The 72,089-nt window shown below is 32.5% G+C and overlaps 1 protein-coding gene and 1 long non-coding RNA gene across 2 annotated transcripts; one reads left to right on the plus strand and one right to left on the minus strand.

The window, feature by feature from the left end:
* Nucleotides 1-24,938: 24,938 nt before the first annotated feature.
* LOC133031860 (uncharacterized) lies at nucleotides 24,939-26,297 on the minus strand. The gene is made up of 2 exons (XR_009684922.1): nucleotides 26,159-26,297; nucleotides 24,939-25,797 (listed from the first exon to the last, which is right to left on the minus strand). It is a non-coding gene; the product is annotated as an uncharacterized LOC133031860 (long non-coding RNA).
* On the plus strand, nucleotides 25,248-26,736 carry LOC115706377 (homeobox-leucine zipper protein HAT22). The gene is made up of 3 exons (XM_061105602.1): nucleotides 25,248-25,799; nucleotides 25,909-25,988; nucleotides 26,096-26,736. Exons 1-3 carry the CDS (start codon nucleotides 25,248-25,250, stop codon nucleotides 26,463-26,465), a joined length of 1,002 nt encoding a protein of 333 aa, XP_060961585.1. The 3' UTR covers nucleotides 26,466-26,736.
* Nucleotides 26,737-72,089: the final 45,353 nt, after the last annotated feature.

The raw sequence follows: 72,089 nt of genomic DNA on the forward strand, positions 1-72,089 counted from the left end.
AGGAGGCGGCCAACAGCCTCTTACGCGCGCGCAGCATGGGCACCCAGTCGAGAAACCTCGGCAGATGCAGGGTGCATGGGCGGGTAACCTCGGCGCACGCAGGGGAGACACGGGCGAGGCATACGGGCGCTGGCAGGGTGCACTCGGACGTGTCACGCGCGTGCGATTGAGCACCCTGCATACCCGAAATCCCTATTTTCCAAAATTCATAACTTTCTCAATTTTTATCGGAATCGAGTTCCGTAAAAAACAAAATTGCTTAATTTTTCACAAGGAATCCCAATAAAATATTTTCAAAAATTGAAAAAAAAAATTCATGGAAAACGAAACTGTACAACATCAACATTCATCAAACAACACATAAACCAACATGAAACCATCCAAATCAACACAGAAACATGCAATCATCGTTTTAATTCATATTACATGAAAGTAAATCATTACCATGGCTCTGGTGCCAGTTGTTGGAAATTATTTTACCAGGATCTAGATTTACTAACAAGTATGTTGGATTAACAACCTAATATGAATTCTAAAACAATGAAAATAAACACATATAAAGTTAGAAAACCTTACAGTGGGTGCAGCGGAATAATATGACTCCTTCCGTTCAAATCTCTAGCCCTTGATTCCTTTCTGTAGCAGAGCATCACCAAGATCTGAACCTGGATCTTCTTTTCTCCTTCTTTGATGCAGAAATTCCATAGTCTTCCATACTATGATTGAGATACCACTTGATGTGTGTGGGCACTACTCATCTCACAAGGATTTCGAAATTTCTCTCTATTTTTCTCTCTCAATTTCGTGGCTTATCATGCATAGAAGAGAAGAGAACAAGGTTGCTTTATATAGGGAAAAGGGAGAGCACAACTTTCCAAATAAACAGTTTCCTCTTTTACTGTTTAATTGATTAACTGCCTTATTTAGTGTGATCCACCACTTTCCTATTATAGCTAGGCTTTGATTAGCAATTACATGGCAATTAAAAATGAAAATAATAATTGGGAAACACAAAGGGAGTGCTCGGCCATAGAGGGAAATGGGCCTCACTTGGATTTTGCAGTTTCCTCAATTTTATTTCTATTTCTCCAAAAATGCCATTTTTCTAATTCTAATCATTTAAATGCCAACACTAATTATTTAATAACTAAAATAGATTATTAAATAATATTATCATTTAAAATAATTATTAATTAGACATACAAAGTCTCTTAATTAATAATTAAACCTAGAAACCCTTTTCTTTACGATTTCATCCTTAAACTGTGAGAATTCATAAAGTAGACATAGTCTAACTTTAAGAATTATAATTGATTAATTAAAATCAATTAACTGAGTCTTACAAGCATTATGGCCTCAACTAGTATGGGGACCATGGGTCTATATAACCGAGCTTCCAATAAGTCGAACCGAATTTACCAAGTAAATTCCCTAACTTATTAATTCCTCATTGAATCCACACTTAGAACTTGGAATTGCACTCTCAGTCATATAGAAACTCTCTATATGTTCCACGATATAGACACGTCATTAGTTATCCATTGTTATAACCCTAATGTGATCAATGATCCTCTATATAGATTATTTACACTGTACAGGGATTAAATTACCGTAACACCCTACAATGTATTTTATCCTTAAAACACTTAACCTTGTATAAATGATATTTCACCTAAGTGAAATGAGATCTCCACCATTTATCTTCGTTTGGTTAAGCTCGAAGGAAATCATCCTTTACTTCTATTTGCCAAATAGAAGCTATAGATTCCATATTTATGTTAGCGCTCCCACTCAATTGCACTACCGTGTTCCCAAAATGTACGTATCACCCTGATACAAAACTAGGCTTAACTAACAAATCAAAGAACACGAGTAACACTCTTGAAATTGAGCCTAACCATATCAGGATTTCGATCATGTGATCTAGGATCAATAGTTGATATTGAATTGAATAGATATTACGGTAAGTTTTAACATATCTAATCAAAGTTCAATATCGGTCCCTTCCGATGTATACTCCATACATCCGATACTGGTAAACTTTGCCAATGTCCTGGAAAGGACATAACACTTTTGCAAGGTGTAAGAATACCTATCGTTGATTATACCATGTCAGTCTAAATCCAGTGTTCTGACAAATCAGGGAATCAACTTTTGAACATATAATAAAGATTATATTCCACTGTGCTGACAACACTATAATCTTTAACCAACCCATATGTTCTAGACTTAAAAAGAATTCATACATTATATACATATAATCATGAAATAAATCATGTGAACCATGCAACATAAAATGTTATTTCTGATCTTTATTAATAAGTAAATCTGATTATGTGAAATGAGTTTTATTTAGGGCATAAAACCCAACACCAAATCAATAATAAAATCAATTTTTCTCTACGGAGGTAAACCCAGAAGTTCATCAGGAAAAACATCTAGAAATTCCCGAACCACCCTGATGTCTTCGAGCAGAACTGTCTCAGGCCATGTGGTATCCAATACCATGGCCAGAAACCCTAGACATCCATCTTGTAACTATTCCCTTGCTGTTAGTACTGAAATCACTAGAATCCAAGATCCCTGAACCGATCCCACAAAAACAAACAGTTCCTCACCTTCTTGTTGGAAAATTACCATTTTCCGTTTACAATCAATACTCACTGAGTACTTGGATAAGAAATCAATTCCAAGTATAATATCAAAATCCGCTAAACCCATTTCTATTATGTCAGCACTCAACTCTCTATCCTCAATTCTGATTGGCATAGACCAAATACACCTTTTGGAGATGACTAATTCTCCGCCAGGCAATAGGGTTCCAAACCCTTTATCATAACTATCATGCGCTCTATCAACCTTACTAAAAGTTCTGGCTGCCACATAAGAGTTGCTGACTGAGAGCTGACCTGTTATGACTGAGGGACTAGCCTCCGCATCTACCTGAGGTAGAGCAAACACCCTCGCTGGAGCGGGTTTTCCAGCAGTCTTTTGTTCTTCTTTCTTAAGCTGGGGACAGTCTCTTTTATAGTGCCCTGGCATACCACACTGGAAGCACCCTTGCCCTCTACACTCACCCAGATGATGCTTTTTACAACTGGGGCATTCCAGGTAAGTGTATCAGGTTTCAAAACTACCCTGACGGTTGCCTCGTCCCTAGTTCCCTCGGAACCTCTTACTCTGACCTAAGCCACCGGGTGCAGTCGGTGCCTTTCGTTTCTGATATGTGGCTGAGCCACTACCACCCCTACTATAACTAGAGGTAGGAGGAGTAGGAGCCCCACCAACGACATGAGTCCCTCGAGACTCTTGACTACACTCCACTGCGCCCTTAGCTCGCAGTGCCTTTCCCACCATATCAGCATAGGTGGTGTTGTCATCAGTGGTAATCATAAGATTATGTCTTATCTTCGAATTCAATCCATCCAACTAATTCTCTTTCTTACTGAAATTGATTGGCACTTTTCTCGAGGCCAATCTTGCCAATAGATCAAACTGAGTTGTGTTTTCAGTAACACTCATATTTTCTTTTTGGGTCAGCTGAGTAAATTCCTTCCTTTTCGCACTTTTAACTGCTTCATTATAATACTTCGCATTGAACAACTCCTGAAACTTTTCCCAGGTCATAGCAGTAACATCAAAAGTTAGGAACACCATGTTCCACCAAACTAGAGCATCTTCTTGAAACTGAAATGTGGCATAGGCCACTCTGTCATTGCCGGTGACACCGATGAAATTCAAAATTCTTGTAATAACTGTTAGCCATTGCTTAATTTCATTACATCGTGACCTCCCAGAAACACTGGAGGTTCTTGCTTGCAGAACCTTTCGTACAGTGGTTCAATTCGGCTCAGTGCTACAACCGGTCCTGCTTGCACAGCAGGGGCAAGAGCTACCTACATTTCTAGAGCAGGGATTGCAGGAGCACCTTTCTGTCTCAAGCGTTTGATTTCTTCATCTTGCTCATTAATTCTAGCTTGAATTTCTGCAAAACCTATTTTCCCATTCCTAGACAGCTTGGGCAGCCTACGATGGGTTAACATCACCACGACCACGTGCCCTACCTCTAGGGCCTCAGCCTCCGCCACGGACATTTGGGGGAATCTAAACTCCCTAACCGCCACTGGATCCGATTGAGTTACCCTGACTCCTGGTGTTTCGCTTGGCATCCATACTACTAAAACAGCATGCGTAACCAAGAGCTAGTCTGGTCAGATTGCGATCAAGAATAACTTACTAATTAACGCTTATTTTGGAAATTTAAAACATGCACCTATTTAGCTATCAGGCTACTAACATGCTTCCTATTAGGCTTTTCTTAAATCATACTACTAAAATAAACTACTAAAGCAATAAAGGCTTACTGAACCGTGAGATGAGCTAATTGTTGATGATGATTGTACATGTCGTGACGATCTTCGGAAGACAACCTAGCAGCTTTAATACCAAATTGTAACACCCTACTAGTTTAGGCATGTTAACGTGATTTTTAACTAACTTGGAGCTCGTTGCTAATCAAAGAGTTTATTAAAAATCGTGATTAATTAAAATTTTTCTTAATTAACTATAAATATTAACATAACATACTTATATAAAAGCGAAATCCCGTTTATAAAAGTATTTACAAAAGTGTCACTGTACATATACAAAAGTTTGTCACCTAGTGACTATACAAAATCAACCCTGATGTCCCTAAGATTGTATGCTCCAGGCCTAACTGCCCCGACATGTACAATCTCTATCTGCTCGTTCTCACGGTTGCTCAACCTTAGCTTTGCTGTTTCCTACACATGCAAACAATAACTGTGAGTTGACGGACTTAGTAAGAAATGCATAAACAATAACATAGCAATAACCTAGATTATAATCAGGCACCCATACCACCAATCACAACTCTATCCTCGTGTCCAACACGGTGCTGAGTCTAAAATGTTCATACTGACAGTACTATTGACCATAATATAAGCCTATACTCAGTACGCTAGTCATACTCTAGTCGTATCGATGTGATACTATAAATTAGTACAGTAATATCGACCATAATATCACCCTATACTCGGTACACTAGTCATACTCTAGTTGTACTGATGTGATATTGTCGAATAGTACTTAAGCAAACATACATTTCTTATGTAATCTAACAGGCTTAATTAATATGCACACTAAACATGTAAATAGCATACCATTATACTAATCTTACCTTGTTTCTGAATTCAGGTGTGTTGGCCAACCTGAGTGGAACAGCTGCTCGACGAATTATAGGCCCCTAAATCACATCATTCGTAAAACTGGTGAGTGACGCACTAAATCACTTTTTGGTGTCTTAAACTTGAAACTAAAAGTATCCTTAATAACATGTCAATACCCTAAATATTGTAAAAACGGGAAAAGCTAAGGTTCCCAAAACATCCCCAACCAGTAGATCGGTTTCCCAACCGTAATTCAAGTTCTGTGGGGTGTCTTGAGGACCAACCGGTCGACCATTTCCTATAGGCCCCCCTGAACCGGTCGACCAGTTCAGTGCATGATAGTTTAAAAAATTCACAACTCACTAAAATCAACCCCAAACTCAACCAAACCTTCCAGAGCTATTCAATATATCACAAAGAACATATCCGAAGCAATAAAACACCACATCATGCACAAAATCAAAATATACCATTAAAGAGCAAAGCTTGAGTTGTTAAACTCAAAGCTTGCTCAAATATGACAACAACCCTTAAATCCTCTATAATTAAACAAAACTAACCTTAATTAAACTTCAGAAAATAAACTCAAACAACTACAACACCTAAACTCACAAATTCATGCATAATTTTTAAATGAAAGCCTTAGAAAACTTAAAGAGAAAGATGCTAGTAACTTTACCTTGAATTGAATACACTTAAAACTTGTTTCAATGACTGATTGCAACAAAGAAAAATCCCCAACAGCTGCTCGTCCTTGAGGGTTCAAAAGAGAGAGAGAGAGAGAGAGAGAGAGAGAGAGAGAGAGAGAGAGAGAGAGAGAGAGAGAGAGAGAGAAGATGGTTTTTTTCTTAAATTTCCTTTTCTTTCTAATTTTTTTAATTTTCTAAAAAGATCAAATAACCCATAACATAATTAAACCATTTGTGGCCAGCTGCCACTCTAAAAATCAGCCACCACTCCAAAGGTGAAATGACAAAAAAACCCCTCCCCACAAGCTTAACTAACAAAATGGTCTAGGGGTAAACTTTTCATTTCCAACCCTCACCTGACATTTCTAATGTCTGACTATAATGCCCCGCTATACTTAAAATACTAAAATGTGATTCTAATGGCCAAACGCCGCGTTCCAATGTTGTCGGGCACAAAACATGCAAAAATATAAATTTTCATATATGGTATATATAATGCATTCTGAATTCAAATAAATCCCCGTAAAATAATAATTCATAACTAATATGCAAGTTTCATAATTAAACCCTAATTATCTACTAATTTCCAACTTATAGTTAAACGGTCTTTACAGGGACCCATAGGTAATTCCTGCCCCTAGTGACATAAGTCTTCCACTATCATCAATGTCTCTTACCTTGGCGGCATCGTAGCTTTTAAGCTTTCACCTTGTTGTTACTTCACATTGGCAAGGGAGGAACATTCTAACTATCTAGCCTTGGCGACTTAGAATTCCTTCTTCAAGTCATGTGAGAGTTTGTCCCATGAGGTAATGGAGTGCCTCTTAAATTTCTTGAACCAAGTCTTGGCTGCTCTAGTAAGTGTTACAGGAAATAACAAACATTTTAAGTCACCAACTACTTGGTGGGCACACATAAGTGTGTTGAAGTCACTTATGTGTACTCTGAGATCCGTACTCCCATCGTTCTTGGTTGTGGTCGGCATCTTAAACCCTTACCGATATGGTAGTGCCAATATCCTAGGAGAGTAAGGTTTTAGCTCCTCATTCGAATCATATGCAGTGACATTTTGGTTATTTGTTACCATTAGTTAATGTATCATTTGTTCCAATACATTGAGCCTAGGGTCATTGGCTCGTCCTTCCTAACCATGGCTAGCTTAGGGAATATTGTTTTTATATCCCCAATTGATATTATTGTTGTTATTTGCTACTGGTGAAATTGGGTTCTACCTTCTACTCAAATGTTCCCTTAAATCAATTTTCTTTGATTGAGGTGTTGTTGCAATGTTCATTATTGTGAAGTGAATTATTATGAACACTAATGGAACGACTTTTGGAGTCAGGTCGACCACTATCCTCAGCAAAGCTCACTGTTCTTTATTGTTGTTGATGATGAAGAGAGAGTGGGGGATGCTCAAAGTATGGCGTCAAAGGAGTGTCTAATTTACACACATAGCTATTTTCTTCGGTAGGTTGGTGCCTCAGGGGCATCCTTTATTTTTGCCAACAATATGTTGGCTTCTGACAAGCACGATCTTCATGAGGAATGGTGCCTTGCTTATGCCCCCTAAGTGGTTGAGCATGTGGCGCATTACCATGGGAGGTGGATCGCCTTGGTTTTTCTAGACTACTACAAATTGACAGATTTGGTACCTTATAGTTTATGGTGGTGCTTGAATCGGAGAAGGATGCACTCTCTTTTCTTCTCCACCCATGTTATTATTCTCATAGTTAGGCCTTGGAGGAACAGTTTGGGTCCCATGAGCATCATGACCACTCCCATGTAATGGTAATCGACTCAAACATTTGGTCAAAGTTTGTGGTCCCCCTCCTTGTTGGATTATTCATGGGGGCATGTTCTCTCCTTAGGCGCCCTCTTCTTCTCCTAGGTGGAGAAGGATTTCTTGGTACAGGAGGTTGGTCCCCATGTCTTTGGGCTAGCTATTGGAGCTCTCTATTTTGGCGTAGGCTTTCTGCCAACAAGACACTTAGAGTATCATTTTCTTGAAACACTTCATGCACATGTATGGACCTGACTGGTGGGCACTCCCTAAATGGAGATGAGGAACTCTCACAATCTTGTACATGTCCCACATCTTCTGGCATAGGTGGCATGGGATACTTTTCTCGGTACCTACAGGTTCCCTCTCCATGTTGTTGTGGAGGGACTAAGGTTCCTTCACTTCGGGGTTAGTTAACTTCCCCCGTTGGGACTTCAGCATCCTCCTCATAATTTTTCCTCCTCGTACTCAACACCATTATTGTAAAAAAAAGGTAAATTGATGAGTTTTCAAAAGGGGAAAATAGACAAATTTTCACCTCAACACTCTCAATGAAAGAACCAAACTGTATTAAGAGCGCTCTCTAATCCTCTCAATGAAAGCACCAAACTGTTGTTGCGGTTTTTTGTTAACAAATCTATGAAGATCGTAAAAATATAGAGGATTGCGATGAATTAATTTTGACTAATAAAACCACAATCAATATATTTGACATGAGATATTTATAGTAGTTCGCCCCCATGTCACGATGGTAATGGGGCTACGTCTACTTTTGTTTTTATTAATTAGATCTAAAACACTAGATTTATGTTCTCAAGAGTGTGTGGATAAAAATACAGTAAAGGATTTCTAGGTGAAATCTTAACCGAGACTTATGAACATTGGACTCATGGGAGACTCAACATTCATAAATCTGATCAAAGTTGGTGGTTGTAAGGTTCTTGGGAATAATAAACCAATAAAGTAGAAAAAAGGGATATGTATCATTGTGTTTGAGGTCTTGGTGTCGATTGATGATGGTGGACTCAATGGAAAGATGAAAGAGTAAGTGTGATGTTCTTGGCCGCCGTCAAGGATGTCCAAGAGAGAAGGTTCAGAAGTGATAGTCTAAAACAAGGTCCATAATTCAGCCTCTTACTCTCATTATATTGGTTGTAGGGTTAGTTAGTGATCCCCCCATATGTCGGGGTGTCTCACTAACAAATCCCGTATATCATCTTTTTTAATGAATAAAAAATTATAAGAGAATAAATATCTATAAAAATCTCCTTGTTTCTAGGCCAAAATCCCACATTGGAAAAATTGTTACTTTTGGTTGAGGATGCGCCAACTTGAAATGAAGTGACAAGGGATGCCACCTCTCGGTTTGGAATTCATGATATTGGTGACAAGTGCTAAAAACATGTGTTTTGGGTTATTAGTGTTCGCATATGATGCCACATGGGTTGTGGCAATATCCTCCAACACCCCTCGCTTAACTACACTACTCAATTCCCGAGTAAAGTGTACCAGTCTATCTTATGAGCCAATTTTGGACACGATAACCTCAGAATTGGGCTATGACTGACACACTTAGATCTGTCTTCAAATTATCTTTCCAATGCAAGTTAAACTGGATCATTTAGATAAAAATTGAGAGAGTTATGCCTATTTTATTGAAGGTAATTATGCTATCTTGTGCTAATTGCGAGCACTGACATGGCCAAATGGCAGTGCTCAGCCATGCATGTTGTTGGACCCCTCAGGGTGTGTTTTGACTTATTTTTTTATGGTGAGTCATATTTTGGGGGTCTTGGGAGCCCAAAACCTCTTTTCAATGTTTGAAACCCTAACATGAGACCACTACCACCGGTTGGGGCTGGAGAGTGGCAATAGTCGGCCATGGCTTATAGGAAGCCATGGATTTTGTTTCTTGCTTATTTCATTCATATGGATATTAGAAAATTACTTTGGTCACATTGGTTCTTGACCAATTTTTTAGGAGAGCACTGCCACCCTTTTGCCAAAACAAGTAGCAGTGGTCGCATAAGAGGCTCATGAAGCCTTCCGTAACTTTTCTCACTTGTGTTTAATACATTGATGTTAAAAATACAACTTGGCTAATGAAACTCCTCCCCTTATGTAGTGGCGGACTACTGCCACCAATTGTGCCAAAATTGTGGCAGTGGTCGGCCAAGTAGTTTCCACACCACTCGGTGGCTTCCTTCTCTTTGTTTTGACATATTAATTGTAAAAATGTAATTTTGACAAAAAATCTCAATCCCCCTCTTCATGGTCGACCACTACCACTCATTGTGCCACAAAAATGGCAGTGGTCCGCTAGGCATGGTTCTTGGTGAGAAATGGTTTCTTTCACTTGTGTTGCACTCCTTGTTTCTTGGTGTTGAGAGAACACATTTGGACGATTTTCCCTTGATGTTTTGTAAGTAGCGACCACTGTCGTTCCCTTGTGGCACTGCTCTCCAAAAATTGGAGAGTATTGCCATTTCCATATGGAAGTGGGCGCATAGGTCTTATTCCATAAGAGCTTTATTCAAATTTGACTTTATGCACAAATTTAAGTCATTTCATGCCTAAATGAGTCAAGTTCTTGTTGGTTTCCTTGGCGGATTGAGATCTCTAGGGTGAAAACGCTCGTGCGGGCCTAACCATCCTAATTTGAGCACACTTGGGTGTGTGAGTCCCGACACCAAATGCTTAGTTAATATTTTCGAATCCTCTAGAGTTACCATGGGACCCTCAAAAAGGATGTCTTAACTCATGCATTTAACATTTATAAATCTTGGTCAAAGTCGCAAGATCGACTTTTTTAAAAAATTTCGAAAATGAGGTATAATAAATTTATTTTTATTTTTGTGATTGAAAAATAAATATGTGAACAAACGCCACCATTAAATAAAATAGATTTTGCTTTTCTATTTTCGTTCACATGTTAATTTGGCATATATATAAGTTTTAAATTATTTGCATGATTTCATAAATTTTATACTGTTATAGATATATAAATGTTATTGCAACTGTATGAGCATTTAGAATATAATGTGTGACTTTCTAAAAAAAATAAGCAATGTAATCTGTGAAAGCTCATCTGAAACCCTTCTAAGAATATCTTTTCTTTCTTGTTTTAAATATGCCCTGGAAAATGCTTTAATAATCACATCAATTATGCTTGAGTTTTTTATTTTTGGGATGCAAGTTATGCTTATGATTGAGTTAAGAAATTGTAACCAAATTAAGTATTTGGTTTGACGTTAATATGCTGATTGACATTTATAGATTCTCATGCCAATCATATATAGATATATATGTGATCATACATCGAACTTCAAACTATATATACGTGATCATATATACCCTCCTTCCGGGCAATTACTTCCTTTTAATTTATGTGATATTATATGCGAATGTACCAAAATCAGAATAACTTTAATTAAAGCTGTTTGAAGTGATCCAGATGCAAACAAAATGAAAAAAGAAAAAAGAAAGAAGAAGAAAAGAATTATTAATAAATCTGGTCAATGAATTATTAAGAACTAAATTATCTTTACATTGCTAGTGATCAAGCTTTTTGTTTAATTATAAAAACAATTTTTTTTAATACATGAAAAAAAAAATTATTAGTTCATATACCACTGATGGAGCAATTCATTAACATAGGGGTTGTAGCCCTCTCAAAAAAATAAAGGAAATTTTATTTACACCCAAAAAAATTTCTAAATACATCCCATTTTAATAATTTTTATTTTATTTAAAATTAATATCTTTAATTATACTAAAATTTTTTAACTTTTTCTTTCAATTCATATTCTTAAAAAATATACGTATCAAACAAAATTAAATTATATTTTAAATATTATGGCAAAAAAATTAAAAAATTATATGAAATTTTCTTAGAAAAAAATAAAAACAAAATATACATGAGTTAGAAAAATTATGAAAATGAAATCAAAATAAGTAGTGAAATTAACATAAAATAATGTGAAGAAAAAAATTTAAGAAAATATTAAGAATACTTTTTAAAAATTATTTAAGTTTATATTTTTTTTTTAATAATGGAATGTATTTATAAGTTTATGGGGTGTAAATAGAACTCCCCTAAAAAAAAATTATATAGTTATCTGTAATTTTTCCTCACTAAATTAATTATATACAATTTTCCCTTTAATTTGTAACTCCTCCCTCCGCCTCCCGGTGTTACTAAATATTATACTATCTCAAATAGTTACTAATTTAGTGTAAAATTTATATCAATTAAGTATATAATCTTTTACTTCATAAGTCTAATAATTCATATCACAATATTCTACAAATAAATATATTTTACTTAAACAATTTCACATTTTATATTATTTATATTAATAACTAAATATAACTAATTTATGAAATAATTAATAAGAATTATATCATAGCTACTAGTAAGAATTTAAAATCTTAAAATAATTTAATAAAATAATTATTCATTAAATTAATTAAACACTAAACATATTTTTTTTTAAAAAAAAAAATCCTTATTGACACTACTATAAATATGGGCTTTAGATGCACTTTTTAAGACCTTTCAATCTCATTTTTTACAAAATTCGCCACTAATGCTTTTCCAGACAACACTGTAAAGTTAAACATAATCGATGTTACAGTGTACACTATAGCGTCAATTATTATTAAATAATAACCGACGGTATATGCACACTATGGCATCAGTTATTGTAACACCCTAACTATCTTAGGCGTATTACGTGATTTTTAAACGTACTGTGCAGCTCGTTGCTAGTCAACGAGGTTTATGGAAAAACGTGATTAATTAAAATTGTGCTTTTTCATTAAACTTATAAACCATTTTGCAAAAAGTCTCGGGATCCCGATTTATAAAAATATTTACAAACGTTTTTACTGTTCAACTTTTACATCAAAATGAAAGTCGTCTAACGACAGTTACAAAAATCTCAGCCCTGCTGTCCCGAGGATCGTACGCTCCAGGCCTAACCGCCCCGACATGTACAATCTCATATGCTCGGTCACGGTCCATCAGCTACAGCCTTGCCTTTACCTACACATGAACGTAAACTGTGAGTCGACAGACTCAGCAAGAAAAGCATAATAATATCATACATAAAACTGACTGCCGTGTCCAACACGATACTGAGTCCCGCTACTGCCATGTCCAACATGGTACTGAGCACTACTGCCATGTCCAACATGGTACTGAGTTTTGAACGTTCAGGGGACGGTACTATTGACAAGTATCCTCCTGATCGGTCAAACCGGTCATACCTCGGCCGTCGGTCATACTCCGGCACATACCGACGGGATAGGTCGATAGACCGAACCACCAACCAAGTGTCACTGATCGGCCGAACCGGCCATACTCGGCCGTCGGTCATACTCCAAATTCATCGACGTGACGGGGTTGGATGGTTCGAAGCCTAAATACATAACTAATGTAATCTAGCAGTGCTTCCTACATGCACGCTAAACATGTAATCTACATATGCATACCGTTATACTAATCTTACTCCGGATTCCGATTTCGTGTGTGCCTACAACGACTCGAACCGAAGCCGAACGAGCGGACACGGCTCCTAAACCATAAAAATCACAATGCCGTAAGTGACACGCTAAATCACTTCCCGGACTAAAACTTGAAACTAAAAGTTTCCCTATCGATAAAAAGCATGGCAATACCCCTAAAAACCCAAAAACGAGGAAAACTAGTGGTTCGAAAAATCCCCAACCTGGTATCTGTTGCCCAACCGGAATTCCGGTTCTTGGAAATTCTGAACCCCCATCCCGGAATTCCGGATGCTCAACCGAATTCCGTTCGCAGGCAAAGAACCAAAAAATCTCATAACTTGACCAATTCGACCCCAATTGGTCCCAAACTTTCCAGACCTGTTCTAAATACCCTAAAGAACAAAACCAAGGCAACAAACCTACCCAGAAACCACAAATACAAAATTTGCCATTGGAGCTCAAGCTTTGAGTTCCAAACTCAAGCTTGAGCAAACCACCAAAACAAGCAATCAAACTAGCTTAAAACCTCTTAAACTAGCATAATATAACCTCTGAAAACAAACAACAACATCCAGCAATTCACAGAAACAAAACATCACATTTTCTTTCAAAATTCATAACTTTTTAACAAAGAAACTAAAAGCTTTGAACACCCTATCTAGCATGCTTCAAACAACTCAATTATTCATCACATAAACATGCTTTGAATCACACAAATTAACCTCAAAACACAGCAGCCAAAATCAACTAAAATCATGCATGCATTCATCACTTTTCATCATTTTTTTCAAGAAATTTAAAGAGAAAGGAACTAGGAAACACCTACCACAACAAGAGATCAATAAAGTTGCAAATTAGGGCTTGAATCACCAAAGAAAACCAGCCTTTTGAACCCCAAGTCTCAGCCGAAAATGAGAGAGAGAAAAAGAGTGTTTTCTTGAATTTTTTTCTTTCTTTTCAACACTTAATGATTTTTTTGATAAAAAGGGAAAATAACATATAACACATACACTTATTCATTTCAGCCAATTAAACACTTAAATAATTATTTATTTTCCATTTCATAAAGTCATAAAAGACAAAATACTAATGGGGCAAAAAGACCATTTTGCCCCTCCACCATAAAATCATGCAAAACATACTAAAGGGGTATTTTTGGGACATTCTAAATTCCCGGCCATTCCCGACATTCCCAATGTCTAAAACCCGTCCCCAAAATACTAACATACTAAGTTGTGATTTCTACTGAGCCAAACGCCGCGTTCCAAAATACGGACAATCGAAATGCGAAATATAAAAGCTACTGATAACATACTCATGCATATCTGAATTCCATAAATATCCATAATAAATTATTTAAATGGCTATAAATAATTTCATGATTAAACATAAACAACTGCTAATTTCCAAATTAACTAAGCGGGCTTTACAGTTATATACTAATAATTGATACCATATGCAATCAGAACTGACGAAAAAGGCTAAAACACCTGACGGAAAAGGCTAAAACACTAACGCCACAATATTATAAATTAGTTTATTTTTTTAGTTTAAAATCTATTATAAATTTTGAAATTTAATTTATTTAAATTATTTTTATGACTAGCGAATATACTTAAATTAATATTATGAAAGTAATTAAAAAAATTTAATTATATTACACAAATGCTTTAAAATTAGTCCAATTGTTAACAAGTTAATATATCTAATTAAACATATGAAAATTACAAGTTAACCTAAAAAAATAAGCTTGGGAAGAAAAATTCTTACATATTTCAGCATCAATCGTCCAAGCCTTCGTGAATTACCACCACCAATCGTTCTATCCATTGTCGCTGTAACGGTAATAATTTAGGTGGCGTTTGGTAACACTTTTTTAATCAGTTTTCTGTTTTTAAAAGTGGAAAAGTGAAAATATTTTTCAGAAACATGTTCTATAAAACTATTTTTACTTTTCAATTTTATAATTAGAAATCAAAATTTTAAAAACAAAAAAAAATCACTTTCAATATTTTTTTAAACAGTTTTTTTTTTAATCAATCTTTTGGATTACAACCAGACACGGACCCGAATCCCCTCCTCACGACCTGGGCGCTGTACCCGGCTTCTGACCCAAACCCAAATCCAACCCCGAATCTTGATCCGACTTAATAAAATCAAAAAATAAAAATGAAAATAAACTTTACAGAACACACTTTTGTTTTCTGTTTTTAAAATTGAAAAAGAAAAGTGGTTAGAGAACACATTTTTGTTTTTTAAAAATAATTTTTTTAAAAACAAAATTTTTACTTTCATTTTGTGATTAAAAATTAAAAAGCAAAAGTGTTACCAAACAGCACCTTAGTTTTTGCATCGTATGTCTTTTTTTTCTCCAAACTGTTAAAAGAAGTAAATATTTATATTAGTATATATATATATATGTATTATTGTTTGTTAATATAATAAATAAGATAATTAATAATTAAAATTTATAGCATTTTGATCGTTTAAATATCGGTTAGGGTTTGCACGGGCGATGGTGTCACTCATGTATTTCAATACATAAAAACTACATTCTTAATTTTTAAGTTGTCTTAGACAATTTGCTAGTAAATATTTGTTATGTTGGAAAAATGCTGCAAGTAGACCAGGTATGAACAGTACAATGTCTAAGCTATCTTGTTGCTTGAATTGGATCAAAAATTGTAAGGTGTCACAAGATGGAAAAAAAAGAGGTTTTCATTGCCACCTTATATGCTCTTGTTCACTAAGTGTGGAAGAGTAGTAATGCAGAGTTATGGGAATAAAAGGTTCCAATGATAAGAATGTAAAAACATAGTTTATAAAATGTGTGATAGACTAAAAAATACGATTTTGGGGAAAATTAGTTCCGATGATAAGAATGTTAGGGTTTATAATACACTTAAGAAATATATAAATCACAGATCTAAACATATTCCTAAAGTGCTTTAATATAGAAAACCCTAAGTCATATAAATCTATAAAGCCTTTGCTAAATTAAAGAAGAAGATGATGATAAAAGATCAGCGGAAGCACTAACCTGAAGCCATTGTTGGAGATTGCAGAGAAGGTTTTGATCTTCCAAGAATACACTATTTTCTTAGGTATTTTCTCTGATGGGGAAGGAGAGAATACAGAAACCCTAGTGTTTCTTGGGGACCACTACCTATTTATAGACTCATCTTAGAATGAGTTTTGGGTATTTATAATTTGGCCCCTCAACAAATTATAAATTAACTTATGGTATCTACACATTAATTCCATGACACTTTAATACCCTTTTGATACCCATAACATAATTGGTCACTTAATTTTGTATCACACTTTATAACAGCATATACATTATACATATGTGCCCACATAGGATTTTTAATCCAACAATCTCCCACTTGGGCAACATATGTTACCTGATAAATGTATAACCTTATGAGCTCAAAATCTTCTATTATGTAAAGGTATCACAACAATCTCGTCCATCAACTATACCCATATAGGATCAAAGCGATTTTCGTCATATCAATCATGACTAAACCCATCAATGATCACATATACAAATATAGCCAAATGACATAGATCAATCATGGATGTGTAGCATGGAAATTACATGCAATGTGAACCGAACATGCCTATTTCCAACTGGTCCTACTTAAACCAAAGTGAGGTCAAACTTAAACATAACAAAACAGAGTGGATAAACTGAAAACTTTATTTCTGATCAGAAAATAACCAAATACATAAATGTCTTAAACAAACATAAAGCAAAGAGAATACAAACTCCCACTAAATCATGATATCCTCAAGTAATACTACACCCATGTGAGCAGTGTGCTCATGAAAGACCTTGGGTGGTAATCCTTTTGTGAGCGGATCCGCTATCATGGAGTTTGTCCCAATATGCTCTATGGATATCTGTCCACTCTGCACTTTTTCTTTCACAACTAGGAACTTTATGTCAATATGCTTTGACTTGGATGAGCTCCTATTGTTATTGGAATACAAAGATCGCTGATTTATTGTCACAGAATATCTTAAGTGGTCTTTCAACATTCTCCAAAATACGCAGCCTAGTGACAAGGTTTCTCAGCCATATTCCCTGATTTGATGCCTCATAACACGCTACGAATTCAGCTGCCATAGTGGAAGAAGCTACAAGTGTCTGTTTGACACTTTTCCAGGATATAGCTCCTCCAGCTAACAAGAAAATGTAGCCTGATGTAGACCTTCTGCTATCTTGGCATCCAACGAAATCAGAATCAGAATACCCTACGACCTCCAAATGATCTGATTTCCTGTATGTGAGCATGTAATCTTTTGTTCTCTGAAGATACCTCATAACCCTCTTGGCTGCTATCCAATGGTCCATACCAGGGTTGCTTAAATATCTGCCTAACATCCCAACAATGTACGCAATATCTGGACGCGTACATACTTGAAGATACATTAGACTTCCTACAACTGATGCATAGGGAATCTTTTTCATTTCCTGAATTTCAAGGCTGCTTTTAGGGCATTGTCTAAGACTGAATTTGTCTCCTTTAGCGACAGGGGTATCACCTGGTCTACAATCTTGCATGCCAAATCTTTTGAGTACTTTATCGATATAGCTCTTTTGTGATAATCCAAGAATACCCCGAGAACGATCTCGACGTATTTGAATTCCTAATACAAAAGAGGCGTCACCAAGATCTTTCATCTCAAATTGCTTAGATAAAAATCTCTTGGTTTCGTGCAATAAGCCTATATCATTAGTGGCAAGCAATATGTCATCGACATATAGAACCAGAAATATGTATTTACTCCCACTGAACTTGTGATATACACAATCATCAATAATATTCATCTCAAAACCAAATGAGATAATTACTTGATGAAACTTGTGATACCATTGACGAGAAGCTTGCTTGAGTCCATAGATGGATTTCTTTAATTTGCAAACCATATTCTTTGGGTCACCAACCACAAAGTTTTCTGGTTGCTCCATATAAATTGTCTCATCAATGTCGCCATTGAGAAACGCTGTTTTAACATCCATCTGATGTAACTCAAGGTCAAAATGAGCAACAAGTGCCAATATTATCCTAAAAGAGTCTTTCGATGAAACCAGAGAGAAAGTCTGTATAATCAATGCCTTGTTTCTGAGTATAGCCTTTTGCTACAAGACGTGCCTTAAATCTCACCACATTACCATATTCATCCTTCTTGGTTTTAAGTATCCACTTACAACCAATTGGTTTTACACCTTCTGGTAATGGGACAACTTCCCAAACTTTATTGTCTTGCATAGACTTATTCTCTTCATCCATGGCATCAATCCACTTTTGAGAGTTAGAACTTTTCATGGCCTGATGCAAGTTGATTGGATCATCTTCCATCATTCCAATTTCATCCTCATGTTCTTGAAGAAATACAAAATAGTCATCTGAAATAGCATTTCTTCTCTCTCTTGTGGACCTCCTTAATGGCTCTTGTTCTTGAGGGTGTTGAATTTGTTCTTCTGGAACAATAGCCTCATTTTGATTTGGGAGTTGTTCAACATTGTCTTGTTGAGGTTCCGGATTCATTTCTTGATCAATGACAGGTGTGAAAGCCTGAACATTGTCTAAAATGATAGTAGGAACTGAGTTTGAATTCAATTCCTCCTCAAAAACAATGTCTCTAACCTTATTTCTCCCCCCAAATTCAATATCCTCAAAAAATGTTGCAGTTCCGTCTCAAATATATTTCGACGGTGGGATCATAAAACTTATAGCCCCTAGATCGCTCAGAATAACCAATAAAGTAGTTGCTAACTGTTTTGGAGTCCAATTTATTTTCATGTGGCCTATAAGGCCTTGCCTCAGCTGGACATCCCCAAATGTGGAAATGCTTTAGACTAGGCTTTCGACCTGTCCAAAGCTCATAAGGTGTTTTTGCAACTGCTTTACTTGGTACTCTATTCAGAATGTAAGCTGCTGTCTTTAATGCTTCTCCCCAGAGGGACTCAGGTAAGGTAGAATGAGCGATCATGCTCCTTACCATATCCTTAAGAGTCCTATTTCATCTCTCAGCAACACCATTCATGCTAGGTGATCCTGGCATGGTGTACTGTGGGACAATACCACATTCCTCTAGGAATTTAGCAAATGGTCCTGGACGTTGTTCACCTGAGCCATCATATCTACCGTAGTACTCACCACCACGATCAGATTTGACGTTCTTAATCCTTTTGTTGAGTTGATTCTCAACTTCAGCTTTGTAAGCTTTGAACACGTCCACGTACCGAGATTTTTCATGAATGAGATATAGGTACCCATAACGTGAGTAATCGTCTATGAATGATATAAAATATTGTTGACCATTCCAAGATGCCGTAGGGAATGGCCCACAAATATCTGTGTGAATCAATTCTAAGACTTCTGAAGCTCTATTGGCACCTAATCTCTTAGTTTTGGTCTGTTTTCCCTTGATACAATCTACACAGACATTGAAATCTGTGAAGTCAAGAGACTCTAAAATGTCATCAGACACAAGACGCTCAATTCTACCTCTTGAGATATGACCTAAGCGTTTATGCCATAATGACGCTGAATTTTCTTTATTTAATTTGCGTTTAGTGCCTCGTGATTCCACATGCAAGGTTTCATTATAGGATGCAATTGTTTCTAACAAATAAAGATTGTCATAAGTGTTCAAATAACCAGTTCCAATAATATTTGAATTTAAAGACAAAGTAAACTGATTGTTTCCAAATGAACAACAATATCCAAATTTGTCCAACAAAGAAACAGAAACTAAATTCCGCCTAAAAGACGGCACAACAAAAGTGTCTTTCAAATCCAAATAAGAACCAGTTCCTAATAACAATCTGAAATGTCCAATTGCTTCCACTTCCACCGATTGACCATCGCCCACAAAGATGTATCTTTCACCATCACTTGGCTTTCGGTAGCTCAGGCAACCCTGCATAGAAACACTTATGTGAGTAGTAGCACCAGAATCTATCCACCAAGTGTTTCTAGGTACCGAAACTAAATTAACCTCGAAACGTACCAAAGCAAGATTAATACCTTTCTTTACACGCCATGCGTGATATTTGGCACAATCTTTCTTCACATGTCCAGGTTGGTCACAAAAGAAACAACCCTTAGAATCCTGTTGTTGTTTCTTTTGAACTGGACCCTTAGCAGCTTCATTCTCAAATTTCCTTTTCTTGCCCTTATCCTTAGGAGTAGTGGCCAAATGAGCACTTTCGGTTTTGTCCTTTTTCAACCTTTCTTCCTCTTGCACACAATGAGAAATAAGCTCGTTGAGAGTCCATTTCTCCTTTTGACAGTTGTAACTAATTTTAAATTGGTTAAACTGTGGAGGAAGCGTTAACAAAACCATGAGTACAAGTACATCATCTGAAAGCTCAATCTTAAGTGTCCTTAATCTTGAGACAATATGATGCATTTCCATAATGTACTCCCTTACATTTCCTTGACCCTTATACTTCATGTTCATTAAAGAACCAAGAAGTGTTGTCATTTCAACCTTATCGTTTTTTGCAAAACGTTCCTCAATTTGTTCAAGGAAATTCTTAGCCATAGTAACCCCTTCGGATTCTGTGCCCCAAAAGGCTTCTGGAATGCTGTGTTTCATAATCATTAGACTCATGCGATTTGAACGATCCCACCTCTCAAATTCCCTTTTATCATCATGGGAACTTTCCTTAGCGAGAGGTGCAGGTTGTTCATTCCTTAGTGCATGGTCCAAATCCATACATCCCAGAACTATAAGTAGGTTCCTTTTCCAATCCTTGAAATTGGTCCCATTAAGCATGGGAATAGAATTAATGTTAGCAGATATTGAAGCAGCAGAAGATGAACTAGCTGAATATAGAACAAATAAAACAAGCTCACATTAATATGCATAATTAAACAATAAATTCAAAAATTGGTTAATCCCATCTCAAGATACCAAACACACATTAATATCAAGTCTTTGGACAATAATATTAACTGTAAACGGTACTCTTGGTGTAGCAATCAAATATTGACAATAAAAACTGTGACAAACAATAGGTTAATCTTTGGACTAACGTATTGCTCACACAAAATACCTTATAATTGTCACACATTTATTGCCACATGTATGTTTGAAATTTAGCGAAATATTCACTTACCTTTGGGCTAGTCAATATAAGCATCAATTACAAACACACAACCATCCTAATATTTAAATAAATTAATCTACACAAAAGAGGTCACTTTGGCGACATATTGTTTCAATTAATTTACTCAAAATATTAGTCATAAACCAACACCAAAATTTGAATTAAATTGTTTAAACCAAAATATATATGATCTTAAGAGGCATACAACAATATATATATCATAAGATCAATACAAAATTTCATATATTACCATCCGGAAATAAAATAAATGAATTCACTATATGTATGCAACTCTCTGAAGTTATCTTAACTAAATTATGAGCGAATCAATAAATAAAATCTAAAGTTTTAACTTTACTAAAGCCATGCATGCCCAGAATAAAAATGCATATAAAAGTGAAGTTATTTATATACATCTCAAGCCACAACAAATAAAATCAATATAAGCAAAACATGTATATCAGTATGAAGTATTGGGCTGGGCTTTTCAAATATATATCATGAGTCTCCTCCATATATCATGAATATATATTACCGGCAAATAATCGTATAATCATATCATACCATTAATGATTAATATATATAAAACCATGGTAGCCACTGAAGTAAAAAAAAAATAAAAAATTGCCAGTCGAAGCATATATATATATGACCTTATGGTCTTGCGGTCTTGCTGATACAATCAATGAAAGGTCACATACATAAAGAGGTTATATATGTATATATCTTAATCAATTACTGGAATTTAACCGCAGGAAAAAAATACCAACGGCGAATACCCAATATACAGGTACCAAACTGTAAAAGTCCTCAAGCCATTATCAAAAAATCGTAAACTTACGACATATATACAGAAGCCATAAAATATTAAGGCACAATATTATTCAAACAAAAATCAAAACCCTAATTTTTAAAATCCCCAAAATTTCATAAACAAAATCAGCAGATCTTCAATTAATTCAACAAAGGTAGCTCTGGTACCACTTGTTAGGATTTATAATACACTTAAGAAATATATAAATCACAGATCTAAACATATTCCTAAAGTGCTTTAATATAGAAAACCCTAAGTCATATAAATCTATAAAGCCTTTGCTAAATTAAAGAAGAAGATGATGATAAAAGATCAGCGGAAGCACTAACCTGAAGCCATTGTTGGAGATTGCAGAGAAGGTTTTGATCTTCCAAGAATACACTATTTTCTTAGGTATTTTCTCTGATGGGGAAGGAGAGAATACAGAAACCCTAGTGTTTCTTGGGGACCACTACCTATTTATAGACTCATCTTAGAATGAGTTTTGGGTATTTATAATTTGGCCCCTCAACAAATTATAAATTAACTTATGGTATCTACACATTAATTCCATGACACTTTAATACCCTTTTGATACCCATAACATAATTGGTCACTTAATTTTGTATCACACTTTATAACAGCATATACATTATACATATGTGCCCACATAGGATTTTTAATCCAACAAAGAATTGGATGAGAGCTTTGTCTTGTAATTATTAATAGTTTTGTTTTGAAGTTGTAAGTTGTAAATTGTTGAGATCAATACAAAAGAGCTCATTTTCCAAATAGATATATGTAATATACTTTATATTGTATTGTAAATTAATTTATATAATCAATGTAATAGTAGAGAAAATAAAAAATAAATCCAATATTATAAGGGTTAATTTCACAAATGCACAAAAACAACAAAAATATGGTTTTACGGAATTTTAAATATTTTTACGATTTTTTTGATTTTATTTACATAAAATACGGTCTATTTATATTGAAATTTTGTTCATTTGTTGTTAATTTTTTGTTATATGTATGTTATTTTTGTTGTTTTTTTGTTGTTATTTTGATGTTATTTTGATGATACTTTTATGTTGTTTTTTTTGTTGATTTTATATTATTTTTGTGTTATTTTTGGAAAACCGTAAAAATGTAAAAAAAATATTCTTTGAACGTAAAAATATAAATATTTTACAAAAAAAATAGTACCTTATATAATTATTTCAGGTATCACGGCGGGCTGCATGAAGATGATTGAGATTGACCGATCTCAGGGGGGTGGGGCCCACCGAGATAGGTGTCTCCAAATGATAAAATGGTGTCATAAATATATCTATTTCGACAGGCTACGATTGGTGAAATTGCATAATCAATAATCCTGAGATAGACCCATATTCAATCTCCAGTTTAGACCGCCGAGATAGATTGCCGCTATTTTTTTTATTGATGATTCGGATGCATATCACGCCTAAAACAAAATTATAATGCTGATCACTAAATTATTTATTAATTAAACTTATTATGTACTCGCCCCACTACCTTACTTGATCAGCTAGTCTTATTTAATAGCATAGTCAGTGTATCGATGTGATGAGTGTGTGATCAAGATTTCTTTCTCCTTTAATATAGCATTCCTTTTTCAATTTTGGGTAATTTTTGTTGGTATTTTGTTCACCTCCACTCAATTTGTTTGTTTGTTTTATTAAAGAAGTGATAAGAAAATCCCCGCTTTATATATAAATATATGCATCACTCTGAAGACTTTTTTTAAAAAAAAAAATAAAAAATTGTTCACAAATCATTATAATGCTAACAGTAAAATCTGCCAAATTAATTCCAAATTTACTAATGATGCATAAATTTGAATTATATTAGAAGAGATTGATTATTCTCATTCGATTTGATTTATATAAAATATATTTGATTAATAAATTGGTGTACTGATCCGAATCATATATATACATGTACTTTCGGTGGCTATATATATGTATCATCAATTGATTATGATCATGAAGTTCCTTGTGACTGTCAATATTGACAATCGTGAACTAAAAATCGAAAAGAAAACTAGAAAGTGGGAAAGAGAAAGTGCGAGATTTTCCGAATCATCATTCTACCTTTCCAATTATGCGTGCTTGTCTACACCAACATTCCATGTGGTTCCATGTATGTCATCCCATATTCTAAAGTTTTAATACACCCACAATTATACGAGAATATGTATAGAGTATATATGATGGAAAATTACTTCATATATTTATATTTATTTTTTTTTAAATTAATAGTTTAGATTTTTAAAGTAATTGCACCGCTATAATTGCAATATAGGTTTCTATACGATTTTTTGTTACAATTTAAGTTACAGCGCTAATTGCAATAGAATTTTTTTTATGTAAAATTTTGTAAAAATACAAAAAAAAACTGTTTTAAAATGTAAAAATAAAAAAGATCCTATTATTTAACACGAGAATATATATATATATATATATATATATATTAATGGGTCTAATTTTATGAAAAGCCAAAATTCTCTCGCTATTATTGAATCAGATTTTGATTGTAGTTTCATTTAGGAGATTCAGAGATATCATTAACTCTGATATATGAGTAGTAATAATAGTATATAGTTCCTATTCTTGGTTTTCATGTTCAGAAATAAATCTTTTCTACATTTCATGAATACTTTTGTACGTATATTTATATAAACATGGCCGGTACCGTATGTCTTCATATTGTTTTTAAAAATATTAAACACATTAATGAACATCTGGATACTGAACAACAGGGGGGAAGCATTCCTTTAAGGTGTTTTATTTGGTCAACCTATGAGGACAAAAAAGACATGGGAACCTTTTTTTTATATATATATAAAATAATTGATAAATAACAACGCCTGATTCGTTCTCTCTCATTACTATTTACTCACTTTTCTTCTCTGATTATCTAATAATTATTGCATACAATATTAAGTACTACCCCACATCCCACCATATCCCTAACAAGATTAATAATATCCGCTTCACACTCTCCTCCTCCACTAGAATTATATATATGTATATATATATATTTATATATTGTATGCTTCCATACAATTAAGTGCTATATATATACACCTACCTCGTCCATCTAGCTATAAGTTTTTAGAAACATGGGCTCTAATAATGGAGCTATTTTCAACACTGGCCTTGATCTCGGCTTAGGAAATTCCCAATACCACAAGGAAGATGATCACGAAATTAATAATATCAAGATCAAGAAGCTAATCTGTTTGAGATATGACCATATATTGCCATCTCTTACACTTGGCACATCATCATCATCATCATCAGATCATCAATATGGTGATCATCATCATCATACTGCGGTTGATCAAGTACATGATCATGATTTGCATGGAGTACGACCTGGAGCCAATTATTCTCTTGCCACAGTCTCATCGTTATCTAACTCCTCCACTACAACTTTGAAGAGAGAGAGATCAGAACTCGGTGGAAGCCGAGGCAGAGGCGGCAGCCGTGGTAGTGGTGGCGATGAGTTTGAGGTAGAAGTAGAGTTGGAGAGATTCTCAGGTTCCAGGGTTAGTACTAATGATGAATTATTAGATGAAGATCAGGCTAGTCCCCGGAAGAAACTCAGGCTCACTAAACAACAATCTGCTCTATTGGAAGACAGCTTCAAAGAGCATAACACTCTTAATCCTGTAAATAATATATATACATATTACTCTTCTGATCACATAATTAAATTAAATTAATACGTAGTTTTTTTTTCAAAAAAATAATATAAAATATTGATATTAATTTTTACAGAAGCAAAAGCAGGATTTGGCAAGAAAACTGAATCTAAGGCCACGACAAGTAGAAGTATGGTTCCAAAACAGAAGGGCTAGGTACGTAATATACGTACGTAATAATTGAATTATATATATAAATATAATTTGTAATTGTAATATATCACTACTGATTAATTTAATTTATTTGTGTTGTTATGATGAAGGACTAAGCTGAAACAAACGGAAGCAGACTACGAGCTAATGAAAAAATGTTGCGAGTCACTGACAGAAGAAAATAAAAGGCTACAAAGGGAAGTAGAAGAGCTAAAAGCAGTGAAATTGACGGCGGCGCCGTTTCTTTTGCAGTTTCCCTCCACGTCGACAGCTACCCTGACTATATGCCCCTCTTGTACTGAACGGATCTGCAGTAGTAGTGGTACTAGTAACGGAGGGGGTAGTAGTCATCATCATGATAATGATCAATATGGTTCTGCTAATTCTTTTCTCAAAATTAATGGAGCGAAGCCTCATCATCACAACAATAGCTTCTCCAACCCTTTTATCGCTACAATTAATTCCTCTGCAGCTTGCTAGCTACAGTAACTTAGTCGATAATGATCTTGATTAGGTACGAACGATCGAGAGGGTTATTAAGAAAGTTACTATCCAACACTCTTCTTAATTAATTAATGATATTAATTAATAATTTTGAAAGTAATGCTACCGTACCTCACACGTGTCACTAGCTAGTACATGTGTATATCATAATCAATCATTATTATGATAATATTATATATATATATATGTGCATCTTTTTATGTATAAATAATATTTAATATGTTAATAATAATCATAATTATGATGATTAGCTACATATATAGCTAGGTACAAGTATAATAAATAACTTTGTAATAATAATAAGGATCAATTAAGTACGTGTAATTTTTCTACAATTTATATTATCATTTACCATATTTTGTCAATTCTTCAATTTTATTTAATGATCAATATTTATTAATTAATAATTTTATATTATGGATTTTCATTGCCCAAAAAATCATATAAACCTCTATGTATGTATGTATGTACGTAGTACCAGTGAGTTTATTACGTAATACTGGCCGATCAGGTCCCACATTTCTAATTAAAATCATATATTGAACTTTCATACGTGGAAAGTTGATTCGTGATCCTAGTGGGACACTGGGACATCATACAATGCTCAAAATGGACGGTATATGATTGATTATCTTACCTACATTACTATACCTAGCTCTAATTTGAGGGGTTCTTTAGTGGTGGTCGCATCTTATCAAGATTATAATAGTTTCTTTCTTTCATGATCACTAGTAAAAGCGGTAAAGTTCCAGTTGTTTTATTAATTTGTCTATGAGATTTTGATAATTTGTCTCTTGACTTGTGAAAAGGGGAAAAAAAACTGAGTAATTGGTTCTACATATTGTCTAAAGAGTAACTTTAATTTTATTTGGTATTCTTGGCAAAATACCAATACTTTTGTTTTAGGAATACATCATCGTGTTATTATGTATAAGAAAAATGTTAATGGGTACTTAAGTATTAAAAGTTATTGCATACTCTTATTAATATATTTTAATATTGAATTTATAATATATTTCATTTTAATAAATTACATAAGAAACTACTAATTAAGGTGACATATATATTGATATAGTGCGCTTAATATACCGAATAATAATGCTCATCATCAAAAAAGTTTCATTAGAAAATTGCTCTATATACATGAGTCTCGAAGTAGAGATTCACTTAGTCTCCTTATTGAAAATTAATTTATAACTGAGTTTCTTCTTATATTTTTTGGTGTAAGTTTCTTCTTTTAAATCAATTTATGTAAATGATATGATTTAGTATCGTTGATATCGAATATTGATACAATTAGAAGAATGCTAATTACAATCTCTTATTATAATTTTTTAGTCGATTTTCGTATCGAAAATCACATGACAGAATATTTTTTTGAATAGCATTATTGGTATAGTTTCTAATATTCAATTTTACCATTGTTCAAAAAACTTCAAATCTACTTTTAACACTATAAATTGTTTGAAGTGTTTGAAAAATATACAAAAATAGTATTGTAACTAGCGAATTTTACTATTTTTTTTTTTGAAAAAATAATATTTCAATATATATATTTCAGCTTGGAAATTGATTGAGAAGTTGAGATTGTAATAGGTGGTTGACGGAAAAAAAAAATGAAATCTAAGTAGCCTGTATCAAGTATCAATTATCAATGATGATAATATGAGTGATTAGCAATATATATACATATAGTACTACAGCTTAGCATGGGTGAAAATATGAAAGAAAATAATATTTATATATAATTAGTAAATATATGTATAAGAGCTGTCCTTTCAAGCCGGATACAATGGGTCATGCACCCACGTTTTGTTGGTCGAGTAGTCATTTTCGACAGAGTTTCATTTCGAAACGTACGTAGGGTCCCATTATGCACTCTCTTCTTCCATGCAACAATTATCATGTCACGCTCGACCATCGATCCTCCCATTCTTATATGTTGCGACAATTCTAGATGTTATCATATCTTAAAAATATTCTACCTAGATATAATTATTTCTTTATTTATTTTTAATCAATTTACTTACTTATTTGTATGTGTATACATACACAGTACATTTAATGGCCTTAGACTTATAGACTTTTCTCATAAATAATATAACTTTTGATTAGAAAATTTCCATCAAGAATAAACTCTTAAAAAAACTTTTTTATTTAAAAAAATAATATATGTATTCTATATAAAGTGATTGATTTTATGCAATAGAATTTTTATTTTAACTATATTTTTTTAGTTTTTACGTTAATTTTCACAGAATATTCTATAACTTAACAAAATATTCTTTATTAATTTTATAATATTATTATATATATTTAAAAATAAAAATTATATAGATATTTTATGTAAATAAATTTTTATTTTAATTTAAAATACCTAAAATATTATTAATATTTTTAATCTTATTTTTAAATTTATTAGTTTAACTTTAAATTAAATTAAAATAAAAAATTATGTAAATATTTTATATAGAGAAATTTAAATTTAAAATATTATAAATATTTTTAACCATATTTTTAACTTTATTATCATTTATTTTATATTTTAAATTGAATTCACACACCATATTTTCGTAAAGTTTGGAAATAAAAAACTTTTATATCAAATTTACGAATCCAACCTATATATAGACAACTCAAATTTGGTTATGTGAGTTTTGGTTAAGAATAAGTAAATTACAATATATGCATTATCATATATGTTACCTAATTAAAAAAAATTAAAATTTTTTAAAAAATACATATGTATGATCACATTTAAATGACACGCCAATATAGTAATTATTAATTTCTTTATCACTTATAAAATATGCAATAGTAATATTCAATTTTATAGATAAATATATTACATATAATTATAAGTGTATAATTATAGATCTAAAGAATACATTTGTTGATTCAAAGAGAAGAAGCTAAATAGCGGAAGCGTACCTTAATCCATAGATAGTGATGATCTTAATCTATTTTGTAGAGATAATCTTTGTGGTGATTTTGGATAATGATCTTCCAAGAAAATAAGACTTAGGGTTTTCTAATTTTCTCCCTTGATGGGGGAAGATGAGAATAGAAATTGGCTCTTGTTTTTTGGGGACCGCTACCAATTTATAACCCCATAGCTAGGTTATTAATTTTAAGTATTTCTAATTTAGCCCCTCAATAAATTAGAAATATCACTTAAGGTATCTACACATTTAGCCCATGACACTTTAATACCCAATGACCCATAATTACTAAAATGATCACTTTATTTTGGACCAAATAACTTCAAATAGCAATACAATAATATACATTTGAGCCCATTTGAGGATTTTAATCCAACAATCTCCCACTTGGGCTACATATGTTTTCAGATAGTGTATAACCTTATAAGCGCTTAACTTTTTCTATCATAATTATAGGTATTTCAAAATAATCTCGTTCATTGATTATACTAACATAGGATCAAAGCGACTTTCGCAACATTTAACGTAGCTAAACCCATCAATAGTCACGTATATCAATATAATCAAATGACATAGACCGATCGTAGATACGTAGCATGAAAATTACATACAAATGTGATCTTAGCATGCCTATTTTTAACTGGTCCTCCTTAATTAAGATCAATTCTTTATTAATTCTTTCTAACCTTAATAGAAAGAAAATATTCAGAGTACTCAAAACTTAAGTCCATACTTTATCTGAAGAATTAAACCATAAATATGTGTCAGCTTGATAGAACATCTAAAATACAAACTCCCACTAAACTAGCACAATCTTAAATAAAACCACATCTAGGAATGTCAATGGGGCGGGTCGGATCTGATCCAACTCTGATCCGACCTGATCCAGATCATATACGGATCTGCCCCGCCCCACCCCGCTGAATCAGATACTCGGATCGGATCTGATCCGACCCGCCTTATACGGATCAGATCTGATCCGACCCAACTTTTTTTTTTTAAAAAAACAAATAAAATAAAAATATATAAGAAAAAAAATGATGCATTATTACTTCTTAAACAAATAAATTTGGAAAAAAAATGATGCATTATTACTTCTTAAACAAATAAATTTGGAAAAAAAAAAATTTAGATATAAAATATATATTTTTTTAAAAAAAAAAATATATATTTTATATCTAAATTTTTTTTTTCCAAATTTATTTGTTTAAGAAGTAATAATGCATCATTTTTTTTCTTATATATTTTTATTTTATTTGTCAAAATCAATAAAAAATATATATCAAATTCTTATCACATAAAAATGTAATTTTACTATTGAAAAATTAATTTACCAAATTTTAGAAATTCCACTAATATAATCATCAATAATAATGTAGTATGATGATTACATGAAATAAATCTCCTCTAAAAAAATACATGAAATTAACTATGAACTCTTTATATGTTGTTCTTCTAGTCTTCAAGATTTACTGTGTACGACTCCTACAAAAAAAAATATATGTTAATAAATAATAATAAAAGTAAATTTTTTTTATAGTGAGTCACACTAAATTGTAATTTTTGTAACTAATACTTTTAGTGATGGAACTATTTTAGTAACAACATAAGAATGATGTTTATAATTAGTTACAACTTTTTTACTTTTAGTCACAAATTTTGTTGTGATTAAAAATAAGATTTTTTGTAGTGATATTTTTCTTATCAATTTTTAAAATTAAAAAAAAAAAACAAAACAAAAATGGTTATAGAACACATTTTTATTTTTTAAAAATAAAAAATTACTTTTATTTTTATGATTAAAAAATTAAAAAAAAATAAAAATAAATAAAAATATTAGCAAATGCCCCTTAAATAATTAAATTTTTAAGAGTCAAATAATAGTATTAATTACTCATTATTATAATATTTAATTAATTAGTATTTTTATTTGATAAAAAAAAAATTAAATATTATTCTTATTAATTAATAATATGTTTATATTAAATATAAATTATTGTTGCATACATATATAAAAGTGATATAATATAAAAGTGTAAATTATTGTACAAATTAATATATTTAACAGTGCCTATACATAAATCGATCTATTGTGTATAACATTTGTTACTTTACTTTCTTATTATAACCTTATATTTAAGATTTTCCTTAAAGAAGAATGTAAGGAATTTTGCAAATAATAATAATTATTATAATCAAATAATTAAAATATAGAGTGGCTTATGCATATATATATTTTTATTTATATATATGTACGCATATATATAAGAATTAAATTGAGAGACTAATTAATTAAAATAATAATATATAGTGTGGTCTATGGGCAGATCGTATATGTCTAATGGTGGTATTTCATTGGCCTTACACTTTAAAAAAATATATTAAAAAGTAGAATTTTTTTTTTTTAAAAAAAAAATATATATATATTTAAAACGGATGGGGTCAGATCCGATCCGTAAAAAAATTAAGCGGGGCGGGTCGGGTCTGATCCAAGATCCAATAACTATCCGAATGTTTCGGATCAGTAATGATCCGTCGGATCGGATCACTGATCCGATCTGAATGAATGGATATTTTTGCCATGCCTAACCACATCCATATATGAGCAATAAGCTCTTGAAAAGCCTTAAGTAATATATTCTTAATGATCTGGATCACACAAAATTATATGGAGTTTGTTCTTAGTATGTTCTTTAAACACCTTATTACTCTGAACTTCATTTTAACAACAATTAGCTCAAAGTCAATGTGCCTTTTGACCTTATAGAGTTGATATTGTTACTAAAATGGAACCTGATTAATTTATTGTCACAACATATATCTTTAATAACTTTTAATACCATTCCTAATTTTGCAGCCATATGTGACAAGAAAATCTCACAACAAAAAACTTGATAAGATCAGAATAAGAAATCTTAATGATCTCCAAAATTTTATGTTAACTGATTTCTGATAAAGTGAACATATAGTATTTTGTTCTCCTTAAATTTCTTATAGCTTATTTGGCTACATATCGAAAGTTCCTTATATGGTTACTTAAATATCTATCCAACATTGTTAATATGTATATTAAGTACAAATACATACATGTTTAAGCATATATTAGATTCCTATATAAATTAAGAATCTTCAATATTTCTTAAATTCTAAGGTTGCTTTTAAGACAATAACTTAGACAATTTATTTTCTTTAACTACAAGCCTTTCGCCTAGTATAGTATCTTTGATGCCAAAAGTTTTGAATACTTTATTGATATACCTCTTTTGTTATAATTCAAGAACATATCTTGAATTCTTAATACAAAATGGGTATATCATCTGTGGCAAGTAATTTGTGTTTCTTTTACCAATATAATACCAGGATCATATTCTTACTCCCACTGAACCTATGATATATACACAATCATCAAAAGCTTTTATCTCAAAAACCAAATGAGAATACTTCAAGAAAATAGTGTAATCATTGATGAGAAGCTTACTTGAGTTTATACATGAATTTTCCTAATTTGCAAACCATATCTTTGGATCTTTGGACACAATGTTTTCTTGTTGCACATAACTTTGTCATCAATATCACTATTGATAAATGACACATTAGTAATCCATTTGATATAACTCAAGACCATGATGAGCAGTCAGTGTTATCCTTGTCCTGAAATAGTCTTTCAATTAAACCAAAAGAAAGTCTATTCAGAATAAATATATGCTTTATGAGTAATTCCTTACATACAAGACATAATGTGCATCTCTCCACATTGCAATTTGCATCCCTCTTGATTATAAATATTTACTTATAACCAATTGGTTTTACACCTTATAGCAATAGGAAAAATACTAAAACTTTATTGTCTCACATCAATTTGTACTCTTTATTTATGATATCAATCCAGTTTCGAGAGTTAGAACTTTCATGGTATGATAAAAGTTGACATGGATCATCGTCTATCATTCTATTATTTCCTTATATATGTCCTTTCTGATCTCATGGATTTCTTTAATGACACTGATCTTTGATGTTGTTGAGTTTGATTATCTAAAATATTTACCATATCTTGAATGAGAAGTTGTTTGATATTGTCTTATCAAGGTTTTGGATTCACTTATTGATCAATGAAAGTCATGGAAACCTAAACATTGTCAAAAGTGATAGTTAGAATTGAGTTTAACATCAATTCCTTTTCATGAACAATATTTATAATAATCTTATTTCTCCCCCAAACTCAACATCCTCAAAATTATTAAAATTTCTCCTCTCAAAATTTAACCATAGTGTGGGACTACACAATTTGTAGCTTTTTAATTACTAGAGTATACAGTAAAGTATAGTTCCTTACTTTTTTGGAGTCCATATTCTTTTTATGAGGCTTATAAGACCTCATCTTAATCGAACATCCACAAATAGAATATCTATGTGTTAGACTATTGGTCCAACTACAACCTTAGTGTATAAAGAGTTTTAACTTATACTTTACTTGATACACAGTTCAGAATTTATGTTGCATTCTTAAGTGTTTCTTCCCAAAATGAGTTTCATGAAGAAGAATGAATAATCACACTTCTAGTCATGTCCTTCGATAAATATTAATTACATCTCTCAAATATCCTTCATGTTAGGTTTGCCTAACATTTTGTATTGGAAGATGAAATTACATTTCTTTAGTATTTGTGCAAAATAATCTTAGACGTTACTCACTTGGTTCGTCATACCTCCCATGGTAGTGTTAAGGATCATAGTTAGTTTCAATGACTTTAATTTTCTTGTCTAGTTGTTTTGTCAACTATGGTTTGAAAATTTAAAAGAAACAACGTCTAAAGATTAACACCTTATGAAAAAAATAAGTTTCATTAGTCTGAAGACAAGACACTATTATTGATCATTCCATGAAACTATGAGGAATTAGATCCACCGAAACATAGCATAAATTCTTAGATTATGAAACTTTATTTTGTCACTTGATTTTTTTATGTTTGTTTGTTACCCCTTTACCAAATCTAAAATTTATTAAATCAAGGGGTCTAGAATACTATTAAAAATAAGTCTTTCTATTTTCCGTTTGGGAGATATAATCTTAATACTTATACCAAAGTATAATAGAATTCTCATAATTCAATTTATGTTTTGTACCAGAAGAGAAATTATAAGGTTTCTTTATATGAGGCAAATTTCAATAAATTTATAAATTAAAAAACTAGTAGAACCAATATTAAATATTGGAAAAAGACTAATTTTTCAAATTCTAAATGAATGAGAATGACATAATTATTCAAAATGGAATTCAAAACTAAAACTCATCTAGGTGATGATACTGTATAAGTTTTTTCCAAATCCAAAATAACTAGTCTTTAATCATAGTTGAATATCCTTATAGCTAGCCTCATCTGTATATGTTTCACTTTCGCCCCTAAAGATGAATCTTTCATTATCACTTGGGTTTTAGTTTCATAGATAACCTTCCATAGTTATATACTTACATAAGAAATTTCATAAAAATTTACTTATTAAGTATAGTTAGGTACAATAAATTAAATCATTTACAAAACAAACCATAGTGAGAAAATTAATTTCATTAGATATGCCTAATGACATACTTGGAACACTTTAAACTTATTTTAATTCTTTTTGTAAAAGTCATAGATGATTCCATATCTAATATCTTTTGTAATTTTTTTAATAGTGTTCGACATGCAACATACTGAATTTTATCTTATCCTTATCCTTTATTTAAACAAGGTAGCTAAAGAAGCATGTTTGTCTCTTTTCTTTAATTAGTTAAAAATTTATCTCATTTAGCATGAGAATTAACTTTGGTCATTTGAATCTCCCTTGGCTCATTTTGTGAGATTTCAATGTTATGTTCCATACAGATGATAGATCAGGTGGGCAGTTGGTGTCTGGTTCTGTAGTTTTAGATGCTCAAAATTGTCTCACATTGGATCAAGTTAATCATCTGATGTGTTATGCAACAAATTACGTACACATGGTCTAATAAACATGATCCATGAGTTCAAATTTATTCGAAACTCAATAAGGCCTTTAAAAATGAGAGTTGGGTGGATCATTTTCCCAACACATAAGCACTTTTTCAGTGGGACACGTGCTCTGACCATTGTTAATATGTTATCAAAAATTTGGATTTGAGGAAGATGGGTGTCAAACCTTTCATATTTTTCAATTATTGGATGGACCAGTCAAACTATAAGTCTTAAGTTCTCTTGAATTTGAATAAAAGGATCTCTAGAATGGGGCTACATAAAATTTTGGCAAAGCTGAAAAGATTAAAGAACTTCCTAGAGAAGTTTCAGAAGATGGAAATTGGAGACATTCCTATGATGTACAACTTTGCTATAGAGAGGTACATTGAAGCTCAATCTCTTCTTGCTACAAACCAAAAAGACTCTACCCTTAAAACTATTGAGATTGACTCTAAGGAGAAATTTCTTACTACTAAACGAAGGTACGCGAGTTACATGCAACATATTACAAAAATCTTGTGGTTGCATTATGGTGATTCAAATTCTAGCTATTTCATGCTAGTGTCAAGAAAAGAAAAGAGAAGAAAAGGATTACCACCTTCATTTTGAATGGTAAAATCATTGATGATTATGATAGTATTATTGCTCATTATTTTAATCACTTCAAGAACATCATGCTCGCCAAGAGTTCTTCTTCTAAAAAGCTGAATAGCAATTGTTTGGTTCATGGAAACAAGCTTTCTTTGCAACAATAAATCCAGCTTGTCAGACCTTTTTCAAATAAACAGGTTTAGGATGCTATGTTTGATATAAATCAGATCAAAAGTACCGATCCCGATGGGTTTGGTGTTGGGTTTTTTATCGGGCTTTGGACTAAGATAGGGGATAAAATCACAGAGGCCATTCTATCTTTTTTGTTGAAAAAGAGTAGATTCCAATTGATGTTAACAAGACTTCCATCTCGCTAATTCTGAAAAATAGATTATCTTTCCTCTGCTACCGACTATCATCCCATTGCCTACTTCAACACATTGTACAAGTGCATCTCGAAAATGATGTGCACTAGGCTTAGTGAAATCTTACCTGAGATTGTCCATAGTAACCAAGACGCTTTTATCAAGAAAAGGTTGTTTGCGCACAATGCTCTTATCTTTCAAGATCTTCTCAATGGCTATATGAGAAAGAATTTATCTGCTTGTTGTTTGATGGAGATCAACTAACGCAATGCGTATGACACAGTCGATTAGGGGGTTTGTCTTGGATTTATTGAAGGAATTGTTGGGTTTTATGCCCTAAATAAAACTCCATTTCAATGTAATCTATTTTATTCAACATCAATAAAGAAACAGAAGTATTATTCATTCATTTGTGTATGTTTTAGTTCACCTTATCAATTGCTTGTGTATTTGATTTATAAATTCATCTGAAACCCTTTTCACATACTTGATCCTGTTTATTGTGTTGTCAACACTTTGGAAAGTAAACATGACGATGTGAATAAAGTTTCCTAGATTTATCAGACACAGGGTTTTACTGATATGATAATCTACAACAAGAGTTTACTTGCATTTGGAGAAATGCTATGTTCTTTCCAGAACATTGGTTAAAGTAAAGCTCAGGTTGGATGCATGGAGTATGCATCGAAAGGGACCGATATTGAACTTTGACTTAGATTTATTAAACTTACCGTAATATCTATTCAAGTCAATATCGCCTAGTTGATCCTAGATCAAATGATCTTAATCCTGTTATGATTAGGCTCAATCTCAGGAGGCTATTCGTGTTCTTTGATTTGTTAGTTAAGCCTACTTTTAGGTCAGGGTGATACGTACATTTTGGGAACACGGTAGTGCAATTGAGTGGGAGCGCTGACATAAACATGGAATCTATAGCTTCTATCTGGCGAATAGTAAGTAAAGGATGATCTCCTTCGAGCTTGACCAAACGAAAATAAATGGTGGAGTACTCATTTCACATAAGCTGAAATATCATTTATACAGGGTCAAGTGTTTTAAGGATAAAATACATAGTAAGGTGTAACGGTAATCTAATCCCTTTACAGTGTAGATCATTCATATAGAGGATCATTGATCAAATTAGGATTATAATAATGGATAAGTAATGATGTGTCTATATGGTGGAACATATAGAGCATTCTATATACTGAGAGTGCAATTCTAAGTTCTATGCGTAGATTCAACGAAGAATTAATAAGTCAGTGAATTTAGGTTATAAATTCTTGATCTGCTTATTGGAAGCTCGGTTATATAGACCCATGGTCCCCCCACTAGTTGAGATAATATTGCTTGTAAGACTCATATAATTGGTTTTGATTAATCAATTATAATTCTCAAATTAGACTATGTCTATTTGTGAATTTTTCACTAAGTAAGGGTGAAATTGTAAAGAAAGAGTTTTAGGGGCATATTTGTTAATTATGATACTTTGTATGGTTCAATTAATAAATATGATAAATGACAATATTATTTAATAATTATTTATAGTTATTAAATAATTAGAATTGGCATTTAAATGGTTGAATTAGAAAATTGGCGTTTTTGAGAAAATCAGATGCAAAAATGATAAAACTGCAAAATTAAAAAAAGTGAGGCCCAATTCCATATTGCCTAGGGCCGACCACTTTTATAGCATTTATCATCTGATATTTTCATTATTTTAATGCAAAATAATTCAAACCTAACCCTAGTGGAATGCTATAAATAGATAGTGAAGGCTTCAGGAAAATTACACTTTTCATTCAGAAAAACCTGAGTCTCTCTCTCTCTATACCTAGCCGCCACTCTCTCTCTCTCTTCTTCCTTGAGATTTCGAAATACTTAGTGATTAGAGTAGTGCCCACACACAGCAAGTGATACCTCAATCATAGTGAGGAAGATCATGAAGAAAGACTTACAACAAGAAGGAGTTTCAACACTAAAGAAGGAGAGAAAGAGATCCAGGTTCAGATCTTGATAATACTCTGCGACAGAAAGGATACAAGGGTTAGAGATTTGAACGGAAGGAGTCATATTATTTCGCTGCACCCAATGTAAGGTTTCTAATACTTTATATGTGTTTATTTCGTAATCGTTTTAGAAGTTCATATTTAGGGTGTTAATCAACATACTTGTGAGTAGATCTAAGATCCTGGTCAAATAATTTCCAACAACTGGCCTCAGAGCCATGGTAATTGATTTTCTTGCAAGAAATTTGGACTTAAAACGATTGTTTGATGTTTTGGATGGTATCATGTTGTTTTGAGTGTTGTTTGATGATTGATTGATGTTTGTGAATTTTCGTAAAAAATAATTGAATATCTGTTTCTGGAATTATTTATATTGGATAGTATGGAAAAAAATTAAGCAATTTACTTTTTTACAGAACTCAATTTCGATTTAATTTGAATTAGTTATGAATTTTTGAAGTTTCGAAAAATATCAGGTTGACATCACTAAGACACGCGCGCGCGGATGGCCTAAATCCTCGGCCAGACGCGTGTTAGGACAAGTTTTTGTCCGAGAACACGGGCATGGGGTGACCGAAACCCCATTCCGCGCGCGAAAATGCTGCTGGGCTCCTCCAGCGCCGAGATTCCTCGGCTGTGCACCCTTCTCTGCGCGCGCGCATACTGTCCGTACAGCTCGCAATTTTTTCGTTTTTCTTCGATTTTTCATGCTATTTCATGGATTTAACTTCCGATTTTTTGTGTAGTTCTGTATTTAGACATTTACTATTCCTAATTCAATTCTAAATATCATAATTAAATTAATTAATTTTTTTTAAAATTAATTCATGATATTAGTGTAATTTGAATTTGAAAATAGTAAATATCTATCTTTTTTGCTTAATTATCTATCTTATTTTTAAATTTGATTATATCTTATTTTATTTTCAAATTTAAGGTCAGATTTTGAATTTTAAATTAAATATTTTATTTTTAAATAATTTGACCTTATTTAAATTTAAAATAAGATAACTATAATCATGTAATTTTAAATGAAAGTAAGATCTTTTCCTAACTTTTAAATTTGGTTATTTTATTTATTTAAATTAAATCATAAAATCTGAAAAATATATTTATTTATCTTTTTTATTTTTATTGAATATTTAATTTATAAAATAACATTAAATTTTTTAAAAGTAGTTAGCAAATTTTGAAATGATATTTAGGTTGGTTGAAACCTAATTTTTCAAAATTGTAGGTTTAATTTTAAATATTATTTTATTAATTTCGAAAATACATAAATTTTATTTTATTTTATTATTTTTCGAAAATAATTTTTTTTATTTTATTTAATTATTTTTCTAAATTTAATTATTTAAAATTAAATAAATCCCACATCCAACTATCTAGCTAACCTTGTTGCAGGAGTATGTGTTTTAGCTTGTTTGTAAGTTTTTAAAACCTATTATTGCTGGATTGCAAATAGCCATGGTTAACTTGTTGACAGATCCAATGATCTGATTTTAACTCATGGCTCCCTTGGTCAAGTAAATAATTTGTAACGGGTATATTTTCACAATCTTCTTTCATCTGTGTATGACCTAGCAACATGATAGGATCCATCCAAATTGTGTGCCTGTGTGAGCCTATGTGTTTAATTTTATTATAGATGCATATATGTTGTTGTTGCTAAATAAAATATCATAGTTCTTGATAGATTTTATTTAGGCCCATTTAGTTTTGGGCCTATTCAATTAATAACAGTTGTTCATTTTAAGGTTAAATTCCTCTCTTTTGGGCCTTGTGTGAGAGTTGGGAGCCATAGAAGTGGGTACGACATACTGAACCCAGCACCCCCTCACATGAACCACCCCAATTATGAAGGCCCATTTGCCTGATTTGAATAACTGTACTAGGTTAATTAAATTAGTTTAACCTAATAAAATTGATTAGCAACATAATTAATTTCATTTTTTTAAAAATTAATTTAAGAAAACCATAGTTTAAAGAATTTTTTATTCTAAGCTAAACTATATGTATTTTCTTGTATTTAATTAAATATAGAATTATAACCATCTAGATTCTTTCTGAAGCTTAATTTAAATTTTTCATTAAATATTCTTATTTAAGTTGATATTTAGTTATCTATAACTAACCAGCTTAAATCTGAATATCTTTTGGATTTAAAATTTGAAAATTAAGTTGAGGAATTTTCGGAATTGGTTATTAAGATTCTTTAGATATTTTTTAAGTTGATATTTTTTCAAATATTAACTTAAAATGGAATATTTTAAATTAAGTGGTTACAACTTAATTTTAATTTAATTAAATCTATTTTGAAAAGATATTTAAGTTGATTTTTTAGATTCTTCTAAAACAACTTAAACAAGATATTTTTCAAATTTGTTCCATTTTTATTCGAATTTATTTTTCGAATTTAAATAATAATTAAAATTTAATTAAAGTTGATTTTTTATTTAAACCAACTTTAATTTGTAATTTTTCATTATTATAATATGGAGTAAATGATTATACAAAATACATATTTTAAAATAATGAGCTTTAATCAAGAGACATTCGATCTCCATTGTTGGTTTTACAAAGCGTTTGTTTTAGTGAGTAATCCTCCCTAATGGAGGAACGTTCATTAGCAATTTCGCACCGTATAATCTCGAAAGATAAGTAGTTTGTAAGTGTTTTATATGGTATGGATCACCCTAATGGTGGCGACCATATTTGACTTGCAAATTATGAAACAATGGTGGAAGCTCATAAGATAGAATTGCCTTGACTCTCGCCTAAACGGGACAACACTGAATTCAAATCTTGATCGAACAAAATGTTGCTAGAATAATTATCATTTTAGATGAGTTGACAACTCTATTCAATGGATGATGCTTTGACTCTCGCCTAAACGGGACACTGTATCAGTTTGTTGAAAAACCTTGGAAAATAAACTATGTTAGATTTATTATTTTTATAACATATGTGAGTATTTGTCATTTTCTGAACATGTGTATGAATTTATGAACCAAAACCTTACTTCTGTTTTATTGATGTGTTGTAGTGCCAATATGAATAACCCTCACCCCGATCCTCTCTTAGTTAATATCTTAGCAAAAGAACTCTATAGTGTGAAAATGCATCCTGGTAGTTGCATAAACTCGCACCTGTTGACGATGAATCTGAAGTTCGAAAAGGCAAATCTACTAGGGATTGATTTATCAAGAGAACAATGGGTCCAATTCATTCTTAATAGTCTTCCTCTGGAGTATAATGAATTTTTTGTTTCTTACATGATCAACAATTTCAACTCCTCCGACATGGACAAGCTCGAAGCAGAATTACGAGCCCATGAACGGAATCTGATTGCAATGGGTCCTCCTGGGTTTGCAATTCATAATTAGAGGAAAAGGATTAAGCATGAAGGCTCTAGCAAAGCTGCTTCTTCAAGTACAATTATCAGACATAATCTTCTATGTTTGAATTGTAATCAAAAGGGACATCAAGAAGAACGATGTCCCCGACTTCTAAACAATTCAAACGAAGGTAATGCTTTTGTCTTTGAATCATGTGTTTTAGAGAACGACAAATCCATTTGGATTGTTGACTCTGGGTCTACTAACCATGTATTTTCTTCATTGCAGCTGCTTGAAACTTGGGAAAATCTGCTTCCAGGAGAGTTAAAGCTTAAAGTTGGTAATGGCGAGTTAGTGTCGGTCAAAGCTAGAGGAAAAGCCCGCATCAAGTTTCAACAAAGATTTTTAATTTTAGAAAATGTTTTATTTATTTCACACTTTAGTAGAAACTTGATTAGTGTCTCATGTTTGCAAACACAATCTTATATATTGAATTTTTCGAGTTCTAATTGTTCAATTTCTCGTAATGGATTTCAAATATGTGTTGCTACCATGGAACAAGGGCTTTATGTTTTAAGACCGAATACACAAATCTCACTAAACAGTGAACTTTTCAATGTAGCTAAACCTAGAAACCTCAAAAGAAAAGAGATTGATAATGATGATCAAACTTATCTATGGCATTTACGTTTAGGTCATATAGGCTTTGATAGACTCAATAGGCTAACCAAAGGCGGTCCATTGAAAAATGTCGTCTTAGGTGAATTGCCAGTATGCGAGTCCTGCCTAGAAGGAAAAATGACTAAGCATTCTTTCTCTGCAAAGGGAGAGCGTGCCAAATACCCCCTAGGGTTAGTGCATTGTGATGTTTGCGGACCTCTGAATGTAAAAGCCCGAGGAGGTTATGAGTATTTTGTCACTTTCATTGACGATTACTCTAGATATAGTTTTCTTTACCTAATGCAAAAGAAATCTGAAACGTTTGAAAAGTTTCAGGAGTTTCATGCTTTGGCTCAAAACCAATTAGGTAAATCATTAAAGATCTTGCGAACTGATAGGGGTGGAGAATATATGGATATGCAGTTCAAAGATCATTTAATTGAACTTGGAATTGAATCCCAATACACTGCCCCAGGCACTCCACAACAAAATGGAGTTGCAGAAAGAAGAAATCGCACTCTTTTGGAAATGGTTAGGTCTATGCTGAGTTATTCAACTCTGTCTACGTCCTTCTGGGGATATGCTATACAGACGGCTAATGACATCTTAAATGTTGTTCCATCTAAAGCAGTCCCTAAGACACCCGTCGAACTTTGGAATGGTCGTACACCTAGTTTACGCCACTACAGAATTTGGGGGTGCCCTGCTCATGTCTTGAGAAAGAAAGAAGGCAAACTTGAATCACGTACCGAAGTATTCATGTTTGTCGGAAATTCTAAAGAGACTAGGGGTGGACTATTTTATAGTCACAAGGATAACAAAGTGTTTGTTTCTACAAATGCTACTTTTCTTGAAGAGAACTATGTTAAAGATAACAAACCAACAAGTAAAGTTGTTCTAGAGGAAATGCTTTCAGATATAACTCCTTCCAATGTTCCGTCCTCTTCCACTCAAGAAGAGGAGAATCCCACTCCCTCAGTCGAACCAACTGAGAAATCTACTACTAAAGTTTCTGTTCAGAAGATCACCGCTCCTCGTCGTAGTGGGAGGGTTTCCACAAAACCAGCTCGTTATGGCTTGGATGGTGAAATCAATATGGTCGTTGGTGACGGTATTGAAGACGATCCATTAACCTATAAACAGGCAATGGCTAGTCCGCAATGGAAACGATGGTCGGCCGGCATGGATTCAGAAATGGATTCCATGAAAAAGAACAAAGTCTGGGAATATGTAGACGCACCTGACGACTATCATCCGATAGGATGCAAGTGGGTTTACAAGAAGAAAAGAGGAGTTGGAGGCGAAGTCGAAACTTTTAAAGCTAGACTTGTAGCCAAGGGTTATACCCAAAGAGAAGGCGTGGACTATGAGGAAACTTTTAGTCCTGTTGCCATGCTCAAATCCATCCGAATTCTTCTCTCCATAGCTGCTGCTTTCGACTATGAAATATGGAAAATGGATGTCAAGACTGCCTTCCTTAATGGGGTACTTGAAGAAACCATCTATATGGAGCAACCAGAAGGCTATGTTCTTCCAGGGCAGGAAAAAAAAGTTTGCAAATTAAATAGGTCTATCTATGGACTTAAGCAAGCTTCTCGCTCATGGAACAAAAGGTTTGATGAAATCATCAAGACCTACGGCTTTCTTCAGAATGAAGATGAACCTTGTGTTTACGAACTCAAGGAAGACCAAGTAGTAGTATTCCTGGTGCTTTATGTTGATGACATTTTGATTATTGGAAACAATATCAAGAAAATGACTCACATCAAGGAATGGCTCAACACACAATTCGATATGAAAGATTTGGGTGAAGCAGCCTATGTTCTTGGTATTCATATAATCAGAAACCGGAAGAATAGATCTCTTGCTCTCTCTCAAACAACCTACATTGACAAAGTTTTAGAGAGATTCTCCATGAACAACACCAATGGGGTAAACATGCCTTCTAGATATGGTATTTATCTATCTAAGGAACAGTCTCCTACTGATCCTCAAGAGATAGAGGACATGGCGAAAATTCCCTATGCTTCTGCAGTTGGAAGTCTAATGTATGCAATGTTATGCACTAGACCTGACATCTGCTATGCAGTTGGAATCGTGAGCAGGTATCAGTCTAATCCAGGACAGGAACATTGGAATGCAGTTAAGTATATTCTGAAATACTTAAAGAGTACAAGGAATCTTGTGTTAGTCTACAAGGGTGGTACTTTAAATCCCATAGGCTATACTAATTCAGATTTCGAGGCAAGTCTTGAAGACAGGAAATCTACATCTGGATGGTGTTTACTCTTGGGGGTGGAGCAGTGGTTTGGAGAAGTGCAAAACAAACCGCGATATCGGACTCGACGATGGAAGCCGAATACATAGCTGCAGCAGAAGCTGCTAAAGAACTTGTCCGGCTAAGAAAGTTCTTCACCAGTATCGGTGTTGTGCCTGGAATGGAAAAGCCTCTGGTCCTACTTTGTGATAATAATGGAGCAATAGCCAACAGTAAAGAACCTCGAAGCCACAAGAGAAGCAAACACATAGAAAGGAAGTATCACATCATCAGAGAATATGTGGCAAGAGGGGATGTACTAGTTGAGAAAGTGGACACAGAAGATAACTTAGCTGATCCATTCACCACAGTCTTCGCCGTGACTACATTTGAAAAGCACTGTCAGAATTTAGGATTAATTGATATGTACTGATTAGTTTTATATTAGTGCAAGTGGGAGTTTTTTGGGTTTTACGCCCTAAATAAAACTCCATTTCAATGTAATCTATTTTATTCAACATCAATAAAGAAACAGAAGTATTTTTCATTCATTTGTGTATGTTTTGGATCACTTTATCAATTGCTTGTCTATTTGATTTATAAATTCATCTGAAACCCTTTTCACATACTTGATCCTGTTTATTGTGTTGTCAACACTTTGGAAAGTAAACATGACTATGTGAATAAAGTTTCCTAGATTTATCAGACACAGGGTTTTACTGATATGATAATCTACAACAAGAGTTTACTTGCATTTGGAGAAATGCTATGTTCTTTCCAGAACATTGGTTAAAGTAAAGCTCAGGTTGGATGCATGGAGTATGCATCGGAAGGGACCGATATTGAACTTTGACTTAGATTTATTAAACTTACCGTAACATCTATTCAAGTCAATATCGCCTAGTTGATCCTAGACGAAATGATCTTAATCCTGTTATGATTAGGCTCAATCTCAGGAGGCTATTCGTGTTCTTTGATTTGTTAGTTAAGCCTACTTTTAGGTCAGGGTGATACGTACATTTTGGGAACACGGTAGTGCAATTGAGTGGGAGCGCTGACATAAACATGGAATCTATAGCTTCTATCTGGCGAATAGTAAGTAAAGGATGATCTCCTTCGAGCGTGACCAAACGAAAATAAATGGTCGACTACTCATTTCAAATAAGCTGAAATATCATTTATATGGGGTCAAGTGTTTTAAGGATAAAATACATAGTAAGGTGTAACGGTAATCTAATCCCTTTACAGTGTAGATAATTCATATAGAGGATCATTGATCAAATTAGGATTATAACAATGGATAACTAATGATGTGTTTATATGGTGGAACATATAGAGCATTCTATATACTGAGAGTGCAATTCTAAGTTCTATGGATGGATTCAACGAAGAATTAATAAGTAAGTGAATTTAGGTTATAAATTCTTTATCTGCTTATTGGAAGCTCGGTTATATAGACCCATGGTCCCCCCACTAGTTGAGATAATATTGCTTGTAAGACTCATATAATTGGTTTTGATTAATCAATTATAATTCTCAAATTAGACTATGTCTATTTGTGAATTTTTCACTAAGTAAGGGTGAAATTGTAAAGAAAGAGTTTTAGGGGCATATTTGTTAATTATGATACTTTGTATGGTTCAATTAATAAATAAGATAAATGACAATATTATGTAATAATTATTTATAGTTATTAAATAATTAGAATTGGCATTTAAATGGTTGAATTAGAAAATTGGCGTTTTTTAAAAAACCAGATGCAAAAATGATAAAACTGCAAAATTGCAAAAAGTGAGGCCCAATTCCATATTGCCTAGGGCCGGCCACTTTTATAGCATTTATCATTTGATATTTTTATTATTTTAATGCCAAATAAATCAAACCTAACCCTAGTGGAATGCTATAAATAGATAGTGAAGGCTTCAGGAAAATTACACTTTTCATTCAGAAAAACCTGACTCTCTCTCTCTCTCTTTATACCTAGCCGCCACTCTCTCTCTCTCTTCTTCCTTGAGATTTCAAAATATTTAGTGATTAGAGTAGTGCCCACACACAGCAAGTGATACCTCAATCATAGTGAGGAAGATCGTGAAGAAAGACTTACAACAAGAAGGAGTTTCAACACTAAAGAAGGAGAGAAAGAGATCCAGGTTCAGATCTTGATAATACTCTGCGAAAGAAAGGATACAAGGATTAGAGATCTGAATGGAAGGAGTCATATTATTCCGCTGCACCCAATGTAAGGTTTCTAATACTTTATATGTGTTTATTTCATAATCGTTTTAGAAGTTCATATTTAGGGTGTTAATCAACATACTTGTGAGTAGATCTAAAATCCTGGTAAAATAATTTCCAACAGGAATTTTATTTTCTTTTAAAAATTTTTAATTGGACTTTAGTTTGTTTTTGTGGCACCTCCTACACTCTTATGTTAAATGGTAAATCACATGGATTTGATTGATGGTGGAGCAGTGATCATAGTCAAGAAATTACATCTCTCCCTCCGTTCTATTCAGAAGGTTAATTACAATAGGGATATTTGGTACAAACTCAAAGTGCCAAAGCATTATTTCATAATGTGGCAAGATATCAATGAAAACCTCTTGACCAGGGACTTTCTAGCTAAGATCTTTTCGGTTGAGTCAACACTTTGCTCGATTTGTGTTGAGGAGATAGATGTCACTCTCATCTATTCTTTGACTGTATTTTCTCTAAGAATTAGATTCAAGAATTCACTGTTTGGATTGGGCAATTTGATTGGCCCTTGAATCATGTCTTGGCTTAACAAGCTGGGAGAAACTTGGAAATGTTTGCTTGGTGATTTAGCTTCACCAGTAGTAGCGGTTGCTGTTTATCACATTTGGTGTAATAGGAACAAATGTGTTTTTGAAGGGGTTTGTAATTCGGTTAAGGCTATTAGCATGTTGATTAAGCTTAGCTTAAAAGCTAGAGTTACTTTTTGTAATCTTTATGTGAAAGGTTAGAGCGCAAAATATAATTCTCATGGTAAATAATATTTGAATTGTGTATGAGTTTTTTCGAGTTTTTGTAACATAGCTTTGTGGATTACTCCTCAATGAAAGGGCGCAAAGAACAGGAGAAATCTGTTGCAATTTTAAAAGCTTCCATGAGTAATTCATATGAGGTTTCTCAAGAACCATTGGTAGAAAGACTATGGCTTTGCTAGATGGAGTGGTGTAACATCCTGAGTTAGAATGTTGGAGGTATGAATAAAGCCAATAAGCCAATGTCTTTTTTAAACGATTGTAGATTGAATAAGATTGTATTGTGTTGTTGTGGGAAATGAATGTTCGTGGTGACAAAATCAATTGTATTGCAAGTAATATTTTCTTTAATTGGGAGTTTTGCTATAATTTAGATATGGAAATGGCACTTCTTACTGCTATGGCTGAGGAATTTTTTTCAATTTGACATACTCTATGCTGATGATCAAATTGCTCACTGTAAAGTCAAGGTCCTTGGCTTGAATTTTGATTTTTTATTCGAACTGCTATATATGGGAAAAATACCATAGTTGAAAGGAATGTTTTGAGGAAAAATCTGGCAAGCTTTGGCCATTTGAATCTCCCTTGGCTCATTCTCTGAGATTTCAATGTTATGTTCCATACAGATGATAGATCAGGTGGGCAGTTGGTGTCTGGTTCTGTAGTTTTAGATGCTCAAAATTGGCTCGCACTGGGTCAAGTTAATCATCTGATGTGTTATGCAACAAATTACGTACACATGGTCTAATAAACATGATCCAGGAGTTCAGATTCATTCAAAACTCAATAAGGCCTTTAAAAAGTAGAGTTGGGTGGATCATTTTCCCAACACATAAGCACTTTCTCAGTGGGACACGTGCTCTGACCATTGTTAAGTTGTTATCAAAAATTTGGATTTGAGGAAGATGGGTGTCAAACCATTCATATTTTTCAATTATTGGATGGACCACTCTAACTATAAGTCTTAAGTTTTCTTGAATTTGAATAGAAGGATCTCTAGAATTAGGCCACATAAAATTTTGGCAAAGCTGAACAGATTAAAGCACTTCCTAGAGAAGTTTAATAAGATGGAAATTGGAGACATTCCTATGATTTACTACTTTGCAATAGAGAGGTACATTGAAGCTCAGACTCTTCTTGCTACAAACCAAAAAGACTCTACTCTTCAAACTATTGAGGTTGACTCTAAGGAGAAATATCTTACTACTAAACGGAGGTACGCGAGTTACATGCAACATATTACAAAATTCTTGTGGTTGCATTATGCTGATTAAAATTCGAGCTATTTCATGCTAGTGTCAAGAAAAGAAAAGGGCAGAAAAGGATTACAACCTTCATTTTGAATGGTAAAATCATTGATGATTATAATAGTGTTATTGCTCATTATCTTAATCACTTCAAGAACTTCATGCTCGCAAGGAGTTCTTCTTCTAAAAAGTTGAATAACAATTGTTTGGTTCATGGAAACAAGCTTTCTTTGCAATAATAAATCCAGCTTGTCCGACTTTCTTTGAATAAACAGGTTCAGGATCCTATAATTGATATCAATCATATCAAAAGTATCAGTTCCGACAGGTTTGATGTTGGCTTTTTTATTGGGCTTTGGACTAAGATAGGGGATAAAATCATAGAGGCCATTCTTTCTTTTTTGGAAAAAGGGCATATTCCAGCTGATCTTAACAAGACTTCCATCTTGCTAATTCCGAAAAATAGATTATCTTTCCTCTACTACCGAGTATCATCGCATTGCCGAATACAACACATTGTACAAGTGCATCTCAAAAATGATGTGCACTAGGCTTAGTAAAATCTTACCTGAGATTGTCCATAGTAACCAAGACGCTTTTATCAAGAAAAGGTTGTTTGTCCAAAATACTCTTATCTGTGAAGATCTGCTCAAAGGCTATATGAGAAAGATTTTATCTGGTCGTTGTTTGATGGAGATCAATTTAAGAAATGTGTATGACACGGTCGATTAGGGAGTTTGTCTTGAATTTATTGAAGGAATTTTATTTTCTTTTAAAATTTATTATTTGGATTTTAGTTTGTCTTTGTGGCACCTCCTTCACATGTTGCATGGTAGATTACATGGATTTGATTGATGGTGGAGCAGTTTTCAATTTCAAGAAATTATATCTCTCCCTCCTTTCGGTTCCAAAGTTTAATTATAATAAGGATATTTGGCACAAACACAAAGTGCCAAAGCATTATTTCATAATGTGGGAAGCTATCAATGAAAACCTCTTGACCAGGGACCTGCTATCTAAGATCTTTTCGGTTGAGTCAACTCTTTGCTAGATTTGTGTTGAGGAGATAGATCTCACTCTCATCTATTCTTTGACTGCATTTTCTCTAAGAAAGTGATTCAAGAAGTCACTATTTGGATTGGGAAATTTGATTGGCCGTTGAATCTTGTTGTGGCTTAACAAGCTGGGAGAAACTTTGAAATGTTTGGTTGGTGATTTAACTTCGCCAGTAGTAGCGGTTGCTGTTTATCACATTTGGTGTAATATGAACAAATGTATTTTTGAAGGGGTTTGTAATTTAGTTAAGGCTATTAGCATGTTTATTAAGATTAGCTTAAAAGATATAGTTACTTTTTGTAATCTTTATGTGTAAGGCTAGAGAATAAAATTTAATTCTCATGGTTAACAATTTTTGAATTGTGTGTTGGTTTTTTTTTGAGTTTTTGTAACATAGCTTTGTGGATTACTCCTCGATGAGAGAGTGCAAAGAACAGGTGAAATCTGTTGCTATTTTATAATCCTCCATGAGTAATTCACATGAGGTTTCTCAAGAACCATTTGTAGAAAGACTATGGCTTTGCTAGATGGAGCGGTGTAACAACCTGAGTTAGAATGTTGGAGGTATGTATAAAGCCAATAAGCCAATGTCTTTTTCAAATGTTTGTAGATTTAATAAGATTGTATATTGTTGTTGTGGGAAATGAATGTTCGTGGTGACAAAATTTGATGGAAATATTTTACCGAGATCTAGATTTACTAACAAGTATGTTTCGTTAACATCCTAATACGAATTTCTAAAACAATGAAATAAACACATAAGGGTTTAAGAAAACCTTACATTCGGTGCAACGGAATATAATGACTCCTTCCGTTCAGATATCTAGCCCTTGATTCCTTTCTATAGCAAAGCATTATCAAGATCTGAACCTGGATCTCTTTGTCTCCTTCATGAGCCTAATTCTCACTACTACAATTTGGGTCTTTAGTGACACACTATAGTGACACGCACAAAAAGTGCATGTCACTAAATATTTTTAAATATTTTTAGTGACACACATTATTTGATGCTAAAAATTAGCATTTGTCTCTTACCAAGCGCGTCACCAAAATTATGTAGTGTCACTAAATCTTTATATATTTAATTTTTTATTTTTAATTAATGTTAACTAGCGCGTCTCCCTATGCATGAGTGAGAAAACAATTGCAGTCATGCATGGAGTGTCACTATAGACATTAAAAAAAAGTTGCAGATATATCCTTTTGTTTTATTATTAAAAATAATGTGTATAAAAAAGTCTTTAATATTTTTAATTAAAACCTATTCTCTATCTTTCTTTAACCCTACAATACTTAACCCTAATATATAACTTCTCTTTTTCTCAAACACAACCGTCAGCTTCATCATTTTTAAAAAAAAATAAAGGAAAACAAAACAGCCTCTTGTCTTGGCTGATTCTCTTCTTTTTCTTCATTATTTTCTTCAACTCCATTTGGTTGTGTAACATAGTGGGCTTGGTAATTCTCTTCAATATTGTTCAATCTCTCTCTCTCTCTCTCTCTCTCTCTCTCTCTCTCTCTCTCTCACTTTTTTCTTGTGCAAAGGGACGGAGGCAGTTTGGGGTTTGTTGCCGAGGGTCATGGTTTAGGATTGCGTTCGGGGACGACTCTAGGCGTTATGGATCTCATCGTCATTCGTGAGTTTTAGTTGTAACTTATTTTGTGTTGGTTTATTTCTTTCTCTTTCTCTCTCTTACTCTCTTTTTCCTGTGTAGGCGGACGGAGGCGGTGGGCTTATGGCCAAGGTTGGTGGTTTGGGGTTCGTGGCTGACTGTGGTGGTTCAAGGTTCATCGTCGAGGGCAGTTGAATATTGGATCAATTTTGTTTTTATTTTTTTTTTAGTTTTGAATTTATGTATATTAATTTCAACTATTGTAAAATATTGTTTTTGATTTTTTTTGAAGGTTAAATTAATGTCATATCCACTATTTTGTGATTAATATGAATTTTTTTAGTTCAAAAATTTATATTGAATATGTTGATAACTAATTTCTGAATAGAGTTATGATATAAGTTTTATAATTTATATTTTTCTTAAATTTGTTTTCATTAAAATTTGATTAATGGAATTGTTGTTAAAATATTTTGTTAATTACTGTTTTTAAAAAATAATATATCACATTAATAACATAAATTATTAATATAAATTATTATTTATAATATTTAAAATTTAAATTAAAAAAATAAAATATTATTTTTTTAAAAAAATATTAATAAAAAATATATAAAAAAAAAAGAATAAAGGGATATAGTGATACTCTATGTGTGCTGCTCTTACTTTTCAGTCTGACAAAACCTGACTTTATACGCCTATAGTGACGCGCAGAGAGTGAATGTAAAAGGGTTTAGTGACATGTGTGGAGTGTCACTAAAAACTGTATTTCCAGTCACCTTCATTAGTGACGCGCGTTGAAGTGTCACTAAATAGTTTTAGAGTTACTGGATGTGTGTCACTAAAACCTATTTTTCTAGTAGTGTCTCCTTCTTGTTGATTGGATTCTTCACAATCTTCCACACTATGATTGTGATACCACTTGATGTGTGTGGGCACTCACTCTATCACTCAAGGCTGAATAATATGAAGAAGAAATGAGAGGAAGTGGTTTCAGTTGTGCTATAGGAAGGAGGCTTAAAATTTTACTGAAGGAATGTGATGTATCATCATCAATTTTTAGTGTGAGCCATCACTATCTATTTATATGTAACCACCTAGGTTTAGGTTAGATATATTTGGCATTAAAATAATGAAAAAATAAATGGTAAATTCTACACTAAGTGGGCGGCCTTGTATATTGGATTGGGCCCCACTTTGCAATTTTGCCATTTTGTCATTTTTCCATCCCATTTTTTTAAAAACGCCAAATTTCTAATTTAACCACTTAAATGCCAATTCCAATTATTTAATAACTAAAAATTAATTATTAAATAATATTGTTATTTAATATATCTATTTATTAGACTTAATAAAGTCTATTAATTAATAAATAAAACCTAGAATCTCTTTTCTTCACATTTAAGCCCTTGCTTAGTGAAAATTCATAAACTAGACATAGTCTAATTTTAGAATTATAATTGATTAATTAAAATCAATTAACTGAGTCTTACAAGCAGTCTGGTCTCAACTAGTATGGGGACCATGGGCCTATATAACCGAGCTTCCAATAAGCAGACCCAGAACTTACCAGGTAAATTCACTGACTTATTAATTCCTTGTTGCATCCACGCATAGAACTTGGAACTGCACTCTCAGTCATATAGAACGATCTATATGTTCCACGATATAGATACCCTATTAATTATCCATTGTTATAATCCCAATAATCAATGATCCTCTATAGATGATCTACATTGCATAGGGATAAAATTACCGTTACACCCTTTCAATGTATTTTATCCTTAAAACACTTGCCACCTATAAATGATATTATAGTGAATTAATATAGTCACTAAATGAACGTTCTATCATTTATCTCTATTTAGCAAGCTCGAAGGAAATCATCGTTTCACTTCTAAATACCTATAGAAGCTATAGATTCCATATTTATAATTAGCGCTCCCTCTCAATCGCACTACCATGTTCCCAAAATGTACGTATCACCCTGACCACAAAGTAGGCTTAACTAACAAATCAAAGAACATGTATAATACTCTTGAGATCGAACCTAACCATGCCAAAAATTTATACTCCCTTAGGGATACTCGATTCTTTACTTTTTGGCAACTACTTTTGCGTTAGTCAGGAAGTAACACTAGTAGTTAATAAATGTTGGAACAATGCCAAAAATGTATAGAACTTTCCTTAGACTGAATAAGTATCTTTCCTGTAACTTTAACATTCCGTCTCTCTCTAGTAGACTTAGAGACTTCAGATAGGTTTTTACACTTCTCCAAAATCACTAGTCCACCCCCAGAGTAATCACCATCTCATCAGCAGACTTTCTAGCACTAAGGCAAGTCTAGAAATTTTATTTGGTGTAGTCTAAGAGTAATAAATACACCCTTATCGACTAACATATAATTCCTCTTCTTAATCTTAGGATTCACTTGATTGTCTTCCAATGTTCCTTTTCTGGATTAATCTGATACCTACTCATTACTCCCACTCAACAGCAGGTGTCTGGTCCAAGGCATACTAAAGCATATCTGAGACCTCTCACTGTTAATTCAAGAAATTCCTTCATAGCTTTATCTTTCCTGGAATAGTTGAAACTTTTCCTTAGATAAATAAAATCTATATCTAGAAGTCGAAAAACTCTATAGATTTAGCCACTAGAAAAGAAAATGCTTCAGCATCTTTCTAAAGTAAGTTGCTTGCACTAGAGTAAGTAAATTACCAGGCATACAACAAGTCATAGGTTTAGATAATCTCAAACCTATAATACTAGGAACAGGAAGTTTTGTTAAGTCCATTGAATAGACTTACTAACGAAAATTTCCTTTCTTGTCCTTGTAATAGAAAACTTTTGGTTGTTCCATATGAATGGTTTTAACCATAGTTCTCTTGGCTTTTCTTCTTAGTTTCTTATTCTGACAATTCATTACTTGTTTAAACTAACGATGGATTTTAATCACTGGTGTCTTCCAAGTCATAATAGGGTGAGTTCCTTAAAACCCTCCCACTATGATAAGGTACCGTGACTTTCGTCTAAGAATACTAAATGGTATTAACCGCTTCGGTTGTGTTAAGACAACAGAGGCAGTGGGATCATCTTATATAGAATAAGATGATTGAACACTTTTGGAATCAAGAGAAAAACATCTCCTTTATTTGCTACTTTGTTTTCAGACTTAGTCATTTTCTTAGAAAAGTAGTATTTATTAAAATAAACACTTTCTTATCTAATGACTATGGGATGGTCCACCCCTAATCACTTAGAATAGCTAACAAACATGCAAACCTTGGTTAACAGTTCTAGCTTTTCATAAGATTTCGATTAGGTCATCCATGAATCTAGTAATGGTTTATACTAAGTACACAACCATTCCATCATTCTGAAATTTTCCTTTCACTAGGGTATTTCCTTAGAAGGACTTACGCAACGATTAGTAACTAATCATAGATCTTTGAACTGCATATCTACCAAATATTTCTCCACGCCTATCAGTTCGCAAGATCTTTAACCACTTACCTTAATGGTTTTCCACCATTGCTAGAAATTCATGAAATTTTTCAATCATTTCAAATTTCTTTTGCATAAGGTAAAATCTAGAGTGATCGTCTTAAGAATATAATGAAAAATCATATCCACCCCTGAATGTACATCCATCTTCGATTGAGATGATTATACTTTCAGTGGATATAGGCATATTGACTCTTTGTAGAGAAGGATCTTGTCAAAAACACTATGAATAAGATACAAATGCGATAGATTTATAACATATGTAGTTGTGGTCTTTCGATGACTTAGGTTTAGTTACATCAAAGAGTTCTTAGAATAGTCCAAGTGGATTTGGTCACAGAATATTAAACTCACATTCCATATTAACATACAGTTTGAATCCATTGATAGAAAATGGATATTATTCACTTGTGAAAGTTTAACTCTATTGTATTCTTGAAACAGAAATATAAAATTTCTATTTGGAATCTAAACTTTAAAGTCAAAGACTTAAATTTATAGCAAATGTACAATGAGTTTTATTCTAGCTTTGACCACCACTACTAATCTAACTCTAAGTATGATTTGCCTAAAGTAAGCATATATAAGTAGGAGATTTTAAGATCGAGGATTTATATCATTTTGGGATAGAATATCGAGAATATAATCATGTGTGCTATTCAATTTCTTAAAAGGAAATAGAAGGACATTATAAGCAAATAATTTATAAACCATTCATCCAATGATATATTATTTAAGCTAATTCGAAATGAATAAGCTAAGAGGAAAAAGTAAAGGATAATTTCGATTAAAAATAGGAATCCAACAATGTCCCGATTAGCGAGAGTCAAAGTTATTCTAATTTTTTATAAACTTCTTCATTGTTTCATATTGTAAATACTAGTCTAAGGTGTCATCTATTGATGAACAGCTAGATGTTGCATTTACAAATATTTATCTATCGAGATCTAACACTATTATGTTTGTCTAATGGATGACAATCCATTAGGGATTCATCCATTAAAATAACAAGCCAAGTTAGACCAACAATGAAGATTCGAAATTTAAACTACAACTAATAACAGAAAATAACATGGTTCAATATAAATTCACACACAATTTAGAAATTATTAAACATTTAGCAAATAGAAATGACAAGCGAAAATACTAAACATACAATCCTAAATAATTTCTAAGGTCTTCAACAAACTGATATCAGTGTCCCGTTTAGGCGAGAGTCAAAGATACCATCCATTGAATAGAGTTGTCAGCTCATCTAAAATGATAAACATTCTAGCAACCTTTTATTCGATCAAGATCAGAATCCAACGTTGTCCCGTTTAGGCGAGAGTCAAGGCCATTCTATCTTATGAGCTTCCACCATTGTTTCATACTTTTGTAAGCCTTATTAAAAGTCACCACCATTAGGGTGATCCATACTAAAATAAACACTTACAAATAGTACTTATCTTTCGAGATTCTACGGCGTTAAATTACTAATGAACGTTCCTCCATTAGGGAGGATTACTCACTAAAACAATAACTATGCAGAACCAACAATGAAGATCAAATGTCTTAATAATAAAGCTCATTATTTAAAGTGTATTTTCTTCTAATGTTTATTTTAATCAATTTATTTTAAATATATATTTATTTAATTAAAATTTTCAATTTAGAATAAAATTCTAAATATAAATTTTAACTTAATATTTACAAAATTATACTTAGATGGATATGAAAATAAAATGAATTATTTTCCATCTTTGTAATAATTTTCAATTAATATTTAGAAAATTATTCAATTTAATTTGTATCAAAATTCATTTAACTTAATTTACAACTTAAATTTAATTTTCTATAAATATATATTGCATTTCGAAAATTAATGTATTTAAAAAAATACAATTTTCGTAAATGCTCTAAAATAAAATAAAATAAATCCTGAAAAATTATTCTAACTTTATGTTGGTCAAAAATTAATTTTCAACATAAATATAATTTTCTTATTTAATTAAATTCTAAGAAAAATTTAAAATATTTAAGTATCATGATGAAAATCAACTTAAATATTAATTTCTATTTAATTAAATATCACTAGAAAAATACTTCAAGCAAACAGATAATAACTATCTAGACTTTCATTGACTAATTAATTCATTTTCTAATTATAATATATTTTAGTTCATTTATTTTAATTAATCATTTAAATGAAAAATATAATGATTTAAGTTGGTCTAAAATTAAAATAAATAATTTTCAACTTTAATCTATTTTTCAAGTAAAATTCAAAATTTCTGCATTAAATTAATGCAATTTCGAAATTGTGGAAAAAAGATTAATAAAATAAAATACAATATATGTTCAAAATTATTCAGATAAGTTGTTCTGAAATTAAAATTTCCAACTTAAAATAATTTTCTATTTAATTAAATATTCTGAAAATAATTATATTTAAGTATCAAGAATGTAATTAATTTAAATATTTAATTTTTAATTTAATTAAATGTATTAAATACAAGAATTAATTAATCAAGTATAAAAGAAACTTAACTATTAATTCTAATTTAATACTAGGAAAATATTCTTAATTTAAGTTGGTCCAAAATTAATTAAAATAAATAATTAATTTTCAACTTAAAATATTTTCCAAATTAAATATTAGAAAATATAACTAGTACTAGAAATAACTATCTAGAATATATTTCAATTAACTAAGCGTTTTTTAAAAATTAACTTTAAAATATTAATGAAATTTTTTTTTCATATATTTTAAAAGTTAATTATGTTGCTAATTCAATTTTAATTAGGTTAGACTAATATAATTAACCTAATACAATTATTTAAATAAGGCAAATGAGTCTTCACAATTGGGGTTGTTCATGTGAGGGAGGGCTGAGTTCAGTATGTCATACCCACTTACAAATGGCCCCCTAACTCTCACACAAGGCCCAAAGGAAAGGAATTTAACCATTAAATAAATAATTTTTATTAATTGAATAAGCCCAATTCTAATTAGGCCTAAATAAAATTATTTATGTGAAATTTTATTTTAGCAACCTAGTCCATTTACTTAGTAAAACTTATATGGGCTTCCTATATGGATCTAAGCTCAATAGCAAACATATAGGCTCACACAGGTCAAATGATTTGGATGGGCCCTATCATGTTACTAGGTTTACACAGATGAAAGAAGTACAAAATTTACCTGTTACAAATTATTTATAAGATCTATTGATAATTGGACTATGTTTACCTCTTACTAGGTTTACACAGGTCAAATGATTTGGATGGGCCCTATCATTCGATCTGTCAACAAATTAATCACAGCAATATAGATCAAATAAATAATAGGTTCGTTAAAAAAAGGTTTTGGAATAAACAATAAAATTAAACAAACAATGTCCATGTAACAGATGTGAAATAAGATTATTAATATAATTAAATTATTATTCTAAACTAACCAACTAAATTTTAAAAATTTTGGGTTGTTAAAACCAACCTTAAAAATCTCATCAAAATTTAAAATTTAAAAATGAAAAACTAATTTAAAATATCTAGGTTTATTTGAAATATTATATCAAATTAAATTAAATATCAAATAAGATAAATGATTTGAAAAAAAAATATTTTAATATCATTTTCAAATCTTATAATTTAATAAAATTAAAATAATAAAATAAACCAATTTTAAAATAGATTTGGTGAGATAATTATTATTTTAAGAATAAAATAAAAAAATAAATAATAATTTTCCTAATTATATGTCAAAATATCTCAAATTAAGCAATATTCAAATTTCTACAAAAATATCTAAGTTTTATATTTAAATATTTAAAAAATATAATTTATAAATTTCTAATAAGTAAAATGATATAAAATAGTAAAATATCATTTTCAAACTTATAATTTATAAATAATTAAATATTTAACAAAATAACAAATTTTTGAATTTGAAAATATTATGGTTAGAATATCTATAAAAATATCTAGGTTAATTTCAAATTTATTAATTATTTAATTTGTCATACAAGATAATTTTAATATAATATTTCAAATAAAAAAGATAAAGTTATCTTTTAATTTAAAATATGTTAAATATCAAAATATCTGATCTTATAATTAAATAATATATAAATATTAAAGAAATTAACAAATTTTTAAATCTGACCATAATTTAAAAAATAAAATAATCAATTTTTTAAATTTAAACCTCAAAATATCATAAAATAATAATATTCTATTAAAATTAAATATTATTAATTTATAAAATGATATTTAAGTTTAAATATATTTAAAAAAAATATATTTTATTTTAATTTTGGGGTTTGAAAACTGGAAAAATCGAATGTTGGGCAAAAATCGCAATTTGGAGGTGGCTCGCAAGAAGGAGAGACGCCGAGGATACTCGGCATTTGCAGCCTCCTTGACCGAGAAAACTCGGTCAGCTGCAGGGTTCCTGGGCACGGGACGTGTCTGAAGGAAGGTTACACGCCGAGTTCAGACAGTGGGCTGTCCCAGCACGTGCACGCGCGGATCCTTCTTTTTCGAAGGTCTGTGCGTGCGGATGCACCCATCTAGACCTTGATTCAACCCGAAACTTCCAAAATTCATAACTTTTGCAATTTTTATCGGAATCGAGTTCCGTAAAAAATAAAATTACTTAATTTTTCACAAGGAATCCAAATAAAATATTTTCAGAAAAAAAATAAAATTATTTTCATGGAAATTTTTTGTAAATCACATACATTCATCAAGTAACACATAAACCACATGAAGCCATCCAAATCAACACAAATCATCGTTTTAATTCATATTTCATGAAAGTAAATCATTACCATGGCTCTGAGGCCAGTTGATGGAAATATTTTACCGGGATCTAGATTTACTAACAAGTATATTTCATTAACATCCTAATATGAATTTCTAAAATAATGAAATAAACACATAAGGGTTTAAGAAAACCTTACATTGGGTGCAGCGGAATATAATGACTCATTCCGTTCAGATCTCTAGCCCTTGATTCCTTTCTGTAGTAGAGCGTTATCAAGATCTGAACCTGGATCTCTTTCTCTCCTTCTTGAGCCCGATTCTCCTTCTTGTTGATTGGATTCTTCACAATCTTCCACACTATGATTGAGATACCACTTGATGTGTGTGGGCACTCACTCTATCACTCAAGGCTGAATAATATGAAGAAGAAAAGAGAGGAAGTGGTTTCGGTTTTGCTATAGGAAGGAGGCTTAAAATTTTACTGAAGGAATGTGATGTATCATCATCAACTTTTAGTGTGAGCCATCACTATCTATTTATATGTAACCACCTAGGTTTAACTTAGATTTATTTGGCATTAAAATAATGAAAAAATAAATGGTAAATTCTACACTAAGTGGCCAGCCATGTATATTGGATTGGCCCCCACTTTGCAATTTTGCCATCCCATTTTCTCAAAAACGCCAAATTTCCAATTTAACCACTTAAATGCCAATTCCAATTATTTAATAACTAAAAATTAATTATTAAATTATATTATCATTTAATATATTTATTAATTAGACTTAATAAAGTCTTTTAATTAATAAATAAAACTTAGAATCTCTTTTCTTCACATTTAAGCCCTTGCTTAGTGAAAATTCATAAACTAGACATAGTCTAATTTTGGAATTATAATTGATTAATTAAAATCAATTAACTGAGTCTTACAAGCAGTATCGTCTCAACTAGTATGGGGACCATGGGCCTATTTAACCGAGCTTCCAATAAGGAGAGCCAGAACTTACTAGGTAAATTCACTGACTTATTAATTCCTTGTTGCATCCATGCATAGAACTTGGAATTGCACTCTCAGTCATATAGAACGCTCTATATGTTCCACGATATAGATACGCTATTAATTATCCATTGTTATAATCCCAATAATCAATGATCCTCTATAGATGATCTACATTGCGTAGGGATAAAATTACCGTTACACCCTTTCAATGTATTTTATCCTTAAAACACTTGCTACCTATAAAATGATATTATAGTGAATTAATATAGTCACTAAAAGGAACGTTCTATTATTTATCTCTATTTAGCAAGCTCGAAGGAAATCATCGTTTCACTTCTAAATACCTATAGAAGCTATAGATTCCATATCTATGATTAGCGCTCCCACTCAATTGCACTACCATGTTCCCAAAATGTACGTATCACCCTGACCAAAAAGTAGGCTTAACTAACAAATCAAAGAACATGTATAATACTCTTGAGATCGAACCTAACCATATAAGGATTAAGATCATTTGATCTAGGATCAACTAGATGATATTGAAGTGAATAGATATTACGGTAACTTTATCATATCTAATCAAAGTTCAATATCGGTCCCTTCCAATGTATACTATATACATCTGATACTGGTAAACTTTGTCAATGCCCTGGAAAGGACATCACACTTATCCAAGGTGTAAGCATACCTATCACTGATTACAATGCAAGTCTAAATCTAGTGAACTGACAAATCAGGGAATTAAACTTTCGAAAATACAATCAAGATTATATTCCACTGTGCTGACAACATATAATCATTAACAAATACATATGTTCTGGACTTAATAGAATTTATACATTAAATATAATCATGAAATAAATTATGTGAATCATGCAACATAAAATGTGATTTTTGATCTTTATTAGTTAGTAAATTTGATTATATTGAAATGGGTTTTATTTAGGACACAAAAACCCAACAAAATCAATAGTATGACAAGTAATAATTTCTTTAATTGGGATTTTCACTATATTTTAGATATGGAAGTGGCACTTCTTACTTTTGTGGCAGAGGAATTTTTTGCAATTTGACATACTCTATGCTGATGATCAAATTGCTCACTGTAAAGTCAATGTCCTTGGCTTAAATTTTGATTTTTTATTCTTACTGCTATATATGGGAAAAATACCATAGTAGAAAGGAATGTTTTGTGGAAAAATTTGGCAAGCTTTGGTCGTTTGTGTTGGAATATGTTTTACCATGATCTAGATTTACTAACAAGTATGTTTCATTAACATCCTAATATGAATTTCTAAAACAATGAAATTAAACATATATAAAGTTTCAGAAAACCTTACGTTGGGTGCAGCGAAATATAATGGCTCCTTCCGCTCAGATTTCTAACCCTTGTATCCTGTCTAGCACAGAGTATCACCAATATCTAAGGCCGAATGTCCTTCTCTTGATTCTAGATTCTTCACAGTCTTCCACACTATGATTGAGATATCACTTGATGTGTGTGGGAACTCCCTCTATCACTCAAGGTATGAAAATATAAAGAAGAAAAGAGAGAAAAGGTGGTTCGGCTATGGGTATAGAATAGATGGCTCAATTTTTCCTGAAGGCAAGAAATTTCATCATCTTTTAAGTTTGAGCCATCACTATCTATTTATAGGTAACCACTATGTTTAGGTTAGGATTTATTATGCATTAAAATAATAGAAAAATTAAGTGGAAAATTCCCTTTAAGTGGCTGGCCATAGTTAGTGGGCCCCACTTGGGTATTTTTCTAATTTTGACATTTTTCCCTTATTTTCTCAAAAATGTCATTTTTCCAATTCTAACCATTTAAATGCCAAAACTAATTATTTAATAATTAAAATTAATTATCAAATAAAATTTCCATTTAATATATTTATTAATTGGACTTAATAAAGTCTTCTAATTAATAAAAAAAACTTGGAATCTCTGTTCTTCACAATTAAGCCCTTGCTTAGTAAAAATTCATAAACTAGACATAGTCTTATTTTAGAATTATAATTGATTAATAAAAATCAATTATCTGAGTCTTACAAGTAGTATGGTCTCAACTAGTATGGGGACCATGGGCCTATACAACCTAGCTTCCAATAAGCCGAACTAGGATTTACCAAGTAATTCTCTAACTTATTAATTCCTTGTTGCATCCACTCATAGAACTTGGAATTGCACTCTCAGTCACATAGAATGCTCTATCTGTTCCACGATATAGATACACTATCAACATTTAACCATCGTTCTAATCTCAATAATCAAAGATCCTCTATAGATGATTTACACCGAGTAGGAATAAATTTACCGTTTCACTCCTCAATGTCTTTTATTTAAAACAGTTAGCTTCATGTAAATGATATTTCAGTGAAATATAATCACTGAAATAAGAGCTCTTCCATTTACCTCTATTAAGCCAAGCTCGAAGGAAATCATCGTTTCACTTCTATGTCCTGATAGAAGCTATAGATTCCATATCTATGTTTAGCGCTCCCACTCAATAATACTACCATGTTCCCAAAATGTACGTAACACCCTGACCAGAAAGTAGACTTAACTAACAAATCAAAGAACATGAATAACACTCCTGAGATTGAACCTAAGCATGTCAGGATTAAGATCTTTTGACTTAAGATCAACTAGTGATATTGACTTAGAAAGATACAAATGTAAGATTATAATATCTTTACCAAGATCAATATCGGTCCGAGTCTAATGTATACTCCATACATTCGAAACTAGCATACTTTGCCAATGTTCTGGAAAGAACATAACACTTATTCAAAGTGTAAGTACACTTCATCGCTGATTATCACATCAGTATAAATCCAATGCATTGATGAAACAGGGACTTTATCTTTTGAAGCATATAATCACAATCACATTCCACTGTGTTGACATCACTGTAATTGTAAATGACTATATGTTCTGGACTTAACAGATTTTGTATATATTAAACCATAAACATAAAAACTACATGTAAACATAAATGACTTCTAATCTTTTATTGATAACAAATCAGATTAGATTGAAATAGGTTTATTTAGGGCATAAAATCCCAACAGTTTGAATCTCCCTTGGCTCATTTTGTGAGATTTAATGTTATGTTCCATACAGATGATAGATCAGGTGGGCAGTTGGTGTCTGGTTCTATACTTTTAGATGCTCAAAATTGGCTCGCATTGCATCAAGTTAATCATCTGATGTGTTATGCAACAAATTACACATGGTCTAATAAACATGATCCAGGAGTTTAGATTTATTCGAAACTCAATAAGGCCTTTAAAAATTAGAGTTGGGTGGATCATTTTCCCAACACATAAGCACTTTCTCAGTGGGACACGTGCTCTGACCATTGTTAATGTGTTATCAAAAATTTAGATTTGAGGAAGATGGGTGTCAAACAATTCATATTTTTTAATTATTAGATGGACTACTCAAACTATAAATCTTAAGTTCTCTTGAATTTGAATAGAAGGATCTCTAGAATGGGGCTACATAAAATTTTGGCAAATCTGAACAGATTAAAGCACTTCCTAGAGAAGTTTAATAAGATATAAATTGGAGACATTCCTATGATGTACAACTTTGCTATAGAGAGGTACATTGAAGCTCAATCTCTTCTTGCTACAAACCAAAAAGACTCTACTCTTCAAACTATTGAGATTGACTTTAAGGAGAAATTTCTTACTACTAAATGGAGGTACGCGAGTTACATGCAACGTATTACAAAAATCTTGTTGTTGCATTAAAATAATTAAAATTCTAGCTATTTCATGCTAGTGTCAAGAAAAGAAAAGGGCAGAAAAGGATTACCACATTCATTTTGAATGGTAAGATCATTGATGACTATGATAGTGTTATTGCTCATTATTTTAATCACTTCAAGAACTTCATGCTCGCCAAGAGTTCTTCTTCTAAAAAGTTGAATGACAATTGTTTGGTTCATGGAAACAAGCTTTCTTTGAAACAATAAATCCAGCTTGTCAGACCTTTTTCGAATAAACAGGTTCAGGATGCTATGTTTGATATAAATTAGATCATAAGTACCGGTCCCGACGGGTTTGATGTTGGCTTTTTTATCGGCCTTTTGACTGAGATAGGGAATAAAATCATAGGGGCCATTCTTTCTCTTTTTTAAAAAGGGCAGATTCCAGCTGATCTTAACCAGACTTCCATCTCGCTAATTCCAAAAAATAGATTATCTTTCCACTGCTACCGACTCTCATCCCATTGCCTACTGCAACACATTGTACAAGTGCATCTCAAAAATGATGTGCACTAGGCTTAGTGAAATCTTACCTGAGATTGTCCATAGTAACCAAGACGCTTTTATCAAGAAAAGGTTGTTTGCGCACAATGCTCTTATCCTCAAGATCTGCTCAAAGACTATATGAGAAAGAATTTATCTGCTCGTTGTTTGATGGAGATCAACTTAAGCAATGCGTATGACACGGTCGATTAGGGAGTTTGTCTTGGATTTATTGAAGGAATTTTATTTTCTTTTAAAAAGTTTTAATTGAATTTTAGTTTATCTTTGTGGCACCTCCTACACTCTTATGTTGAATGGTAGATCACATGGATTTGATGGATGGTGGAGCAGTGTTCAAAATTAAGAAATTATATCTCTCCCTCCTTTCAGTTCTAGAGGTTAATTATAATAGGGATATTTGGCACAAACTCAAAATGCCAAAGCATTATTTCATAATGTGGCAAGCTATCAATGAAAACCTCTTGACCATGGACCTGCTCGCTAAGATTTTTTCGGTTGAGTCAACTCTTTGCTCGATTTGTGTTGAGGGTATAGATCTCACTCTCATCTATTCTTTGACTGCATTTTCTCTAAGAAAGTGATTCAAGAAGTCATACTGTTTGGATTGGAAAATTTGATTGGCCCTTGAATCTTGTTGTGGCTTAACAAGTTGGGGGAAACTTGGAAATGTTTGCTTGGTGATTTAACTTTGCCAGTAGTAGCGGTTGCTGTTTATCACATTTAGTGTAATAGGAACAAAAATGTGTTTTTGAAGGGGTTTGTAATTCGGTTAAGGCTATTAGCATGTTGATTAAGTTTAGCTTAAAAGCTAGAGTTACTTTTTATAATATTTATGTGTAAGGCTAGAGGGAAAAATATAATTCTTATAGTAAACAATTTTTAAATTGTGCGTGGGTTTTTTTGAGTTTTTGTGTAATATAGTTTTGTGGTTCTTCGAATAAAATCCTTCTTCTTTTGTTAAAAAAAAAATTCTTCCATCTCATCTCCTATGTTGGGTTGGTATATATATTAATTGATCATGGCTGAAATAACTTCAAGCTCTTTCATGGATGCCTTTAGTCTTTTTGTGGATGATGTATGTTGAGAAGAAACGAGACTAGAAGCGACACGTGGATGTGGTACCACAATTTTAATTTAAATTTATATATATATTTATATTTATATGTTAATTTTATATTTATATTAATTACGTATTACGTACGTGACATGTTTTAGGTGGTTATCACATTCTTTTTTGACCATTTGGATTGCTTAAAATTATTCATGTACGTACCATTCAGCACCTAAAATTAAATTAGTTTATAATTTATATTATTATTAATTTTTTAATTTTATAATTATGCGTACTGTGATGATCTCTTCAGGTATTAATTGTCTAAACAAACGCTACCTTACGCACTTGGGAGAGGGCATGTTTGAGTCACTTTCCCATAAACTATTACTATTATCCTTGTGGAAAGTCAAGCGTACATGATTAGATCCATGCTTTTAGATAATAACTTAGTTTTTATATGTATATATATTAATTAAATATTTAATCTAAACCAACATCTTCTCACAGTACCATTTGTCTTGATCGATGGATCCTTGTTTTGGCTCCAATCAAATGTGTGGAATTGTACACTAGGCTGAATGGTTGCTTATTGTTTTGTAATTCTCAAATGGCTAACCAACATGTTTGTCATGGCGGTGATATTATATACATTCATACAAATTGAATTTTAATTATTAGAGGCTGATTGGGCAAAAAGTCTAGCTACCTAATTCATTTAGGGAAATTTGATTTTCTATACTTAAAAGTTTTCAAAATTTTTTTTTTGAACCAATACATTTTACACTATGAAAAATATGCCTACTTTTTCAAAACTCCAAAAATACCCCCCTCTATCTACTTTGTCTCTCTCTCTCTCTCTCTCTCGGACCGAAAAAAAAAAAAAAAACATATGGTCCGATGGTCGGACCACATGGTCCGATGGGTCCGACCAATCGGACCCATCGGACCATGTGGTCCGACCACCATGTCCATCTCTCTTCGTTTTCCTTAAAAAAAAAAAAAATATATAAATATATATGGTCCGATGGTCGGACCACATGGTTCGATGGGTCCGATTGGTCGGACCCCATCGGACCATATGTTTTTTTTTTTTTTTTTTTTTTTTTTCCTGTTCGAGAGAGAGAGAGAGACGAAGAGAGTGAGAGGGGTAGTACAGTGGGTGGGTGGTGGAGGTGAGCCGTGGTGGTGCATTTGAAGGTGCGGGCGGTGAAATGGTTTGAGCGTTGACGGCGTGGGTGGTCTGCCGTGGGTGTGTGGGTGCGGCACCGAGAGAAAGAGAGAAAGAAAGAAAGAGAGGCGAAAGAGAGAGAGGGCTGATGGGTGTGGGATTTTGAGAGGGGTAATTTTGGGATTTAGGTAAAGTAGGCATATTTTTCATAGTGTAAAATGTATTGGTTCAAAAAAAAATTTTGAAAACTTTTAAGTATAAAAAATCAAATTTCCCTTCATTTATCGTCATCTACCACACAAAAACTGAAGTTCCAACTTGGTCCCTCCACCCAATCGAAACAACCCAAATAGAAACTGTTTCATTATCTTTTTGAATATATATATATATATGTATATTATTAATATATATATATATCCAAATGTTTATGTGAGCTAGGTCTCGCTTTAAAGCAACTACGTATCAGTATGTATGTATATAATATAAGGGACTTTTTCCGGGCGGTGAATCCTAATTAAATTCTATCTACCCAAAAGCAAGATAGAAAGATAAATTTTAGCGCTACTAGTTTAAATAAAAAACATTATACGAATGACATATATATCGTTTACTAGTTCTAATTTATTAATAATATTAATAAGCTAGCTGATCATTTTCTTTCGATTTTTTTTTTTAAAAAAATATTAGAAAGTAAGAAAACAAAAAAGAAAAAAATAACTCATGATGATGATTAATGTAGTCTTATAAATTAATTAAGTACATGTATTCACATCTTCCAGAAGAATACGAGCACTTATATATGTTCACTTTTTGGTTTTCCTTTCTGTAAAGTATAACTATTAACTAACTTCATCACGAAGACAGGTTTAATTATTTGCGTTTTTAGAAATAATAATTCAGATTTCTTTTTCTATATTGATGTCATTTCTAGTGTGAAACACATCTCTTATCTCTACATATATAATAATATTGTTAAAAATATTGTAATTTAGCATCCATGGTACCCAACAATTTTGTATAAGTGATGTTTTACTATTTGTTAGCAATATTTTTTAAAATTTATTTTCTTATACGAGACTCGATGTTATAAGAGTATGATACTAATTAAAATGCTAAGTACCAATAGCATTTTTTTTGCAATTCTCTTCTGAATCAGAATTAATCACGCAATTATCTATAGCAAGCTTGTTAAAAACTCTATGAGAGAGCCAAAAATATCACTGTCATTAATTGTTGTGGAAATGAATAATTAAGTGAAAATATAATCGAAATGAAAGTTGCAAAGTAGTTCCTTTTTATATATTTATTTATTTTTGTTTTTTTTCAAGATACTCTTTTATCCGTAAGCATGCCGAGAAGATAAGATATATATTGGATAATAATAAATTAGTAAGTACATTTGTTTAGCCACTCAAAAGGATTTAAAAATGATATACTTAAATTATACATATTATTTACACATAATATATATATTATAAAAATTAACAAATCAAGTAGAACATCCTTACAATTAAAAAATATTACAGAAATTCTTACCCATATTATTAACTCATCGTTTAATAAAGAAGATATGCATATTTCTTAAATCACAAAGAAATTGCTTACAATGATTAATCACATGACAAAAAGTGGAGATCATGGTAATAGAAAGTCACCACAATCAAACAATATCTGTTTTAATGCCAATTGCGGTCTTTTGATTTAACTAAAGGCTTCACGAACTTCAATATCCATTAATAAGTAATTCATAGTCATCACAGGCAACCAAACCAACACTATATGACTCTTACCATTATAAAACAAGGCGGTATCAACAATGACCTTAATACATCCAAACTGATAATTTTGTCTTTCTTGAAAGTTCTTAACTATAGATAAATGTATGGGGGCCAGAAAAAAAAACATATTGATCAAAGAAATTTCCAAAAATGTCCATATATATAATTTTTTTTTTGGAAGAACAGATGTTCATTAATCAGGTAAATAGGTAGGGATCACAGGGGGATCACCTTTCCCTTGAAACAAAATTTCTGATTGTTTAGACACCCTAGCACTTTTTGCTAAATCATCAGCAAATTGATTTAAACTACGACTTATGAAATAAAACTCACAGACTTTAAACTTACTACAATAATCAAGGACACTCAAAGACTTGTTGAGAATTTTCCAATCAGGTGGACATTTTCTGTTAGCTAAGGCTTGTACTGCCACTTTACAATCCGAAAGCAAATGAACCTCCTTCTTCCCTTCTTGAATTGCCCAGGATAAAGCCATTAAAATTGCACTTAATTCTGCATCTAGACCTGAACTTGCTTTGCTATACGCTGTCTTGGTTGCCCATTGGTCTGTGTCTTTGTTTATCATTACTGCTTCTAGACCTGCTTCGCCTTTGTACCAAGAAGCATCAGTACAAATGATCCAAGGTACTTCCTGAGAATTGCAACGACTACCTTCCCTCTGTAATGGTAAAAAATGCCTCTGATCTGCTTCTGCATCAGCACTGTCGTTGCTGAAATTCAAGTAACAATCGTATGAGTTCCGAATTCTACTCTGAACCTGTTGGACTTGATCCTTTTTTCCCTCCCTGCACAAGCGGTTTCTATATATCCAGAGATGATCAATAATGCATCCCAGATATGTGAGAATTTCCTTTCTTCCTATCCCAACATCAGAGAGACTCCTGACTAGATTTTGCACAAACGACTGAATGGTATCCCCTGGAATTTTGTCTATACGCAAAGGAATCACACCCGAGAACCATAAGATTTTCACAAAGCTGCAATCCCTGAAAAGGTGTAAACAGCTTTCCAAATTGACGTTGCAAAGGGGACACTCCTTGTCCATAAGAAAAGGCAGTCTTTCCTTTACAGGGATTGCGTTATTGAGAACACGCCACAGCAAAATCAAGATTCTTGGGTGTAAATCCGAATGCCAAAGCCATTTCCAAATTTCCTGCACCTCCTTAAACCTGTGCTTCTGATCAACGATGTAGGCACTCTTAACTGAAAACTGTCCATTTTGTTTCTGTTTCCATATAATTTTATCCTTGTTAGGATATGGAAGCCTAGGGATTTTAAGAATCCTGTCCCCCAAATCCTTTCCAAAAAACTGTAAAACCACTTCTTTATTCCAAGCATGCCCTGTTGAGAGATCTGCAAGAGTTCTCGCCGTGTATCGTCTTGGCCTAAAGCTGTCCATTAAGTTTTTAAATTCTTCAAATTCCAACCAAGGAATCCAAGGCTGGTTCCAAATGTCGATCGTTTCTCCCCCCGCCGGTAAAGCCAAGGAGCCTTTGAGAATTATGTTTCGAGTATCCAGGATGCACTTCCATAAACTAGAATCAGTACTCTTTTTCTTTACTGTCCAAAACGATTCGTGCTTGCAGTATTTACTTAAGAGGCAATCTATCCACGGCTTCCTTGTGCCTTGAACTATACTCCACACAAGTTTTGCAATTAAAGCTCTGTTTGAGTCCTCGAATCTTCTAATCCCAAGACCTCATGACTCTTGTGGTTGGCAAATTGAGTCCCAAGATTTTAGAGCTAAGTATCTTCCTTTACCCACACTCCCTTGCAACCAGTAGCTTCTAATCATCGCATCCAGATCTCTGCAAGTTGAAATTGAGATTTTGTTGGTGCTCATAGAGTAGATCGGCATGGCCGAGGCTACTGTCTTAATTAGAGTTAATCTCCCTGCATAAGACAATAACCTCATCTTCCACCCCTCCAGCCTCTGTAACATACTCTCCCTCAGGTTCATGTAGTTTTCCTTTTTCCTTCTCTTGAAGACAAAAGGATTGCCCAATTGTCTTTCCTCCCCTTGAGTTTGGTTTATATTGAGTACATGCAGAATCCCATTTCGTCTTTCAACAGAGAGATTATTGGAGAAAAGCACACTTGATTTGGCCTTACTACACACTTGTCCTGACCATTTCTCGTACTTACTAATACAATCCATCAAATTCTTTCCCTCCTCTTTATTTGCTCGAGCAAAAAGTATCGTGTCGTCCGCAAACATGAGATGAGAAATTGGGATTGCAGCTCTTGCAATTTGAATTCCATGAATCTTATTCTCCCTCTCGTGCTTTTGGATGATCTTGGAAAGAACTTCTTGGCATTGGAGAAAAATAAAGGGAGACAAGGGATCTCCTTGTCTTAAGCCCCTCTGAGGTTGGAATTTCTTCAAAGGAGTGCCATTTAGGATTGCAGAATAAGTTACTCCTGTTACACAAGACATTATTAATCCACAACTTTTTTCATCAAATCCATTGGCCCTTAGAACCTTTCTGATAAAAGTCCACTCCATCCTATCATAGGCCTTATGCATATCCAATTTGATTGCCATCAAACCTCCCATTCCTCTCTTCCTCCGAATTGTCTGAACAAGCTCTTGGGTTAGGATTGAGGACTCAGCAATCCAACGGCCCGGAATAAAGGCCGATTAGAAGGGAGAAATCAAATCTTCCATATAAGGCCTCATTCTGTTGACTAGGATTTTGGTTATGATCTTATATGGGAAGTTGCATAAGCTGATTGGCCTGAACTGCTCCATACGCCTAGGATTGTTCACCTTTGGAATTAGACAAATGAATGTGTAATTCAACTTCGGATGAACTTCTCCTGTGGCGAAAACTTCTTGTACCGCCTTGTAGACATTACTCCCTACCACATCCCAATATTTCCTAAAGAAACATCCTGGGAGTCCATCCGGTCCAGGAGATTTTAGGGGATGTATGCTGAAAACGGTGTCTCGAATTTCCTCAATCGAGGGGATTCTAGTCA

The sequence above is a fragment of the Cannabis sativa genome, chromosome X, assembly GCF_029168945.1.
Source record: "Cannabis sativa cultivar Pink pepper isolate KNU-18-1 chromosome X, ASM2916894v1, whole genome shotgun sequence".
Lineage (NCBI taxonomy): Eukaryota > Viridiplantae > Streptophyta > Magnoliopsida > Rosales > Cannabaceae > Cannabis > Cannabis sativa.

Bases quoted from the DNA above. Each gene is read 5' to 3' on its own strand.
- LOC115706377 (XM_061105602.1), top strand. From the start codon at position 25,248: ATGGGCTCTAATAATGGAGCTATTTTCAACACTGGCCTTGATCTCGGC. The intron at 25,800-25,908 runs GTAAATAATATA...TAATTTTTACAG, and splicing joins AGCATAACACTCTTAATCCT to AAGCAAAAGCAGGATTTGGC. The intron at 25,989-26,095 runs GTACGTAATATA...GTTATGATGAAG, and splicing joins TTCCAAAACAGAAGGGCTAG to GACTAAGCTGAAACAAACGG.